Source organism: Vulpes vulpes, chromosome 11, assembly GCF_048418805.1.
Source record: "Vulpes vulpes isolate BD-2025 chromosome 11, VulVul3, whole genome shotgun sequence".
NCBI classification, from domain to species: domain Eukaryota; kingdom Metazoa; phylum Chordata; class Mammalia; order Carnivora; family Canidae; genus Vulpes; species Vulpes vulpes.
Window position 1 is genome coordinate 96,074,583 of NC_132790.1, and position 72,089 is coordinate 96,146,671.

The following is a 72,089-nucleotide window of genomic DNA, read 5'->3' on the forward strand; positions in this document are numbered from 1 at the left end:
TGGATTTAACTTGCTCTTCTTTTTCTAATTTCCTAAGGTGGAAACTTAGATGATTGATTTTAGAGCTTTCTTCTTTTTTAATACATGCATTCAATGCTACAAATTTTCCTCCTCCCACCCCCCAAAAAAATTTTTTTTTCCTCCCAGCATGGCTTTTGCTACATCCCACAAGTTTTGGTAAGTTGTGTTTCATTTTCATTTAGCTCAAAATATTTTTCTATTTCTCTTGAGGTTTCTTCTTTGATATATGTGTTACTTAGTGCACTGTTTAATCTCCACATATTTAGGGATTTTCCAGTTATCTTTCTGATACCGATTTCTGGTTTAATTCCATTGTCGTTCTGCGAGCAGACATTGTATGATTTTTATTCTTTTACATCTGTTAAGTTCTATATCAACGCTAAGAGGTCAACCAGTTAACTGGGCAGATGTGTTTTCTTGCCCAGAATGTGGTCTATCTTGGTGAGACTTCCATATGAGCTTGAGAAGAATGCGTGTTCTGCTGTTGGATGAGGCAGTCTATGTATGTTCATTGTATCCAGTTAATTGATGGTGCTGTTGAGATCAACTGTGTCCTCACTGATTTTATGCCTGCTAGATCTTTCCACTTCTGAAGGAAAGGTGTTGAAGAGAGTGGATTAATCTCTTTCTCCTTGCAATTCTATTAGTTTTTGCTTTGCATAGTTTGACACTCTGTTGTCAGGTGCTTACACATTAAGAATTATGATGTCTTTCTGGAGAATTGACCCCTATATCATTATGTAAGGCCCTTTTCCATCCCATATTGTTTTATTTCATTTTTTTAAGATTTATTTATTTGTTTATTCATGAGAGACAGAGAGTCGCAGAGACACAACCAGAGGGAGAAGCAGGCTCCATGCAGGGAGCCCAATGTGGGACTCAATTCCAGATTCTGGGATCATGCCCTGGGCTGAAGGCAGACGCTCAACCACTGGGCCACCCAGGCATCCCTCATCCCATATTCTGTTAATAAGCACAAATCACAGGTCCCACCAACACTCAAGGGACACTTGTTGGGGGGTCACCTAGGGTGTGTCTACCACAAGCACATGCTGGCAGTGATCTTAGGTCAATCATTTCACCTAGGTGCCTCAGTTTCTACTCTTATAAAATGGGTATAATAATATTAACCACCCCATTGGTTCACTATGAGGACTCATTAATTAATACCCAAGAAGCATTTAGAACAGAGCCACGTAGTAAGTGTTTAATGACTTTTAACTATTTCTCTTCAAAATAGGGACAATTGCTGCCAATATCTGCTACTACTGACCACCTGCCTGGGGTTGTTACAAAACTCAGAGGGGATGAGGCATCTCTGCTAACTGAAAAATAGCACGCAACTATGGGGTTGGTTACTGTTTTAGGGCGTGTTTTCCTCATTCTTTAACAAATGTAGCTTTTCATTTCTTTCCTCTGATTGTGCAATGACCCATAATGGTCTCTTTATATTTGTGGACAGAGAGAAGTAGAGGTTCTGGATCGATTCATCTTGCTGGTGTTTCACATTTGCCTGTTCCATGATATCTTCTGTCCTGTTTTAGGGGCTGCCTAGGTGTCAGAAAGGTCATGGAGCAGCAAGTAATGAGATGTGGGTTAACTGAATCTGCTGTGTGACCTTATGGGAGTCACTGACCCTCGCTGGGCCTGAGGAGGTAAAATAAGACGTTGGACAACACTAGATCATTGCCTGATAACCCCTTCAGTGCTTACCTCCTCTGACTGGGGCCTAATCTGTCGAGTCCAACTCCACCTGGAATCTCTTGACTCAGGCCCACGAGCCCTCTCTATTTATAGGCTGTTTGTGGTTTTATGATGCTTTGTACCCTCTCCCTGGACTTCAGATCATGCAGTTCTCTATGGAACCAAGAAAGCCCCTTCAGAGACAGCAGAAGTCATTCTCAGGAATGTAATTCCAGGAACCAGAAGCAAAGTAATGCTAACAACATCAAAAGCCAGGCAAAATTAACAGATGCTCCGAGTAATGAACAAGGTGCAGAGAGGTTTTTCATAATGACTGCCTCCGTAGAGTATAAATAGGAATGCATCCCTTCCCTCCCCGTCTCCCCTCACACCATCTGTTATTTGTGTCAGGCAGGCAGTAATTGCTATATGTGACCCTTGTTGTTGGTAACGGGGACAACACCGTGCATCGCAGTTTTCTTTGCTTTCACCCATCTCCTGGCAGCTGTGGCTATAAGGTTTGTGTCTATCCTAAGATGGCAGATCAGGATTTCCTTGGCCCTTGTAACTAAATATAAACAAATCACTCACCCTCCCTATTGGGGAATAAGTTATAAATAACAAGTCAGAGCAATCTTTCATCAGAGAGGCTGTGGTTACTAGGAGACGGGCCCTGCAGTCAGGCTTTCTGTTGTCATTACGTATCCATATGGCATTGAATATAAGCTCTGGCTCTCAGTCTTTGGCCTTTCGAATGGTTCTTAAGTAGACTGTTCCTGCAAATTATTCAACTCTTTTAGGCATTTTGAGAGATGAAGTTGTGGGTTCTAATCTGACCTCTGTCATCAGCACACTGTGTGACTTTGAGCGAATTCATTCATTTCTCTGGTCTTCAGTTTAATTCTTGGTAAAAGAGATGAGAAAGTTGGCTGGATCGGGGGTTGGCAAATTATGACCCACAGGCCAGCAAATCCGGTCTGCTGTCTCTTTATGTATGGCTTGTAAGCTAAGAATGGTTTTTACATTTTTAAATGGTTGAAAACAAATGAAAAGAATAACATTTTGAGACATAAAATATTATACTATGTCATAGTATAATATAACAGTATATAGCTATAGGATGGAACATCTAATAATATATAAAAATATCTCGTGAAAATTATGATTTTCAAAAATTTACATCCACAAATAAAGTTTTATCAGAGCACAACCACTGTTTACCTGCCCTCCCATGATTGCTTTCACAGTCAGTAGCAGAGTTGAATGGTTCCAACAGAGGCTGTTGAGGACTGAAAAGCCTAAATAATTACTATCTGGCTCTTTACCATAAAAGTTTGCTGACCCCTGAGCTAGGCTGTCTCTTAGGTCCTGGTCACTCCATTTTACAAATTGACTAATTCTTAGCACAATTCTCTCTCACCCTGGGGAAGAAATTCCAGGCTTCCAGTGAACCACACTCGGGCTGCTCTTACAGGAAATCTGGCATTTCCAGTGAGTCCTGATTGCTGCCCTGGGGTAGCCTGAAAAAAACTAGAATGTCTTCGATCAAGATGAGATGGAGTGCTAGCCTCTGGCCTGCCCTCACTCTGGGTCAGCCCAGGCCTGGGGACCAGGGCAATGAGTCATGGGTTTACCCTGAGAGTGGGGATATGTAGTAGTTCAGGCCTAGTGAAGAGATGAGGTGTTAGGATGTCCCTGCTATGACAGAGAACCCAAATAATAGTGGCTTAAACAAACCAGAATCTCACTGGGCTTTTCCATATAAGTCCAGGTAACTGTTACATTAAAGATATCAACTGTTTGCAATCTATAGAATTTATTTGGATCCTAAAAAAAAAAAAAATGTATGAGATAATTGGGGAAATTGAAGCACTGTATGTTTGATAATAACAGAGAATTGGAGTACCAGGGTGGCTCAGTGGTTGAGCATCTGCCTTTGGTTCAGGTCATGATCCTGGGGGGTCCTGGGATCAAGCCCCACATCAGGCTCCCTATGGGAGTGATGTCTCCCTCTGCCTGTGTTTCTGCCTCTCTGTGTCTCTCATGAATACATAATTAAAGTCTTTTTTTTTTAAAGAATTATTGATTTTTTTTAGATGTGATACTGAAACTGTGATCATGTTTTTTTAAAAAGAGTCCTTATCTTAAGATCCATACTAAAATGTTTATGAATGAAATGATGTGGTGTCTCCAATTTGCCTCAAAATGATCCAGTTGGGGAGGGTTGAAAGTGGGTGAGGATGTATAGTTTAAAAAAAAAAAAAACTGGTCAGGAGTCAGTAGCTGAAATGTGTAATAGATCAGAGGGGTTCATTCTATTACTTTCTCTAATCATAGATAACCAGTGATTAAAAGTTTATACTTAAAAGGAATTCGGTCTATGAAAAATTTCACTCAACTGCCAAAACTGTATAATTACAGTCATTGTAGCTGTGTTTATAATAAAAATACTTAGAAACAAGTTTTCCTGAGAAAAAAAATTCTTTGGGGAGGAATAGTTGTGTTGTGTCAAAAGTTCTAAGCATTTAAAAATTCCAATTGATGGAATACATTTTATTAATAAGATTTTTATTGATAAAAAAATCATTTGAAAGTTTAAAGAAGATATAGAAATTACCATTAATTTCTTAGTAAAATCAACTTTTTTTTTTAAAAGATTTTATTTATTTATTCATGAGAGACCCAGAGAGAGAGAGAGGCAGAGACACAGGCAGAAGGAGAAGCAGGCTCCATGCAGGGAGCCCAACGTGGGACTTGATCCCAGGTCTCCAGGATCACGCCCTGGGCTGAAGGCAGGCGCTAAACCACTGAGCCACCCAGGCTGCCCTTTTTTTTTTTTAATTTTATTTATTTATTCATTTTAATGTGTGCCTCAGTCATGGAAACATTTACCATTTGTCAGGTGCGTAGTATGATACTATGCATGGCACGTGGAATTTTATTTCTTCAATGTAACTGTCATAAAATTATTCCTTGGACATGAAAATAAATCTGGGTTCTCAGAGCTTAGTACAGTGGCTTCTCAATCAGCAGGCATCTGGGGCTCAGGCCACAGACACTCCCATTTTGTGGCTCTGCCATCCTCATGCTTGGCTTGCAACTCATAGTCCAATATGGCGGCTTCGCCTCCTGCCATTAACTCTGCATCCAGAATGTAGGAGAGGGAAAATGGTGAAGGGCATGCCCTTGCCGGGCATGATACAGAATTTGCCCGTGTCACTTCTGCTTCCCTTCCACCGGCCAGAATCACGTGGCCACTAGTTGGAAGAGAGGTCGGAAAAGGCAGTCCTCAGCTGGGAGCCATCCATTGTACTAGGCATGTTTTATCCACACAGTAAGGGCAGAAGAGCTGTTGGGGCACAATGACACATGTGTAGCCTTTGCCACGCATGTCTGTGTTTACATTTATGTTTGTATGCGACCTCCAGGAGTCTCCCTCTTGCTTGGAGTTTATTTTTTTGCCTTTCCCTCTCCTCCATCTTCATTCTGACCACCACCCCCCTTCCCTTTTCAATACCTTCTTGTAAACAGCTTGCTGTGGGAACCCATGTGACCACATTCCTTCAGGTCTGGTGGTTCTGATCCAGACACCCACTCACCTATTGTGCATGCGTTCCTATCCACGCAGTCACCCGGCCTCTCCCCCCACCCCCACACACCCACACCCACACCACAGTCATGCATTTGGTTTCGTAGTTTGGGAGGCATGGGTTTTTAGTCTCGCCTCCTTCATTTACCCCGTATGTAGCCTCGGCTGGGTCAACTAAACTTTGTAAGCCTCATCTTCCTCACGTGGAAGAAAGCATCACTGCATCCCAGGAAAGAGCCCTTGCGGAGCCTACCTTAGGTGATAACTGAGGATGTGCACAGTCGTAGGGAAGTGCCTGGGCTTTGATAAGGAGAAAGCCACATTACTGGTGCGCTGTACTGTCGCTGAATCTGATCACACTACCCTTCTCATAGGGTCACAGCTGGGTGATTCAGACATAGAATCTCATCCCATTTGGCCGGTTTCTTTTGGAAACATGCATTTGGACCTCAGGGTCAGCTGATGATGATAGAGTCATTTTGGTGGCCAAGGTCTACAGGGACTTCCCAGAGTCCCCGAGTCCTGGAAGTCAGCAAGTCTTCGTATTCTGTGAGATACCTTATTTCTTCAATACACTTCGCTTCTTTGCTTGCAATTTGTTAGCTTGGTTTCTCTTCCTCACAGGAACCTTAAACCAAGCAACTGGATTATTGGGAAATTTGGCAAAATTTAACATTTGATGCCCTTGTCTTAAAAATCTGTGCCCTTTAACCCTCTCCAAGTGACTGATAAATTAGTTTCTTCCTGTTGCCATGCTTCTTCCCAAGCAAAATTAGCCATTAGAAGAGGCTCCAACCGCCACCATTGACGCTGTGAAAACATATGAGTTTTGGGATCTCTGCCTCACCTACAGTGACCATGTTATCCTTAATTCTAATTACATAAAAAAAAAAAAAAAAAAAACCAAACCATATTTTCCCTCCAATAAAGGGATTGGATGTATCGGGAAAGAGATGAGGGTGGACTTCGTGGAGGAAGGGCAGATCTTTCAACCCTTTCCACCTGGCTGCCTAGATTGCCTGTGTGCCTGTGCGCATGTGCGCATCCCCACATTGGCCCACGTCCATGCCACACTGTGGGGTCACAGGCAGGCTTAGCTATCTGGCATTTGAAGACAGAAGACCTGGCTCCTCACATGTTTCCCGGGAGATTTCTCCTTTTCTCTGAGGCCTACCCCCCAGCCTCTAGACCGCCTGTGTGGCTTCTCCCATCAGCTTCATTGACCCATGGGTCCCGCTTCTGTGGCTGCAGTCCTGTGTCCTGTCCTCTCAGGCCTCACCCACCTCCTGATATCTGGGTGGCCTGTGTGTGGTACAGTAGAACACACTTTCACCAGACACTTGTTCAAAATGACAGGAGGGATTTTATTCAAGCCACGGAAGCAAGGGGAAGAGGCTGAACTCAACTCTGAGTATGGCAAAGACCCCAGGTCCTCACTCCTCACATTTGGTCAATCACTGGACCCCGACTTACTTTGCCTCATAGGCATTTCTGTGTCCCTCTGCTGCCTGAGACAGCCTCTCTTCTCCTGGGTGAGTTTCTAGAAAATGTTCTTGTTGGTTGGCCGGTCTCTGTTTCAGTCTCTCCTCAATGGGCCCTCGCGGGTGGTTCTTCCATAGTGGAAATCCAACTATGCCATTTGTCTTCCGTGATCTCTGGTGGAACCACCAGCCCACATGGCCCTTCCCTGGGGTCTGTGCTTGCTCTCTTCATGCCACCTCTACGTAGCTGGCCTCCTATGGATGCTGAGCGCTCTCCACACTGCCGACAGGGTTGATCTAATCAGCCTTGCACATGCCTTCTCAGGCTACTACCTCAGCTTGCTAAACCAACACAATCCCCCCTACCCTTAGCAGGAAACCTCAGCTAAAGTCAGTGATGAATTTGACTTGGAATCTAGAACATTTCCAATTCACAAGGCACCAGTGTATAGCTTGAAACTTTCTGAGCAAGGGGCACATATGGAAAGCCCCCGAGGTGCCCCACACAGAAACTTCCAATTTCCAAAGAGAGCCTTTTAAAGAAAAAACGGAAAGTAGTACTGATATAAAGGAAGAAGAAAAAGGAGGGAAGAAGAAACCTCAAAGATTAGATGTGCCAGGAATACCGATGGCTTAAAAAACTGATGGTCCACCGTCTTGCCTCTCTGGTCTGCACGGAGGAACCCTACACAGAAGAGGCTCCCGGATGCCCATGATGTGGGACCACTGGTTATAGCAGGCCCTAGTACCCTCTGCTCACCCTTGTGCCACTGAAGTCTATGCTTGCAATGATGTGTCGCTGGGCCTGGCAGTGCTGTGCCCTCAGGATGAGCTGATTCCTTCCAGTCATTGGCTCTTTTAGCTGTGAGGGATCCTAGACATCTTTCAGGGGGATCATATTTCATGTATGAATAATCCAGCTGTGGATTGAATCCTGACTCTACAGAACGTGGGTTGGGGACCCTCCTGGATGCACTGATATGCCATTGACAAGAGCGGATAAGCATGAGGCTTCTCCTTTTGGGTTGGAGAAGAAAATGTTGTGGCTGGGTGTCCGGAAAGGAGAGAAAAAAGTCTTGTGATAGGAAAGAATGCAAGCACTTGGGTGGCATTTGTGTCGTGTTCAGCCTGTGGGTCTGGTTTTGAGATTTCTCGGAAGATATGTGACATCCCAGACGCCAACAAAGCTGGTTGGGAAAACAGATGACAAAATATGTAACAGAGAGGAGGAGGAGCTCTTCTGTCACAGACTTCAGCGCATTCCGGGTCCTTAGGGTTGCAGAGTACCCTTCATGGAACAATCCCTTTGCTCTGGGAAAGCAGCGTCCTCACAGGGGCCTGGGAGGCAGGTAGGCTGTGAGCTACCTCGATGTAGACAGACTTGTTCCTGAGGACACAGAGCTTCAGCGCTGCCAGAATGAAATGACAGGGCCCTGGGAGAGAGGGTGGAGAGTGATGCCTTGGTTCTCTGTTTGGCAGGGGGCTGACTCTTAAGAGCTATCAAAATTTGGAAATTTAACCTAGTATGATTAAATTTATGCTCATGTCCTGGGGAAGTCTGCAGACATTTAGATTAGTTTCAGATAAGCACACAAAGGTCAAGAAAAGGAACTCCTGGGTGGCTTAGTGGTTGAGCGTCTGCCTTCGGCCCAGGGCATGATCCTGGAGCCCCACGATGGAGTTCCACATCGGGGTCCCTGCGGGGAGCCTGCTTCTCTCTCTGCCTATGTCTCTGCCTCTCTCTGTGTGTGTCTCTCATGAATAAATAAATAAAATATTAAAAAAAAAAACAAAGGTTGGGAAAAATTAGATGTGCTCCAGCGTTGTGCAACTGGTGAGAGCAGGAGTTTGGGCTTGAACCAAGGCTCTCCCCACCTTCAACAAGCTGGCTTAACTTGAATTCTTATTGAGAAAATGGTCTGTAATTTAGCAGCAGCATTGTTTCTGTGATTTTTGAAAAACTGATTTAAGTTCTAAAAACAGGGACTGTGTCCTGTGCTTCTCTTTCCAGTAGGCCATGTGGCTGAAGCTTAATCATTACCTCATGAATCGTCTGACTCATTCCTTAGAATGGACATCGTGCATCTTCTCTTGTGTGTTGTGGGCAGTTGCTGGCAAAGGATTGGGCATGGGTGGCCGTACAGTAGGCCTTATGTCTCCAAAGCATCACCCCCTTCGAAGTGAAGGCCCTGGTAGATTTACAGTTAGATGGAAACTGAGAATGGGTACGTGCAAGATGGAAGGGAGGGGACTCAGTTTAGGGACTCCAAAGATTTAGAAGCAGTCAGCTTGGGGTGTTTTGGTAGCACAGCCAATTAAGTTTCTGACTCTTGGTTTCTGCTCAGGTCATGATCTCAGGGTTGTGAGATCCAGCCTTGCATTGGGCTCCGCAGTAGCGGTCATCAGGCATGCCTTGCATCGGGCACGCAGTGAGTGTGGAGTCTACTTGAGACTCTCTCTTCCTCTCCCTATGCCCCTCCCAGCCACTCTCTCTCTGAAATAAATAAATAAATCCTAAAAAAAAAAAAAAAAGCCAGAGTCAGCTTTTCTGGAACAGAAAGAAGGTTGAAAATTGGCTATAGTCATTCAATAGATAGTTATCAAGTGTTTAATACATGTTAGGGATTGTTCTAGGGACCAGGGATTCAGCAGTGGACAACACAAAATTGATTTAAAGTGAAAGTATGTTAAGGATGGGGTAAATATAAATTTTATTTTATGTTATCCTTTTAGAAAGAGAGCACACTTGCTCACATACACAGGGGTGAGGGGAAAGGCAGAGGGAGAGGAGACAGAGAATCCTAAGCAGGCTCCACACCCAGGGCAGAGCCTAATGAGGGAGCTCTATCCCACAACCCTAAGATCATCATCCGAGGCAAAATCAAGAGTCGAATCCTCAACCAGTCGAGCCACCCAGGCACCCCGAAGATGGGTGATATTTTATTTTCATCTCTCCTTAATGGCCTTCTAGTCCTAGGATGATGAAATGTCTTGGATTTGTAAAATTTATGTGCCACCTTGTTCTAAAAACACTTAAATCAACGTATAAAGTACGTTAATCAACTTTTCAAGATTAAAACAGCAGTAGAAGAGGTAGGTAAATCACTAGAAAACTTGCAAAACACTGGAACCCCAGAGCCAGCAGGACTAAGGCTAGTTACAAGGATATAACATGCGCCCTGGAAATCCCAGACACAGCAACAGGTGAGCCACAGATGTGGCTTTAGGCTTTTCAGTGACCAACCTACAGTGGGTGATGGTACCATTGAAACAAATCAACAGCCACAGCTCTTTGGAAGAAGCACAACGAATCCTGATCCCAAGGCCAGAAGGACATTTCTCTAAGAATCTTCCCAAAACAGGATATTCTGTGGCTGAGCTCTGGGACCACATTAACAAGGAAAATGCCACACAGATGAGGCCGGGAGAGCTGTCACCTTGAATTGAATGGCTGAGTCCTTGTCGGTTCCTACTGCATCTATCTCCAAGGCCAGAGCTGTGGGCCAGGAGGCCCACGTTACGTCAGTCCCCACAGCTTCACTCAGCAGATACTAAATACACAAGAAAGGTGTGGCTATTGATCTTGCGTGTGTTTCATGAGATAAAGCACTTTCATGTGATTCACAGAAGAGCTGGAAGCAAGGCAGGAGGGAGATAAGAAGGCTTGACGTTCACTTCTTGCAGAGAAATGTGTGTCTGTAAACATGATCCGAACAATCTCAGCTCAGGACGTTTTGCTCACCCAGCGCCTCCTGCATGCGTAGCTCCGGCCAGAGGCATCTGCGAAGTGAGACCAGACCAGAGGAAGGATAAAAAAACATTTGGTCGTGTTGGAATAGAATGAACAAGTCTAGAAGCACAAGTGCTTTGCCTACTCAGTAAAAATTGAGTGCTTTTTTTTTTTTTTTTTTTTTTTTTTAAGGAAGCATTGTTCAGTCAACTGGGAGGGATATCTGTGAATGAGGTACACAGGGACAAGTCAGCCTGTGTCTCCATTCCTTTGTCTCAATGAGTCTCCTCTCTCCGATTTTTAGAAAAGAGTGAAATGGGTCAGGATTGATGGTCAGTCCTAAAGCAGGGAACTCCACTAAAAGACTCCTGGGAGTAGAGATCAACACGCAGGATGCAGGATCACATAGCCGACCTGGGAGGGTAGCTTTGCACTACCTGCCAAACTCACGTGCTCTGCTGCTAGACACACACATGCACACACATGCACACACACACACACATGCATGCACACAAGCAGGTGCTCAGACACACCCTCCATCCTGCCCTCCCTGCAGCTGTGACTCATCCCTCCCTCCCTGCAGGTGTGTGGAGCGCCCGTGGGCATCCGCTCCGGGGAGTGGGTTCAGAGCTGCACATCTCTCTCCCTCCCCCCCTCCCTTCCTCCTTCCCTCCCTCCCTGCCTCCACCATCCCCACTCTTGCTCTCACTCTCTTGCTTTTCTGCTTAAGATGTTTTAAGTGGGTTTTGTTTCTCGTATCAAATGCTCCCTGGTCAAGATACTAAGTAAAATAGGAAGATTTTTCTCCCCTTTATTGTAAAGAATAGAGGATTAATTGATATGACAAAAGTGTATTTTACATTTTATACTTAAGCCTTTGAAAAAGGAAATAGCAAGCATGTTGGGGGGAGGGTAGCTATGAAGAATGCTAAGAATGAAAAAAAATCTGAAGCAAAGAGCTTCCAGTTTAGTGATGATGTGTATGGAGGGACAGTTCACCATTGGTCTGCTGTGTTTTTCTGTGCTCACTTCATTTCTTCACCTGTACTCCCGAGATTTCTGCCCCATCCAAACTTCAGGGGTAGGAGGTGACTGTGGTGAACATAGAAAGTGATGTTAAGTTCGATAGTCACTAGTTTAGGTGTGAAACAGAGTCTGAGACAGACGTTCCGTGGAATACGTTTGCTTTTGTCTCCCAACTAGCCAGAAAATTCCTAGAGCTGGCAATGGGTGGGAGAGGGAGAGGAGGTACTCCTCGATTAAACCTAGAATCTGTGCTGGAGCAAGTACCATCTTCTTCCGGCACCAGAGAACACTGGGGAAACTGAGTTCATGCCCAGTTGTCATCCTCACTGCCATCCAGGTGGAGCCCAAGATGACAGCAGGGAGTGGGTCTCCCACCAACTGACCTGTAGGGGGGATGCTATTCTGGGCCCCAAGACTTCACTAAGGCTCTGTCTGACCAGAACTGTGGAATATTCCTCCTCCAAACAGCTTGACCCCTCAGGAAGGAGAGAGTGAGGGGAAGTGGTGGGTGTGGAGGGGAACAGGCGCCACCCAGGTGACACCTCCAAAACCCACACGGTGCTGGAACCGCCCTCCCTGCTCTTTCAGTCACATCGAAGAACTTTATTTGGTCCTCTTAAATTAGGTACACAGTTCCTTACCGTTTTAGGAAAATTGAAACTCTAGGATAATTGTTGATTTTCGGGTAATCAGTGTAGTTAAGGAATGTCATTGGATTGGGGTTTTTACCAGCAACCTTAAAAAACTCTGTCTTTAATAATAAATTAAAGCCTTAGAAAGAAAACAAGAATGGAGAGTCTTGAAGGATATTCATCTCTTTTTTTTTTGTTGTTGAAAAAATCAACAAAAGATTTTTTCATATTATTTTCATCCTCTTTACATTTCCTCCCCACAATCCTCAGCGCCTTCTACACAGCTAGCTCCAGTGTAGATGCAAGACAAGCTGGTTTTGAATGGATGAAAAAAGGGCTCATTAATTGTCATTTGGAAAGAATCCTGAAGGATATCAGCATAAGCAAAATGTTCATTTCCTCTCTAGATATTTGTGCAGAAGATGCACCATTTGGTCTTCATTTCAGTGGGTTGGGGGGTAATGTGGCCACTGGGCCACAGCTTCCTGAAGGACAGTGGTCCAGATAGAAGCTCGGTGGTGGTGGTGGTGGTGGCGGCGGTGGAAGAGGAGGACGCCCCTGGCTGTAAGCTACCGCTCAAGAGGCCTAGAGAAGTGTTTCGTTGGCGTAATGCAGAAGAGCGTTGCTGGTCAGGCGGGCTTTGTTGGCCAGGCTAAGTTAAGCTACGCTGCAGCAACGAATAACCACCCAAACTCAGTGGCTTTCCAGGAAGGCTCTTCACCACTCGTCATACTCTAGCGTAGGTCAGGAAACCTGTCTCCTCTGTTTTGTAGGCTCGCCGTCTGGATCCCATGAGCTCCCAGGCTGCAGGACCAGGCAAGGACAGGGCTGGAGATTGGATAGTATGTTCTTCCTTCCAGGATTCCAGGTGGCATGAGTCACGTCAGCCTGTATCCCATCGTTCCAGACACTCTTCCATGACCCCAGCTGTGAGGGAGACTGGGAAATGTGGTCTGGCTGTGCGCCCAAGGATAATGTGGTGGAGAACACATAGCATTTGTCTGCTACAGAGAGTCAGGGGGAAAGGCTGACAGCAGAGGGGCAGGGCGAAGAGAGCACCCACGTGGCAGGAAAGCAGCGTACACGCCAGCTTCTCCCGGGGTGTCTGGCCTGGCATGGGCAACACGCGGCGTCCTTCCTTATTCTTGGCTACACGGAAGGATAGCAATTTACGTGCAAATCAGTGAGCTGGGGCATCCTAGAGCCCATACCTGTGAATTAGATACAATACACTTCTCTTGCACAGGTACGGTCCACGGCCGATCCAAACCCAAGGACATGGCAGGTGCGGGGTGAGCCACCTGTGTGCACCGAGATGGCAAGTTTCTGTAGCGTCCGGGCTCAAATTACTTGAGGGACCCAGGCCACCACCAAGTGCACCTGTTTCACAAAGCCAACCGATGGACAGAGGGGACAGCGGCCCCCAGGTCTCTCTCTCCTCCAGAATTAGATTCATGTCCCTCCCCTGGGGAGGACACGTCTACACCACTCTGTCCATATTGAGAGCGGATGGAAACCCCTCACACCAAGATTCTAGCAAAGAAATGTGATCCTTTAAGACACTTGCCTTTTAATTGTTGGGTGGTTTTCCCGACAACCAGGCTATTCTCTACAACTGTTGTCTGATACCGTCCTTTAGGCTCTGCAGGAAACACTCCCTGGAGACTCCCGACTTGGCTCATCCTCCACTCAGCCTCAGACTCATCCCGACTTTCCCAATAGAGCCAGTGAGTCCCCGCCCTGAGTGTGACACTGCAGGTGTAGCTGGTTATCTCAGGGGGAGGGGTGGTGGTGGTGGTGGTGTGTGTGTGTGTGTGTGTGTGTGTGACAATGCCCATAAGTCAGAGGATAAACTAATTAAATTTGCAGGAGCATTTTTACAAGCATTTTATCTCAGGGTGTTTCCTGAGGGGGACTTTCGTCCCTGAAGCCAGGGCCCCGTGCCTGCCCAGTCTTTCTCTCTCTAGTTTTAAGGAGCAGGTGCCTGTTTCTCTAAATGGACCCACACTGCTCCATCCCTTGTCACTTGGAGGAGGGCGCTCAACTGCCAAACCAGCCCTCAGCCTGAGCCAGGAACGACTGCCCCATCGGAGGGGTTCAGCGCTGGCATGCCCCCAGCTCACACACTGCCACCCGGATGGCGCAGGCTCGAAATATCTAAACAGAAGGGATCGGGGACAGCGAGGCAGTTAGAAAAGCAGGGCAGACGGCTTGGGACTGGTCTTGAAGGAGCATTTCTGTAACAACCACACTGTCACCTGTCCTGGATCTTACTGGAGGGAGAGAGGCTGAGGACAGCTGAGAAGGAGGTTAGGGCTCCCGGCTCCCAGCCCCCAGTCTCTCCCTTATCTCTGGTTCAGGATCCCGTCACTGCATGGCCCGGGGCAGTGTCCACCTTGACGGCAAGTCATGCCCACCTCCACATGGTGGAGCCCAACGCCGCCAGGGCAGGCCCATCCTCCCTCCACCAGCCTCTCCTGAGAAATGGGGGGAGGGGGGGAGCTGCCCTGAGACCTGTAATGTGCCTGTCCCTGGCCAGGCAGCTCAGCCTTGAAGGCTCGCAAAGTGACTTGGGAGCAGATGGGAACATGGGAGGGAGCAAAAGATGTTCGGTGGACCGCAAGGTGCATGCAGGTGAGGTGCCCCCAGCCCCGCAGCCAGAGCCGGGTGCACCTGCTTAGCGCTGGAGCCTCCTCCTGTGGCAGCGGGCGTGCCTCGCAGGTTCAGGGCAGGTGTCCCCAGAGGACCTGGGACAGGACGGCTTTCACAGCTCCTTGCCCTTCTCCCCCTCCCTCCCCCCGTGTGATGAGCACTGATATCCTGGGAGCCCAGGGAGGCTGCCTGCACCCGACCAGGGAGATGTGTTTGCAGCCCCGGAGCCAGCAGGGGGCCCCGTGTCCCCGAGAGAACGTGCAACTGCTGGCTGCCACCTGGGGAGGGAGGCAGGTCCTGGCATCACGGGGGACATTCCCTGGCGCCTTGGATCCTCCTAGAGCCACAGAAGCCGTCCTGTCCAGATCCCTCTTCTAAAGGTTATGCACTGGGTGTCACCCTATGTGTTGGCAAATCAAACCTCAATAAAAATAGTATATATATATATATAAAAAATAAATAGAGGTTATGCAGGCCACCGCCCCCACATGTTTCATCTGAGACCAGAAAGGAAGACGTCGTTAAGTGCCCTCTTCCAAGGGCCCGGATGGTGTCCTGTTTTATTTCTGTGTCTGTGGCACAATTTGCAAGGACCAGCCGCCCTGCCTCTACTTCCCATCCGGGGACCATTGTTAGTCTGCCTGTTAGGTTCTCATTAGATTTTCAGCCGCTGCTGCGAGTTTTCTCTTCTTCCAGAACAGAGAACAACCGGGGACTTGTTTCCTAAAGAAGAAAGCTTGGTGTTAGAAGTTTTTTTTTTTTTCCCAAACCTCTGAGCCGAGAGAGAGAGGTCACATGAGAATGCGGGGACCCGGCCTTCTGGGATCTCACGCCAGTTGCCCACGGCGGGGAAGGTCCTCGTGCCTTCCTGCCCACCCCCAGCTGCCAATGCTTCTGGGTTTAACTGTTGCGTGAAGACTTCCAGCACTGGGCTCCAGTGGCCCGAGCTAAAATAAACGTCCCCCTCGTTGCTAGCCTGACTTGTGGTCTTCTAGAAATGCTGCAGGTCTGGGGCTGGGCCTGTGTGGCTCAGCCAGTTAGGCTCAGGTTGCAACCTCAGGGTCATGAGATTGAGCCCTACGTGGGCTCAGCAGGGAGTCCACTTGAGATTCTCTCTCTCCCTCTCCCTGTGACCCTGCCTGCCAAAATAAATAAATAAATCTTTAAAAAAGAAAAAAGAAATTCTCCACGTGTATTTCCTGAATGAGGGCTTAGGGACAGGCATCTGGAAACTAATGGTGTGTTCTGATGGCAGCCTGTGGGCCACAGAGCACACCAACAAGGCAAGGTACTCATTGGAGATACAAATAGTCATTTGTTTCTTGTAAATTGTCCCAAAAGGGAAAAGGTATTTTTTTTTTAAATGAGCGTTTTCAGGACCTCTTGTATGGACCCTAAACCCCAGCAGCTGTGATGAGGGTCCTGGTGGTACGTTCTGTTCATCCTCTGCTTCTTACTGAGCACTCTCCTGAGGGCAGCAGGTGGGGGAGAGAAGCAGGGGGGTCTGTTCCAGGCCCAGTTGTGGTCTCTGGTCAGCTGCAGATGAATTTCATGGATAATTCAGGAAAAAAAAAGAAGAAGAAAAGGGACTTGGGTCATGGTTTGTGAGAGCCAGACCGAACCCCAAGACGGAGTGATACCATCATAATCCCAGAATGTAATGTCATTTTCATAATTGGGAATTAGCGCTTGAAGACACTAAAGTTAGGAACAACAGCCCCAATGAGTCATTTTGCATTAAGTTTACTGGGAAGAATCATTTCTCATGATTCCTCAGTGGTCCCGGCAATTACGTCTGTTGAAAGCACTGCATTTCCTTTTTTTTTTTTTCCTTCCTTTACGGGGGTTTGGCAGTTTTGACCAACAGGAATGGAAAATAAGACGGTGCTTTAAGCACACTTAAAAAACAAAATATGTTGGTACTTTATCTCCGTGCTCATTTAACGCATTGTCATTTTAGGAAAGTGGTTCCCACTGTTTTCCTAGTATCTCTGCCAACAAATGTGCGGATATATCATAAATAGTATTTGTATTAAAATATATTCCTCATGACTTTGACTCCTCCCCGACGGAGCGGACACTTTACACTTGCTGCGCAGATAGGGGAGCAATTTGTCCATTCTACTCAGCTGCCTTAAAACTCAGTTCCCAGGGGCGCCTGGGTGGCTCAGTGGGTTGCGCACTGGCTCGGGGTCCTGATCTCAGGGTGGTGAGACTGAGGCCCACACAGGGCTCCTGGCTCAGCAGGGGAGTCTGTTTGGCATTCTCTCTCCCTCTGCCCCTCCCCACCTGCTCCCTCCACCCTCACACGCAGGTGCTCACACTCTCAAATAAAATGAATGAATAAATAAATAAATAAATAAATAAATAAATAAATAAATAAATATCTTAAATTAAAAAAAAAAAAAAGAACCCAGTTCCCACCAGGTCAGTCAACCTTCTAAGACCTTCCTCTGCTCCCCTTCCTTTCCAGCCTGTGCCCTACGTAAGCATCATTCTTAAGCATCGCCACAGAGGGTTTGGGTGCTTTAATTTGTGCATCTGAAAGGACGGACGAAATGCACCCTTTCCAAGGACCAAAGCAGGGCTGCTCCCTTACTGGGAGGATCACAGAGATATCTGCCTTTCAGTACATTAGATCCGCAGCCACATTAGTTGTCTCCGTGTCCTTTGATTTCGCAAAAGGAAACTGAAATCCAGCAAGTCGTATCAGGAGCCCGTTCAACAGGTGAACAAGAAAGCAGATGAAAACAACCCAGAACGAAGCGGTGTATTTTTCACTTTGCGTTTTGTAGGCGTAAGTCCCTTCTTTATAATTTGCAATTTTTTCTGAGAGGTGGTGGATTTTCACTTCGGAGGCAAACAGTATCATGACCAGGCAGCCGCAGGAGCCTGCAACGGAAGAACAAACGCGTTGGCACCGATCTGTCCTGATTGCAAGGGGCAGGGAGGAGGGTCATCGTGCAAACTCAACAATGCCTTGCCTAGCATCCTCATTTGCGTTCCTCTGTGAAAATACCCCGTTTCAAATTGGTGATCGTGGGGGCTCCGTCGGCCAAGCATCTGCCTTCGGCTCAGGTCATGATCCCAGGGTCCTGGGATTGAGCCCTGTGTTGGGCTCCCTGCTCAGTGGGGAGTCTGCTTCTCTCTCTCCTCTGCTGCTCCCCCTCTGGCTCTCAAATAAAATAAAATAAAATAAATAAAATAAATAAATAAAATACAATAAAATAAAAATAAATAAATAAAATAAAATAAAATAAAATAAAATAAATAAAATATAAATAAATAAATAAATAAATAAATAAATAAATAAATAAAATAAAATCTGTTTCTAAAAAAGTGGTAATCATGAGCCTGATTCTCCAACCGAGGGCGCTGGGCCAGGGTGGCTGTTCTCACAAAGACTGCAGATGCTCCTCTCTGCCTGACAAGAAGGCTGAATTGCTGGCCTCCTTAAGAGCACAGAGGTGGGATGAGGCCCCAAAGCAGCCACTGCCATGATGCAGCTTGAGGAGAAGAAATTTCTCTGCCCTTCACAGGCCATGCAAGAAAGCTGTCAGTCCCCAGCTCCCACCTGGCCACGGCTGGAGTCTCTGGGCAAAGGGAGCCATAGATGAGGTGTTGAGGCAGACAGTATCTGTTCTCTGCGTTTCTCACAAAACAAGATTTTTCCCTGGGCGTGTGGCCACCTCGAATAAAGGCTACATTGTGTGGTTGGGGGTGGGGGGTGTGAGATGTAGGCGCAATAACGTTTCCTTGAAGTCTGCCCTTTCTCCCCCCATCCACCTCTTCCTCCGTCCTGTAGCTGAAATGTGGATGCAATGGCTGGAGCTCCAGCAGGCATTTTGGAGCAGGTGGCTTCAGAAATGGAAGCCAGGCACTATAGAAAATAAGAAAGGAGTCTGGATTCCAGACACCTGGAGCTACCAGACCAACCCTGGACTTCAAGTACTAGGTTTTTGTGTGAAAGAGAAATAAACCTCTATTTTGTTTAATCCACTATTGTTATTTCCCCCTCATTGACCGATCATTGGTAGCCTAATCGAATCTTAACTGGTGCAGCTGAGGGTCTGGGGTGAGCTCTCTGCAGGACAGACAGACTGAGTGGCGCCTGGAAACCATGATAGGCCCTCTCCCACTGAGGATGGGGAATGGAGACCCCTCGATGGGTGGATGGCACAGGGGGCAGAGGCAGGCAGGAGGATCAGGAGCGCAGTGGGTAGCCAGGATACCAAGGACTCCCATGGCTAGAGTTGCATCCCAAGCCACCATATCTGGGTTCCAGTTAGTAGGAAGCTTGCTGAGATGGTCTTCTGATTTAGGTCAAACCAACTGGGCTTCAGACCCTAATTCTTCCACTGACTCTGTGAAATTAGACAGTTTTCATCTCCAAGTCTCAATTTTCTCATCTATAACATGTAGATAATAAGGATGGTGCACGATTAGCATTTGTCAGTACAATTGACACATATAAATGCTTACTAATTGGTAGCTAGTCCTCTGAATTTTATGGATTCCTTTCAAATCTTGCAAGCCCTTTACCATAATCCCTTACCCCACCCCACCACACACCCAAACACCTTATATCAAATAGACCACCCAAGGACCGCATTACAGTGCTTTGTTCCTCCAAATACTCGCCCATTAAGTTTAGGACTCCTTTAGGAGGGGTAAGTGCCGTTTGCTCCTCAATTACAGTTAATTCAAACACCCTGGGAACAGCATTCTAGTGGCTTAAGTTCCCATTCATTAATTCACTCATTCATTTATTCCATCCCACTGGTTACATGCCCAGCACCGGGACAGTGGTGGAGATTTTTAAAGAAAATGCATATGGTTTCTTGCAAGACTCCTAACTCTGGGAAACGAACTAGGGGTGGTGGAAGGGGAGGTGGGCGGGGGTGGGGAGGGTGACTGGGTGACCCTCTGAGGGGGGCACTTGATGGGATGAGCACTGGGTGTTATTCTATATGTTGGCAAATTGAACACCAATAAAAAATAAAAATATAAAAAAATGCATATGGTTTCTGCACCAGCAGAGAGTATAACCGGATGGGGTAAGACAATTGTAAGCCAATTGCAGTGAGTGTAACCACTAGGGAGGTACAGGGGGCTGTTGCCGAGAGGGTAGGCAGCAGCATGGAAGGGTCTTTGGAAGTAGCGGTAGGAAAAGTCAGCGGAGCAAAGGGAGGCTGGACCATGTGGGGGGAGTGGGCTGGACATGAGGAGCTGGAATGCAGATCATGGCCCCCCCATTCTTTTCCCAAAATCCAGGTTTAGATTGGGATCAAGGGGGAAAATGGACCGTGTGAGGGTGAGGGGTGAGGGGTGGGGTGAGCAGGGCAGGAGAAATCACAATCCTTCCATTTTAGAACGTCACATAGGACTGGCCCATCAGCTTGATCATCATCATAATATAGCCCCAAATAACCAAATGATCTAGTTTTCTTGAAACTTCACTTTTTACCTGTCTCAGAGCCGTAGTTGAGAATATTCCTTTGTAAAATTTGTCAGCCTATTTTTGTATTCTGAACTTAAAGCCAGAGCTCTCCGCTGGCAAAACCGTATTATTCCTTTCTTGTTAGATCCAACAAAAAGGCTGCAATGCTGTTTTCTCTTTATCTTTTATTTGAAAATTGTGGAGAAAATGCCATTGCTTTTACCAAAAGAGCCTTCTTTGTCTGAGGAGATGGTGGATTTCAGACAGGAGCGAAACACTGCGTTTCCTCCGTGCTTGAAAGGAAAATTCAAGCTTGGTTTCCTTTTCAAGTTGTTAAATATTTTAAAGGCACTACTTTGTTAAGGAGACAGCGTCATAGTGAGACTGTATTTCAAATTCTTAAAGTAAAGGTTGCTTGGGGTATGTTGAGACTCACAGCCTTTTACCCGTAGCTAATCACCCAAGCGTGTGGGCTCCCAAAACAGTGTGCACGGTCCAGTAGTTGAGAGGACGGTCTGGGGATTGTGCTCTGGCTTCTGGAGCTGACCACGAGGTCACCCTTGCCATTGCAGAGACGGAGCATAGCAGCTGAGCTTGAGTCTCTGCCACCCTCCTGACTACGAAGAGATGAGAAGGGAAACAACTCATGGTGACATTGGGACATCTTTGCTTCCCTCTGGCCACGGCTCTAAAGGAGATGTGGGACCAAGGGTGACTATGAGTTGTGGCCCAAAAGATACACACGGAGTGTACCTTCTCCTTGTGGCCTGGCTACGAGGCACGTGGAGAGAGGTGTGTAAGGGATGGGGGTGACGGCGGAAGTAGGGCTCAGCAATTTTCCAATATGTCCTTTAGTCCCCAGAAAGGGGGCTCCTGCTATGGCTCCCCCATTTGGAGGGTGCTGCTCTCTCTTTTCTAGAGAGACCCCTTCCCACAGGAGAGGAACCCTTCAAGTCAATGGGATGAGCCCATCTTTGGTCCCTGACCCACCTTCTAGACCATACTCTTGGGGCCTGGGAATTCCTTCCCCAAACAGCTCTGAGCACATTTCCAGGACTGCATGAGCATCTACTTCCTTGGGTCAGTCCTCCCAAGGGCAGACTTTCCAGCTAGTGGTGCACAGCGCTGAGGCCTGAGGATGGCCAAGGAAGAGCTATCTCGAGGGCATGGGCATGATCAGAGCTTGGATGTGCATGGGGAGTGTCCACACAGGGATACTCGAGGCCCATTACCGTGTGAGTGGAACCGGGCAGGGGGAGGGAAGTGGACAGACACGGACCAGCTGTCCTCCATCACCCCAGTCAAGTCCAGAATTCTAAACCTGAATCTGACCTTCCAGGTCCTTCTGGAGAGACTTTCGTCAAGGCAGAAGGATAAAACACATCTCGTTGACTAGTTTATTAGCTTGTAACTTTTAAATGTTTAGACATGGGGTGTGTGGGCTTTCATTAATACTCTTGCTCAAGGCCTCACAAACGTGAGGATCGGTCCCGCGTGCTTCCTTCTTCCTTCTTCAAACTCGGCTGGGGCCATTTGGACAGATGCCTCACATGGTTGTCTGACCAACCCCGCTCCTGCTCATAAGAAAGGTTAGAGCACACTAGACGTAGGAAAGCCTGCCAAGACTCGCCCCAGCTAGAATTTGGAACATAACCAGGCCCAGGACCCAGGCTTTGCTGCCTTGCATCTGACTCAAAGACCAGCCATTTTCCTTTATGTGTTTGATTGCCCTGCCATCTGGCTGGTACTGTAATATTTTTTTACCCCTTTAATGACTGATTACTGAGTTAATCCCTGGCTGAAAAGGATAGCTGAGTTATAGGGCTGTCACACAATGAATTACCAGTCAATTAACAAACATTCGTAATGTGCTAGACACTGCACACTCATGACTGTCCCCTGGCAGCTGTCTGGGACGGCCTCTCTCCTCCAGCCCTTACAGTAGAGGGAACAAAGGTCACAGCCAACAAGAAAGCTGCCTCTTCATCCCTGGCTGACCCTGAGGGTGACCACGGCTTTATGGGTGGGAAACATCCTGCCAGGATCCATGGGAGTCCAGGGTACCACGGGTTTCAGTGAAAATGCATCCTTGCAGGTGGGGAAAAAAAAAAAAAAAAAAGCTCTGATACATTCTCTTATTATCACTAAGATTGTATTTTGGGAAATAATAAATTAGAATTTCAATTCCATTTGAAGTAATGGCCAACATTTCCAGAAAGCTAGCACGTCATCCTTAAACTCTCTCATAGATGACAAATATTAGAGGCATTCCATTTCCTCTACAGAATGATAAATTGATAATTTCCTTCTTTAAGGAGTCTTGAAAGATGATAAATGGGGGTGGGAAAGCCGCAGCTTTGCAGGTGTAGGTACTAATTTTCTGTGAAATCATGCAATCTCAGTAGAGAGCCAGCCAGCAAAGGTGAGGTCTCCAGCAATAATTTCTTCCGCAAATGATAGCAGTTCTGACTCCACCATGCTGGGGAGACCAAGCATGGGCTGCCATCTAGAAGAGGGGCAGAGGGACGAGTAGAGCAAGTTAATACCTAAAAGTAGATTTTGGGGGCGTGGTGGGAGCAATTTAGTCACGCATTTCCAAAGAGCAGGTGTGGATGAAGGAACACCACCAGTGTGGTTCAGCTTTTTCTCTTTGTCTTCTGTACTGGAGAGCGGAGGAGCCTACGTCTGGCTTGACTCTTAGAAATAGTGAGAGCGCGGATTTGTGCAAAGAAGAGATGATCTAAAAACACAATCTTCCTCTAATTTGAATCGACTTTCAGAAAAGGAAAATATCCTTTGCTGCCAGGAAATACACAGAGCTGCTTCGGCTTTACTCACTCATTCAACAAATATTTGTTGGGTGCCTGCTGCACGGTTGCGGGTATTGGGATCCAGCCCCGGGTGTGCGGCCAGAAATCCCTACCCCAGGGAGCTGACGGTGGAAATGTGGCCATAAATGACAAGATAAGCAGGAACATTCCAGCGCTTAGCAGAGTGTGACATGCACTAAAGGAGAATAAAATAAAGCAGGGAAGGGGGTGGCCAGGGGAAGCTTCAGGGAGAAAATGACATTTTAGTGCCTCTTAAAGGAAGTTGAGGAATGAGAAAGTAGATTATCTGAGGGGAACAGCATTTGGGGGGTGAGGGAACAGTCTGTGCAGAGGCCCCAGGTGGTCTGGGCCGAGAGAGGCAGAGAGCCAGGAGAGAGGAGTAAGAGGGTGATCTGTGTGGTCGGGGGTGAGGGATGGGGGCTCTGGGGTGGAGGGCACAGCAGGGTGCTGGTGGGTGGGCGGGTGGGTGGTGCTTTGGAGGTCATAGCAAGGACTTGGGCTTTGACTCCAGATCAAACAGAAAGGAGGACACACGTGCACATTTTGAAGAGGATGAGAGTCTGTTAAAAAAAAAAATGTTGGGGATCCCTGGGTGGCGCAGCGGTTTAGCGCCTGCCTTTGGCCCAGGGCGCGATCCTGGAGACCCGGGATCGAATCCCACATCGGGCTCCCGGTGCATGGAGCCTGCTTCTCCCTCTGCCTGTGTCTCTGCCTCTCTCTCTCTCTCTGTGACTATCATACATAAATAAATAAAAATTTTTAAAAAATGTTGGGAATCTATTTGCAATTGTGATTGAACAAGATTGAGCATCTGCTTGCACAGGGTCGTGGCCGGGTATGGGGCCCAGTGAGTTAGACAGTCCTTTTCTGGGGGCACCTGGGTGGCTCAGCAGTTGAGTGTCTGCCTTTGGCTCAGGTCATGATCCTGGGGTCCTGGGATTGAGTCCTACCTCGAGCTCCCCGCAGGGAGCCTGCTTCTCCCTCTGCCTGTGTCTCTGCCTCTCTCTGTGTGTCTCTCATTAATAAATAAATAAAATCTTTAAAAAAAAATAAACAAAAAACACCCAGTCCTTTTCTGGCACCCTCAAGGTGAGTAACCTGGAGTACAGTCCAATGGCCAATCTGCGGGCCACCTGCGCATCAAAGCAGAAGCCCTGGTCCCTGGCCAAGCCATCACAGGCCGGCTCATCTTACTTCTTGCCTTCTGCGGCCTCCTAAGATCTGGGCTGAGAAACTAGCAGGATATTTCATTGCCCATCCTCCCTCAGGTTTGGTGGCATTGATGCCTGGACATCCCTGCATCTGCTTCTTGGACTTTAGGTAACAGTTTCTTCGTAAGGATGGAAGTGGAAATAAGGCCCAGAGAGTGTGTGACCACCAGTTGCCGAATCATATGCCCTGGACATATGACAGAGGCCGGGACAGTAGGAGTGCTAAACCTGATGTGTAACGCAAGCGGTGTTCGATCTTTGTGCCCCTCTTTATTTTCCTGTCCATGTGTTTCACGTGGGACTGTGCTTATTTATCTTCCACGCCATAGTTGTAATTAGCGTAATGAATTAGACCCGTCCTAGGAAAAACCCCCTTTTATTTATTTATTTTTTAAAGATTTATTTATTTGAAAGGGAGAGGGGAGCAGGGTGGGGAGGTGTAGAGGGAGAGGGAGAAAGAGAATCTTAAGTAGACTTCACGCTGAGCTCGGAGCCCGATGCAGGGCTCGATCTCACGACCCTGAGATCACAACCTGAGCCCAAATCAAGAGTCAGATGCTTAAGGGACTGAGCCACCCAGGAGCCCGGGGAACATCCCCCACCTTTTAGAGGAAGGCAGCCATTGCATCCGTTTGCCTTGCTTGGTATAACCCATAACATGATGCTACGTGGAAGAGAAGACACAATAAATACAATTTGCAGTAAGTTCACATTTTGGAGGTTCTTATCACGTCTAAAAGGCCCGAGTCAATAGCTTTCATATCGTGCTCAGTCTCCACTGAACTCTCTAGGACGTTCTGTGATTGATCCATGGCAACTCTTCCACCCAGCCTGCTCTCTTTACCTTGCAGACCTGGGACTCCACCATCAACTGGGAAACTTCTAGAATGGAATATAGGAAGATGGACGCTCATGGATCAGCGCCCCAGTGTGAGACTATGGATCCGGTTACTCCTAGGCTCAGCTGCCTCTTCTCTCCGTCCCTCTCTTTCTCTACCTCCTTAAGTTGTGTGCATCTCTCTCTCCCCCGCTGCATTATACACCTTGAGGGAAGGGTTTCCCACCCTGTTTGCCCCATCCTGCCTTCCCCTCCCATTTTCTCTTCCATTTATGTTTTCACCAAGCTCACTGTTCAGCAATCCTCTTGAAACATCCCTGTCTTAGAGCCTCAGGAACGACATGGCCTCCTGGTTTTCCTCTCTCTTCTCTGGACACACCTAGTCGGTGTCCTTGGCTGGCCACTCCTCAACCCCCAAAATGAACTGACGGTGTTCTTCCGAGATTGGTCCCAGGCCAATTTTTCTCTATCCACATTCTCTCTCTAGATGATGTCATCCATTTCTATTGCTTTAAATAATATCTATATCCTGACAACTCCTAAATTTATGTCTTTTGTCTAGACCTCTTCTCTGAGCTCCAGACTCATATATCGCACTGGCTACTTGCCATCTCTACTCGGGTACCTCCTAGGGCCTTAAACTTGACGTACCACAAATAGAACATTGATTTTGAGTGCTAAGCTCCTCCTTCAACTTCTTTCTCCTTGACCGAATCTCTAAGTCTGTTCCTCGCCTTGTCTTATTCATCTTGGTTAAGGCCACCCCTGTCTACTTGCTTAAGCCTGCCTGCATAAGGTTTTGGATTTACTCTCAAAATGTTTTTAGAGTCCATCCATCTCTCTCCATGTCCAAGGCAATAGCTTAGTCTCTCACCAGAGAGGTAAATCAACCCTCTGACATCTTCTTAAAATCTTTCACCAGCTTCTTAATGCAATTAGAGTCAATTCTAAAAGAATTACCATGGTTTTTGAGGTCTGACATTAATAGGCATCAACAAGTCTTCCTAATGATTTCTTTTCCCCATTTCTCCCTCACTACCCACCCCAAGGTACAAGGGCCTTCTTCCAGTTCCTATGGCGACCTGATCTCTTCCCTTAGGGTGTTTATGTGTCTTTCTCTTCTTCTTGGGAAAGTCTCTGGGGGTCCTCAGCTCCTTTGAATCCTTAGAACTACTTGCTGACCACTGTACTACTTGCTACCCATCCTCCCTTTTCCTTCATTTTCTAGTCTAGCAGCACATTTATCACCCTTATTGGAGTGATTGTCATCTTTAATTACTTAAGTTTGCTTTTGTTGGACTCTCCCACTAAACTGTGGATTCCATGAAGGCAGGACTGTGTGCCGGATGGGTTGTGGTGTCTATCACCAGTGCCTATTCTAATGGCTGCCACATAGTGGGCTCTCGGTCAGGGTTTGTTGAATCAGGGAAACGTATGCACCTCCATCAGTGGTTCTCAACACGGGTCACACAGTAGAATTACTGAGAGAGCTTAAAAACACAGCACTCAGACTCCACCCCCAGAGACTCCAATTTAATTAGTGTAGCATGGGCCCTGGGGTGAGCATTTTTAAAAAGTTCTTCAAGTGATTCTAGTGTAGAGTCCAGAAAGAGAATCACAGCCCAAAATGAACTAAGGGGGACCATTAAGGTATTACTAACATCCTAACTCGGGGAAAGATTTCTCAAATCTAGTTTACAATCGACAAGATGAGAAAGAGCCAATGAACTGAGTTGCATGTGTCTCACGGACAATGCTAGTGGACAGAAATGCCGCACGAAGAAGGCTGAGGACTATGATGAACCAAACTGGAAGCCCTGAGAAGTGGAAGCAACATCTGGTCCAGGACAGCAACAGGTTATCCGGTCATCGCATGAGCCAGCTACAGTGCCTGAAACCTTTGGTGGCCTAAGGCGAAGGTCTGTTCCCTTTCCTTCTGTGCCTCCAGGGTCTGGCGTGCACATTGCAACACAGAAGGGGACGCTCAGAGCACTGCTACTCTGGGAGTATGAAAGGAAGCCCCCTTCTCTTTTCTTCTCCCTATCTTCATGCCTCAGGATGCCAAGCCTTGGGTCCCCATCCAGCAGGGGAGCAGATAGGCAACCTGAATGATCTCAGCACAAGGAAAGGGATAATCCTGAGGAGCCCAGGGGTGAATGAGAGGAGAGAAAGGAGGTCCAAGGAGAAAGGAGTTTTGTGCTGACTATGAGGAAGGCCACCTGAGCAGAGAAACAGCAGAGGACACTCAGTGGAAGAGAGCTGCCCCTCCCCACAACCGCCCCCTGCGCCCCGTGGGCCAGGAAGGAGGTCACCAGTGGAGTGACTCACACCGGAACAAAAGGGCTCCCTAATACAAGCTCTCCCTCTTTGTGTGTGGATCTGTTGGCTCAGGGTTACAGGGTTTGTGATAAGGCTATATGTCTCCATCCCTCCACACTGAGGGTGTAGAGCTGAGGTCTCCGTGAGTATTACAACGTCAGATAACCATTTCCAAGCCTCCAGAGCCTTCTGGTGACCGTACATAGATTGAAGCAGAAGAAGGTGGTCTGTGATTCAAGAGTGATCTGTTATCTCCAAAGGTCACAAACCATCAGTCCCTTTGACCCCTACACATGTTTTGTTGGCATGCACAGTTTTTTAAAAAGTTATTGAGACTTTTTTTTTTTTTAATAAGAATCTAGAGCTTAAAAAGCAGATTATGTGCAAATACTATGCCTTTTTCTTCTGCAAGACAGACCGGGAGCCGGCTCCTTCTTTTCCTTTCTCCCTTCTCCTCCTGTCCTCATCCACAAACCTTTATTGAGGACCTGCTCTTGCAACAAGTTCAAAGATAAATAAGATATAATGTAAGCGCGTTCCCGCATACATTTCTGCGCTCAGGTTTTCTTTGCCTTTGACTTGGCCAAGGGCCGAGATAAGATCTGGGACTTGGATTAAATTCTGCATTCTCTGAGTCATCTTGCTTTTCAAATACCGTTAGTTCAGTCGTCCGTTAGAACTGTCAAATAATTTGTCTTCCAAATGGGCTGCTCTTCTGAATTTCATTCAGAAGCTGGAGTGTGAGATGGCTGTGCCAGTTAATAAGCTGTTGTATCTCAGCTTCAAACCCACTTTTTCTTTTTTTTCCCTCTGCTTTGTGATGCTGGGTCAAGACTCCCCGGGCTCCAATTCTGCATTGTCAGCGGCTTCCCCTTATGCTCTGTCAAAGCACAGCGCCGGAGAGGGGAAGAGGAGTGGGATCCAGGCCTGGGCGGCTTCCCCAACCCTTTCTGCCCCTCCCTGGAGCTGTGACAGTGTCATCTCCTCCAAGGTCTGAGACCCGGGGCCCCCGGCCTCTCTCAAGCATCTAGGTTCTGCTCACTCCAAGCTCTTCCCTCGGTCCTTGAAGCCCTGGGACCAGCAGCTGCCTTCCTGGGATCCCCGTCTCTGAGCTACCTTAGGGTCTCGCTTTCGTGTTGCCCGTCCTCTAACACCTGTTGAATCAGTTCCTGACAACCCTGGCCCTCAAAGCTCAGCTTGCGTCTCGGAATCACCCGAAGGGCTCATTGGACACATTGCGGGCACCCCCTCTCCTTCCGCCTGCCCCCTGCCAACTCTGAGTTTCTGATGCATAGCAGGTCTGGGGGGAAGGGGGGAATGGGGCTGAGAGTTTGCTTTTTCTACCAAGTTCCCAGGTGAGGCAAAGGCTGCTAGTCTGGGGACCCCATTTAAGCCACTGCTGAACGTTAGATTGCCTCGTTCAAAATAGTGTGTATCTGTTTTCTGGCTGGCCTCGGATGGATTTAATGGTCTTCACTAAAACAGATGCCACCCAGACCTACCAGTTTGGTGGAGGTGGAGGGGGAGCTGGAGGTGATGTCAATATCCACTTCTCACCCAGACCCACCCATGACATTGACTCACTGTCTCTCTCTGTCTGTCCATGCCTGGTACCTGTGCCCTTGCTCCTCTGCCCTCACCTCGAAACCCTCAGCCTTCCTGTAGAGACTTCATCCCACCCCTCTCCGGCTCATGTCCTCCTACCTCGGTGGGCTTGCTCTGCTAATCCCATCCCATCGGAATTCTGATTTCTCTCAACTGTGCTAAGTGCCCAAGCTAACACCTTCTTCTCGGTTTGCTTTTTCAAGTCCGCAAACATGTATTGAATTGTTTGCTGTTTGCAGAGCCTCATGCTAGAGGCTCTCGCTGGAGGTACCAGGCTGAGCAAGACTCATGCTCTGCCCTCCTAGGGCACAATTTAAAACTGTGTTATCTGCTCGTGAAAGACATGGGGAAAATATTAGCAGAACCCCCACTCGAGAGAGGACTGCTTTAGTGAAGTGAATTATTTGATTAGCAGGATGTGGATGAGGCAAGACTCCCAGAAGTGTGCTCAAGTACTAGTGGATAAAGGCCGTATCATGCTGCAAGGTAAGGGACCCCCTGTTAACCCAAGGCTCTGTTTTATAGAGAGGGAGCTCTCCAGGTTGGTGGCTGGAGTTGATTTGTGCTGCGGGAGGGGACTGGTATCCAGACACGGAGGGGTCTGGGGTCTGGTGGCAGCTAAAGGGCAACATCGGAGGAGAAGGAAACAGTCTAGTAGGGCTCCTGAATCTACCGTTTGCTGGCGTGGGTTGTAATCTCTCCACGTCTCCCCCTGGGATCATTAAGAGAACCATGGATGCCTCCTGGGGATGTGAGAAAACACGAAGTCTTTTTGCAAGTTCGAGGTGGGGTGAAACCAGAGCCCTCCCATAGAAGAATGGCTACATACAAGTTATGTGTACAGTTTTGATTTTTCTCATGTTTCTCTTCTCCACGTAAATAGACCTTAAGCACCTTGTGGCACCATCTGGAGTTTATATTCTTTTTCATCAGTAACAGTTTTTGAGTAGGATATGTTTATTGAAGAGCTGATTTTGACTTTAAAGTTCATTTTTTTCTCAGCTATGCCTATCATTAGCCTACCGGTAGGCCTGAATGTGACAACTCATGTGGGCAGAACACTGGCCCTTTACTTTTTTTTCGATGATTTTCATTTATTTTCCTGATGATGAATAAACAAATGCACATTATTGAACATTTGAAAACATTAAGTAGTATAAGAAAAAGTGAAAATCACCCATAATTTCACTGCTCAGCAGTAACTACTGCGAACAGTGTGTATCTATATGGAGGTTAAAAGGAATATATGTACAATATAAATATTTATCTGTAGTCGAATTTGGCTCCTAAAAATCTTAGGATTATAAATCTTACATTTAGCAAATCTTATACGCTGTTTATTCACTTAACCTTTTGATGCAAGCATGCATCCTTTTGATTACATCTTCAAAGATATGATTTAATGCCAGCGTCACTTATTCATATAGACTATCACAGTGTACAACTAGAATTCCCTAATGTTGGATAATTACATTTTTCTCTACTTTCACGATCATATATAATGCTACAGTGGACATCCAGGTATATGTACTGTAATTTTCCATTTAGGTAGCCCTGTCTTTTGACACCTTGGAAAGCACATTTGACTTTGTGTCAAAGTAGAAGTACTTTGAAATAGAAGTTGAATTGTGTCCTTACCTGAAATGAAGCTCAAAAGATACAACCCTAGTGGACCATGCAGGGTTTCAAAGGGCTTGCCAAAAGCATTGTACATGAAGAAGGCTGTTCCCACCATGGTTAAAACAACCAGGATCGTAGAAAAGAGGATGACGTTGACATGGATGCTCACGGGGATCACTTTGAGCAAATCTGGGAAAACTAAAGATAAAACAAAGATTAGAAAAAATTTCATTAGTGGTAGTCTGCAAATGTAATTTCAAAAATTAAATCCTTCTTTTCAACTTCAAAAATCACTACAAGCCTTCAGATGAATACATTGTCACTTACTAATTTACAAGGGATTTAGAAAAAGGTTTAAACACAGGATTATTTTATAGAACTCACCAGTAAAGACCAACAAAGTGGAGATTGGACGGAATTTTTTCTGCCCTTGGTTACATATAATTACTTAAATAAACAAGTGCTGGCTTTGTAGCCAAAACCTGTACATGTTGATGACCAAACTTCTACTGTCCTTTCTTAGTTGTCTTTATTATTATTATTTTTTAATCTGTCTTGAAATGAGATTTTCAGTTTGGAGCTATCCGGGGGAGTTCAAACATCAGGAAATATTTCTATTTCCTTTGCTACCAAAAAAGAAAAAAAAATGTTTCTAGTCCACACCAAGATTTTAAAATGGGATATTTTTCGGTCAACTTCAATATTCTGATGTCACACAAGCTGTGGGAAAATAATTTCTGGTGATACAAGAAATATTTTCCATTTAGAAAACGTGCCAAATCTATTTCTAGATTTTGTGTTCAGGGCAAGTTTTTCTTGTTTGCAGAAGAAATGAAATATTTTATAAATGTAGGGTTTCTCTTATCCGGTGAGGCATCGGTATGCATAGCATCAGCAAACCTGGCAAGACCAGTCTGGGGACATTTTGCTCAGTCCATTTTAGTTTCCCAAACATTGATCAAGTGCATCTTAACTTATTTACTGAGCACCTAGTATGTGCCAGGCACTGTTCTGGGCCCTGGAAATAGAGCCATAAAACAAGATTAGACAAGGTCCATTAGACAAGGTCCGTGTTGTCTCGTGGAGATTAGAACCTAATGGGAATTAACAGCAAGTAAACCAATAAATTCCATAGTTTATTTCCAAAGATGGCCACTGTCAATTCCTTCCCTCCTTCTACGTACGTCACTTCCCTTTAGAGGAATTTATTTTCCCTAATTCTCTTGAACCTGGGTTGGCCCACTTTCACAGAATGCTGCTGTTAATGGAGAAACTAAACAGGGTAATGGAATTTTGAGTGATTGAGTGAATGGATGTGGGTGGTCAGCAGAGTTACACCTGAGCTGGAACCTAAATGCCAGGAAGGGAGCGGTTGTATAAAGATCTGGGGGAGAACATTCCAGGGTTAGGAGCGCAAGGTGGGGCGACAGCGAGTTGGTGAGTCTAGTGAGCGAGAGGAGGTGACGTGTGATTGCAAGTCTGAGATCAGACTCTTGCGTCCACTGGGTCCTGGTCTCCTGACCACGGTAAGGAGTTGGCTTTTAATTCTAAATTCACGGGGATCCCTGGGTGGCGCAGCGGTTTGGCGCCTGCCTTTGGCCCAGGGCGCGATCCTGGAGACCCGGGATCGAATCCCACGTTGGGCTCCCGGTGCATGGAGCCTGCTTCTCCCTCTGCCTGTGTTTCTGCCTCTCTCTATCTCTCTGTGACTATCATAAATAAATAAAAATTAAAAAAAAATAATTCTAAATTCACTGGGAAGCCAGTAGGGAGTTTTAAGTAAGAGAGGGAGCCAATCTCCTTAATGATGTGAAAAGATGGCTCTGGTTGCTGATTAGCAGGTAGAAGGGGGTAGGGAGAGGAAGGAGGGCAGGTGTGAAAGCAGGGAGACCTGGGTGTGGGGGGAAGAGCATTCCCAGTGACAAGAGACAGGGGCCTGGCCTAATGTGCAGCAGTAGAGGTGGTGAGTGGATATCAGATTTGGAATGTATCTTGGAGATAGAAGATAGGACTTGTTGAAAGAAGGGAATCAAGGATAAGCAACTGAGTAAACGGTGATGCTACTAATTGACACGGAGAAGTAGAAGGTGTGGATTTGAACGTGGGAGTGGGAAGTGAGGCAGGTGTTCTGTTTTATATATTTAAAGTTTGAGTTGCAGCTAAGATATGCAAGTAGAGGTGCCAAATAGGATTTATGCGTCCAGAGGTCCAGGGAGAAGGTGGAAGTATTTAGGGAGGCGGAAATAGGGTGAAGCGAGCAAGGTGCCTGGGGCATGCAATTGAAAGGGACCATCACTCCCTGGGTTTAACCTCCTCTTGCATGAGCCCTGAGAGTGAATATCTCTTTAGATTTTATGACGTAGGGCTCCCTTGGCCTCCTCCTTATATGGAAAGCCAGAGAAATGGCTACCACCTGTGGAGAAACTGTAACTAGAGGAGAGAAGGACCCTATGGCTCGCCTACATTTACCCGCCAGGGACAGAAGAGAAACCAACCAAGGAGCCTGAGAAACAGAGATTTTTGAGTTAGGAACAAATCCACAGATGGGAGAGCAAAGAAGCCAACAGAAGAAAACGTTCCAAACACGATGACGTGAATCTATGAGAACAGGTATGGAATTATCAAAATATGTTCGGGGGGAAAAATAGAAATGCGTACCAGTCTACCATTTGGGAAAAAGCCAAAGGGAAATGTATATAATAACAAATAATTAATTTAAGTAATTACCTGATTTAATTCTCTCAATGACCTACCTATCTCAGGGAAAATCAGGGCTCAGGGGTGAGGTAACACACCCAAGATTGACTTGCTTAGTAAGTAGCAGAGATTTGAACTCCTGTCTGTACCCCTAACCCCCGTGCTACAGCAGCTCCAGGGACAGGCATGTTTATCCAGGCAGACACCATTTCTAGAAGGCTACACACAAAACTTATAACATTGCTCCTGCAGAAGGAGACTGAGGGATACGTCATCATGTAGCTTTTGTATTTTTTTTTTCTACCACCTTGGAAACATTCTCTATCCCATGAAAACACAAATACCTAAAATGAATGAATGAATGAATGATTGAAAACTTCTGTGACTTTTCTAGATTAGAGGCGGCTTCAGAGACATTGCTAAAAAAATTTTTTTTTTTGAACAAATGCTTTCTAAAAGTCATTTTTGGAGAAAACCAGAGAAAGTTGAACATGGACTGGATAGTAGATGATATTACATAAGTATTATTGATTTCGTTGGTTATGTTCATGGTATTGTGGTTGGAATTTTTTTTTTAATTATTTCTTTTTCATGCTTGTTCTTTTAGAAGCCCTGATCAATTTTAAATGATGTAGATGGGTAGGTTGATGGGTGAAAAGGAAATTCCTCAACTGTTTGGAGGAATGGCAGAGTGGCAATATAGATCTTAGAGTTTGCAGGTGCTGAGCCTCTGTCCCCCCCCCCCCAGAACATAGGACGGGGTGTTCTGTGTTCTGGGGGCACAGAGTGAGGTAGCTGGTCTGGTTCTGCGGTGTCCTGCCCTCCTGAGCTTCCAGCTGCTGAGACCACGCCATCGACCCAACCTGCTATTCTTGGCTCGAGATCAGCTGTTGATTTTGGTTCTTACCAGCAGTTATCAAAAAACCCGCCTCCATCTATCTCCCCACCTACTAAAAGCCGTGGCAACCTCCGTGTCTCTGATAGGGTGGCTAGCTGGGGGAAGCCTGTCCCAAAACGTAGGCTTGTTAACCAAAACGAAGCAAAGGCAGAAAGAAAAGTTGCACCGATTTGCCTCCTAGATAGAAAAGCTAGGCGGTAAAATAATAGTCACATGGAGTGTTCCCATTCTTAAGAAGTCTCTTCCAATTTCCACTCTGGTGAGAAAGTGACCCAGCGGGGCACTAATCCCTGCAAAATACAGTTACTTACATTTTCTCAGGTTTTTGGGGTGGTTTGTTTGTTTGTTTGTTTGTTTATTTATTTATTTATTTATTTATTTAACAAAGAGAGCACAAGCAGGGGAGCAGCTGAGGGAGAGGGAGAAGCAGACTCCCCACTGAGCAGGGCACCCCATGTGGGGCTCAATCCTGGGATCATGACCCAAGCCTGCAAGCGCCCTCAGGTTTCTATTTCGGCTGAAAATCCCCTGATTTTCATACTGACCCCCCAGAACCCTGGTAATAACCCTCCATTTTCCGACCAACGCTCAGGTGACTTTGCTTGGCGGAAGCTGAGAGCAGACCATTGAAACAAACCTGGGCAGGTGTCACTTGAACCCTATGGGCTATGGAGTATCTGGATGGGTTTGGTCTTGTTCTTTTGGGTTTGAGAGACTATAATGCAGAGAAAGGATTTGAACATTTTGAGCTGGGGAGGGGCTGTCATTAAATCCGGCAAGTCACTTCTGGCCTCCAGAAATTACTTAATTAGCTGTTGACAAGTGAAAGGGAGTTATTTATTGAAGCAGGCAGCCCATGCCACAATAGTAGTACGGGACTGGCCTGCGCATTCAGAACCAGTCCTCGGCCTTCATTCTCCTATCACGGATTTCCTCCGCTCTCTGCAGGAGGCAGAGGGCCTCCCTCTCCCCGTCTTCAGACACCCCCCAGAGCCCTTCTTTTCTGTCCTTTCATCGCCCAACTTCCTCAAAGAACAATGCATGAGTAATGATGATAGGACTCAAGCAGCCAGCAATGATACAGCACTTGCTCTCTTCCGGGTCTTTACCTGTATTGCATAGAGACTCAAATCTTTTCATTCTTGCAAGATACAGTGAAACCTAAATGACAGACTTAAATCTTCTAATTCTTACAGTATAGATTAAAAAAAAAACAAACACACAAAACCAACAACAACAAGCCTGAAGCATCGAGAAGTTAAATTGCCTAGGCACACATGGCGTTGCTTTCTTTGCTTTTGACTCCACCACCCCCCCCATTTTTAAGATTGGAGTAAAATTAACACAGTAAAAAAATTCTCCCTTTTTAGTGTCTATTTCTTAAAAAATTCTCCCTTTTTAGTGTCTATTTCTGTGAATTTTGACGCTCAGCCCTGTAACCACCACCTCAATCGACACAGAGAACAATTTCCCCATTCCCCAAACTTGCAGCTTCCCCCCTGCAGTCCACCTGCCGCCTCTCCCCCACCAGCTCCTGCACGTGTAGTTTTGCAAGAAACTGCCAATTGGTTTTTTCCGAGTGACTGTGCCGTTTCACCCTCCCACCAGCCGTGTAGGAGTCCCCGTCGTTCCGCATCCTCGCTGGCACTTGGCAGCTTTTTAAAATTGTAGCCCTTTAAATAGGTGTGTAGTTTACCTCCTTGGAGTTTGTTTGTTTTTTTTTTTTTTCTCCTTGGAGTTTTAATTCGCGTTTTCCAAGTGACTATTGATACGGAGCGTCACTTTGTGAGTTTATTTGCCTTCTATATATCTTCTTGGGTGAAGTGCATTCATATCTTTTGTGCATTTTTTTAAATCGGATTGTTTCTTGTTATTATTGAGTTCTGAGAATTCTTTACACATGCTGGATATGAGCTCTTTATCAGATAAGTAATTCGCAAATATTTTCTCCAAGTATGCCGCTTGTCTGTTCATTCTCTTATCAGTGCCTTTTGAAAAGCAGCTCTTATTTTTATGAAATCTAGTTTCTCAATTGTTTTTCTTTTATGTATCACGTTATGGATGTCAAATCTAAGAAGTCTTTGCCTCATGCAAGGTCACAAATAGGTTCGCCTGTGTTTTTCCTCTAGACATTTTTTTAGTTTTAGGTTCCCACTTCAGTCTGTGATCCATCGTGAGTTATTTTTTGTACAGGGTCAAGGCTAATTTTTTTTTTGCATATGGATATTGAATTGTTTCAGTGTTTAAAAAGCTGAACATAGACTTAACATATGACCCAGCAATCACATTTCTGGATATTTGTCTAAGAGCATTCAAAACAAACAAACAAACAAAACAAACAAACAAACAAAAAAACCCCATAGGGCCACGCAAAAACCTGTATGCAAATATTTACAGTGGCTTTATTTGTATTTGCCTCAAATTGGAGACATCTTAAATATCCATCAACTGGTGAATGGATAAACAAGCTTTGGCCCGTCCGTAAGCTAACAGACTTCTCAGTAATAAAAAGGAACAGACTACTGGCACATACGATAACGTGGAGGGATCTGAAATGCATTATGCTAACTGAAATGAACTACACTCAAAAGGCTGCATGTTGTATGATTCCATATGTATGGCATTCTGGAAAGAACGAAATAATAAGGATGGAAAACAGAATCCGCTTTTGCCCACGGTTGGCCATAAAGGAGAACATTGACCACAAAGGGGGCACAGGGGAAATTTTGAGGGTGATGAAGTGTTCTATATCTTTTTTTTTTTTTTTAAGATTTTTATTTATTCATGAAAGAGACAGAGAGAGAGAGAAGCAGAGACCCAGGCAGAGGGAGAAGCAGGCTCCATGCAGGGAGCCTAATGCAGGACTTGATCCCGGGACCCCAGGGTCATGTCCTGGGCTGAAGGCAGACGCTCAACCACCGAGCCACCCGGGCACCTGAAGTGTTCTATATCTTGACTGTGATGGCACTTACTCACCTTTATTGTGTATTAGTCAAAATTCATGGACCCGTGCACCTGAGAAGGGTGAATTTGACTGTATGTAATCATACATGTAACCTCAATAAACAGGAGTAAAACCAAAAAAAAAAAAAAAAAAAAAGGGAGGGTAAGGCCTGGGCTGAGTAGGCTCTTCCAGATGTGAACAGGGGCCTCAGCAACGGTGACCATTTGTCCCAGAGAGGGACGAGCTCCGTAAAAGAGAAGAAAAGTAACACAGGCCCAAGAGCCAGGCGCCGGGGCCTAGTCCACCGTGTGACCTTGAGCAGGTGCAAGGGTCCCTGTTTCTCCTAGAAGACAGAGTGTTCCACGGGGCCACCGGGGAAGGGACCAAGCACTTGGAATGCAGGAGAGCTTCACACTGCAGCTCCTTTGCTAAGTCTTACACCCTAACCCTTGATTTCCTTGTCTGGAAACGAAATTTTACCTTTCTCTCAACTGTGCGGGGCCTCCACGGCCTCAGAGCGAGCAGTACTAGCTCAGGGCAGGTGCTGGGTGGACGTCTGGCGGGGTGCCCCCTCCGGGGCCGGCTCCGCGGGGTTCACGGCCCTCCCTTCCCACCTGTGCAGAGGTGCCCCCCCCCCCCCCCGCCTCATAGTCTCGCCCCTTCTTTAGATCAGTCCCATCAGCACGCAGGTAACTCACTGTCCTTTTCTCATCTTAAATAAGATGGGTGGCTCAGTCGGCTGGGCGTCGGACTCTAGATTTCAGCTCAGGGCCCAGTCTCGGGGTTGTGAGCTCCAGCCCTGCATTGGCCTTGGCCTCTCCCTCTGCTCCTCCTCCTGCACGTGCTCTCTCTCTCTCTCTCTCTTTCAATCAATAAAATCATAAAAGCAAATCTCACCAAAGCCCTCCAGCTATTACTCTTTTTTTTTTTTTTTCCTATTTCCCCTTCTGGCAAAACCTCCCCAGGACTTTGCTCTGAGCATCTCCTCCCCTCCCTCCACTTTCCCGCTTGAATCCACTGCGCCCACCCTGCATCTCCCAAGGCCCCGAGGAGCTTCAAGCTGCCAGACCCAAGGGGCAGTCTCTGTCCCCCTCTCTGTCCCCTCTCTGTCCCCCTCTCACCTGATCTATATCTGGCTCAATGGCTCACTCCCTCCTCCTGGAAATGCTTCCCTCCCAGACATGACACGCTCGGGGCTCTGCTATGTCACTGGCTGCTGTCCTGACCCACCTTGTGGGTTTGTCCTCGCCTCTGGATCCCTCTAGAGGGTGACTCCGTTCTTGTACCTTCTCTCTTCTCCCTCTTGGCTCACTTCCTTGGAGCTCCATCCAGTAGCATGGCTTTTACTGGAAACACTTTCAGACTGGTATCTCCAGCCTGGATTCCCCTTGAATCCCAAACTTGTAGGTCCTCAGCGTCTTTCTGAACATCTTGACGGAGATATGAGGCATCTCACTGTGTCCCAAACCGCACCCATAGTCTTCCCTTCCTCGCACTCGCTTCCCTCAGCCTCCCTCGCCTCAGTTGCCTTGGCGTCGTCCTGGAGTCTTACTCTCGCACCTCACGTTAAATCCATGAGGAAAACCTGCTGGCACTCCCTTCAGAATCTGACCGCTCCCCTCCATCTCCACTGCTCCATCCCAGTCCAGGCCACCATCAGCTCCCACCCAAGGGCTTCCTGACTGGTCTCTCTGCTTCCACTCCTCCTTACGATCTCCTATCAGTGCAACAGCCAGAGAGATCTTTAAAAACTGAACGGGTGTATGTCAATTCCCTGCCTAGACCCTTCCAGTGGGTTCTTCTCCATTCAGAGTATAAGCCAACTCCTGACAATGGACCTATGGTAGGACTCCTTGCCAGACCTCTGACTTCATCTGCTACCCATCTCCTTAAGCAGTGTGCCCTAGCCACTGGCCTCCTTACTGTACTTCAATCGCGCCTGGACCATTTCTACCTCAGGGCCTTTGCACATACTGTTCCCTCGGATATTCCCCTAGGTATCCTCATGGCTTGCTCCCTCACCTGCATGCCTTGACTTAAATGCCACTCTGTCGGGAGTGCCTTCCTTAACCACCGTATTTAAAGTTGTCACCTGCCCAGACGTCTCCCCTTCCTAATTCTCCAACCCTTTTCCTTGCATTTCCCTTTCTCCTTAGCAATTATTAACCACCTGACCAATTCTATATTTTTGCTTATTTCTCTCATGACTTGTTTGTTGGTCTGTTTTCTTCACTGCTGTATTCTTAGCCCCTAAGCATGCCTGGCACAGTGTAGATCAGTATTTGTCAACTTTTTAATTTCACTATTGCTCATCATTTCCAGGAGTCCTTTCAGACATTTCTCCTAATCACCCTTTCCCAGTGAAATTTTAATACCGCAGTTATACTGTGTATTGATTTCTGTATTGGATTTATACCTGGGCTTCATATACATACACACTTTTTAAAGAGTAAGAGCTTTTTTTTCTCACCCCCAAGAACCCATTTTCACCCCCTTAGGGGGATTATGGCAGCCATTGAGAATGCATGATGTAACTGCTGGACACATGTATGTTGGATGGATATATTGCTTGGAGTAGGATGTGGGGATGGAGTCTGATGTGGTTAGCAGGTCTGGGGTTTCTTGGCAGAAGTCAGTGGTTTCTACTAAGGGAATTAGTGCCACAAAGTCAAAAAAGGGAAGGAAGAAGAGGAAGAGAGGACACTCCATTTGGTGACCCTGGGCCAGAGGAGAAGGGGGCTGACTGCTTTAAGTGTAATGGGAATTTCTGGTTACAAACTTGAATTTAACCATAGAGTCAAGCAGTCACCGTTGACCTTGAGGTAAGCTGCCGATGGTAATAGAAATTGGATTGAGAGAGTTTTTGGAGAGAATCTGGGGCAATGGAGATAAAATACAGTAGTCACCAGAGGGATAATAGGAACCTTTTTTTTTTTTAAAGAAGTTGAAAGACCTAGTTGGTAACTGGAATAGAATTTCAAATCTCTTTATTAAAAGAAAAATTTTAATCCAACATATTTGGGGGATTGTCAACCTGTTACATGGAAACTGATGGCTGTTTAATAACAAGGTTTAAAGTTTGGGATTTGTAAAATAATTCATCTCAACCCTGAACATAGCAAAGCCCTTTTTTGTTAGCAAGGCAGGAGGATTAGGAGAAGATGGACATGCTCCTCACTGTGTTTCTGTTCAAATGTCCAACTATTCGTAGAGAAATGTTTAAAAATAAATGAACAACATTATAACAATGAAATGGAAGTTAAGATAATCCTACCACTAGAAAAGTTAGATTTTCCTTTATTTTTATTTGCTTCAAATCTTTGTCCATCTTAATATTCATTTCCTATATTATAATAATGCAGTTTTGAGGTTATATTCTGTACTTCCTATGTCGAATATAAGCATTTTTTTCATGTCAGGCATGTTGCCTTCATCACTCATGTAGGTACTAATATGGATTTTCCATCAAACTGTAGGCTGCTGTCAGGCTGTCTTTCCATTGTTTCAGTGTCCTGGCTAACGCTGTAGCGAACATCTCCAAGCACATTCCTTTTTTTTTTTTTTTTTTTAAATCATGGGTGTGGATGATGAGCAGGACCAACTTTTTTGGATGAACTTCCAGGCAAGGAATCACTCGGATCAGGGTGCTTTCTAAAAGAATGCTGTACATGTATTGATAAGACATAACCTCAAGAAGGCGGGTTATATTTTATAACATCCGCATTAAACTCCTGGTTCAAAGCTCGATTTCTCTTCCCTGCAGTCTGCACGCAGAGATTTCTGACAAGATAGCTATTCAGAAACAGAAACCTAGAAGAAACTAGTCATTGAGGTCACTCTCCTAATAGCAGAATAGAAGGCACCTGTCACAGAAGGGTGGAGGAGGGGGCAGGAAATCCACATTGCATAACCAGCCCAGTGCACAGAGCAAGGCTGTCACACCCTCAGTTCTACAGTTTGCAATTACAAAACCGACCTAAGTCACAAGGGAACGGCCTGGAGCGAAAACGCAGCCCCAGGGGAGCTCTCCGTAGGAAACATACCCTCCTCCCACAGTCATTTGGGGGTGGCTTCTGTTCTTTGGGCTCCGTCCCTTACCTCTGTGCCCCCATTCCAACCTGGGCCCCTGACCTGTGGCCTACCACAGCCCAGCCGTTCTGCAAAGTCTTCCCCAGTCTTTGGCTCTTCCATCCCCCATCAGATATTCCAGGCCTCCTCCGCTCATGCCGCCCTGCCTCCATTTCCTCCTTTGGGGCTTACAGAAGGCCCCAAAACATCCAGTGAGTGGAACGTCTCCATTTCAGAGAGAAAAGTGAGGTTATCAGGGGGACTGCCTCACCTTGCAGCTCCCCACTGCCAGTTTTAGGAAAATTTCTTTCCTCTTGTCCATGGTTTGGCCTTCTCCCTGTGTTGTCAGACTCCTCCTTTTCTACCTCATGGGTCCCTCCTCAGCCCATTACCTCCCCTGTCTCTCCTCAGCATATTCCTCCCTACTACTTTATCTCCTCAGGATAGACTCTCACTCGAGACCCTTCTACTATGCACAATCCACGTGGACACACACACACACACACACACACACACACACACACGGGCATGCACGCATATGTTCCTAGCCATGGGCCTCTCTTCAAGGAGTCTGGCCACAGCCTTGCTCTGAGTCCTTGCCTTCCATTCCCTCCTCAGCTCCTACAAGGGCCTCTTTTCCCATCCCTCTATCAGGACTGCTTGAGAAAAGGTCCCCTGTGACCTTACAGTGTTAAAATTCAAGGGACTATTTTCACCGTCTCTTAGTTGACACCTCAGTGGCATTTGGGGCTGCTGACAATTCCTGCCTTCTGAAAGTTTCTCTTCCCTTGGCTTCCCCTCTGCTGGTCCCCCCTGCAGCTCACTGATCCTCCGCTCCTCAGCCTGCCTTGCCAGTCCTTCCTCCTCAACCCTTAAGTATTTGTGTTTTCTAGAACCCACCCCTTTACCTTCTTATTTGATTCACCTCCCTAGGAACCTCTCCTTGCATTGGAGCTCCCGCTACCACATCTAATCCGCTGGTTCCCACCTCTCCGCCTCTACTCCAGGCCACTCCCATGACCTCCAAATCTGCCCAACTGATGGACATCACAGGTTGCTGGCCTATATGTGGATCTCACTAAATATGACCGAACACAATTTCATCTTCCCTCTAAACCTTCTGTATTCCTTATCTCAGGGAGTTGCTACAGCTCTCTATCCTGCAGAAAGTGGGGCCCATCTCCTATCACTAAGTTCTGTTGTTTTTGTTTTTTGTTTTTTTTTTTGCATCTGATTATTTTGGAAATATTTCCCCTCCTTTGCAGCCCTCTGGCAATGCTTTGGTTTGGGCCACCAAATATTGGATGGAGGAGCCTCTTGACTGGCCTCTGCACTTCTCTTTTGGTCTTTGAATCCATCTTCTGCTTCATCACATACCCACTTGCTTCCCTTGAGTGGCTTCCCATTGCCTACAAGGTCAAATCAAGTGCCTCGGGACAGCAAAGTCTCTCCTGTTCTGGTCACCGCCTTCTCCCCAGCCTTGTCTTTCTTCTCCTTTCTCTAGTATCCTCTGTACTCCGGCCGCAGTAGGCTCTTCGTAACTTTGCTCATGATATTCCTTTGCTCAGAATGGCTTCTTCAATGCCATCAAGTGAACTCTACTTCTAATTCTGAAGAACTTTCTTCCAATTTCCCTATACCTTGCCCTGACAAAGAGTAATTCTCCTTGTTGGAGCTTCCTGAATAAAAACAATAATTGCAATCGTAATTAGTGCTATTCAACCTTCTACAATTCCGGCTCTTTCCCATCCGGAGCTCATGATAGGATTGCACATCCTGGCCCCTTTGCAGTTAGATGTGGCTGTGTAACAACTTTGCCCAATAAGGTATCAGTGGAAGTGGCATGGGTCAGTTCTGGGTCAGAGGATTTAGTTGTCAGAGTGAGAGCCTCCACAATCCTCGGCCTCTGTTATATAACAACTGGCGACATTCCAGATGGTGGCTGCATCCTTGAAAGGACCTGCAGCTGATCTCTGATGCATATGTACTATGAGCAAGAGATCGATCTTTGATTTCCCCATGACGTATGAACTTACTTGTAATTAAAGCATAACGTAGTCCATCTTGACTGACGTACCTGTGTGGCTTTTACAAATTGTCAGTTATTTAAAAACACTCTTGCTACATTCTTCATTATCTATAAACAAGCACCCTCTTTCACTCCCTTCATATCTGCAAAGTCTGGAATGCTTAGGCACATAATAGGCTCCAGTGAAGTTTCCCTGCCTTGGGGTGGTAAGGGCACACATACCCTAACTTACAAAGAATTTGAATAAAGTCATGCTGTTTTCAATAGATCACTGGAGAGTAATAAGAATAAGATAAAAAAATCATTTGTTTTTACAAACTGCTAAGTATGTTCCTTTATTACTTGCCACTAATCCATGTTTTATTTGATATCTCTAAATGTATGGCTTTCATTTCGGTGGCCTTAAAATTTATTTCTATCTGCTGGGTTCCTCTGTTGTATTTTATCCTGAAACTTTGTTCTCATTTTTAGCCATTACTGATTCCAGTCTAACAGTCACATTTTTAAAGTTCTTAAATAGGAATTTAGTAAGTCCCATCTAAACCCATATTTGGGCATTAACCAAGAGTATTAGGTAGTTGGAATATCATGCAATGCCAAAGCAAGAAGAACGGAGATGCTGATGGGAAGAGAGACAAATAGGCATTAGCTGAAAGGCAACATGGCAGGTTAAAGAAAAAAAAGCATAGCATTTGGAGTTAGGAAAGTTGGGGATTAATCTGGTTTTGCCATTTACTTCTCACGTGGACCTCTGTATGCCTCAGCTTCCTTATGTGTAAATGTGAGTTGCGACAGAAGTCACAGAACTTTCAAGAGACACAAGTGAAGTCATTTATATGGATGCTCTATGTAAATTGTAAGGAATTGCTTAAATATTTTTTCTAACATGATTAGAATGGCAGGAGCGTTGTATTTCCACCGAGGGCAACAGGAGATCTAAGAGCCCAATGCTGTGAGAGTGTCAGCATTTTCAAATCTCATGATCAGTCATTGGGGGTAGGAGGGACTCCTGTGGCTCACAGGTGGTCAGAGCACTTATCTATTCACTGAGGCCAAAGATCCCTCCATAGGAGTCCCTAGATACATGGAATTCAGGCAAACTTTCTATCTTGTAGCTCAAATTTTTACTTTTTCCTTCTCTCCCTGACCGGGCGGTGACTATTTCTGTACATAATCCTGGAACTTTAGATTTATAGCTAATTAGTTATTTGGTACCTGTCACACACTTTCCTCAGCATCTGATATACCGTTCTCATTCTCATTTCTATTTCCCTTGTGCAATTCTTGGACATTCTCTGTAATGACTTATCTTGAATGATTTTTAGGCTGATGGCACACCTCTAAAGAGGACCCCTGATATTCTCTATGGAAGGACCAGAGCCCTTCCACAGAAGACGGGCAGGTAAAAGTCAAAATGTTAGCTTTATTTCTGCTAAAGTGTTGGAAAGTGTGGCTTAGACCTTCCATCAAGTTCTTTTGAATTAGGCAGCCTCATCCACCCAGGCATAGGAGGGGCTGGACAGCTGAAAGCCTCCCAGTCCAGGGCCAACCTGCCTCCCCTATCCCGACCAGGTGGAGAGCAGGCTCCTATAACTGGTGGGCAGACTCGGAAAGAGGGGAAGCCTCTAGGGCTGAGAGCCAAGTATGTGGTTTCTTACTCAAACTCATCGATCACATCTCTGATTCCCGCTGAGGCCAGGAAGGTGTAAGGAAAGTGGAAATATGCAGCTAAAGGAGTAAAGCTAAGGATCCCCAAACCTTAGCATGTGTGGAAACCATGCTAAATACCTCTGCTCCTTCCTGCCCTCCTTCTGGTGGTCTTGCCCTTCCCTAATGTGGAGGACTCCTGACTCCTCACCGACTTCCACCCGTCTTGGCCATCACCCACCTCAGTAGTTCTCAGCCTTGGATACACATTAGTATCACCCGAGGAGCTTCTAAACTGTTCCAGTTCTCATGCCCTCTGCCCCCGCCCCAAGATCCTGGTTCCATTGGCCTGGGATGAAGCCTTGGCATCGTAGTTATAAAGACTCTCCAGGTGATTCTAAAGCGCAGCCAGGGTTACGGACCACTGACCTAATGGTATAGGTTTCATCAACCCTTTTCACCTTCAGCTGGCCAGATGTAAAATGCAGGTAACACAATCTGGGAAGCTCTCAGAATGAAGCCAGCCTCTGATAATGATGTCAGCAATGGTGCAGCAACTTATTCCTAGATTAAAGCCATATGGTAGCTTCAGAGGTCCTGTTTTCCTTCTCAACTTGTCCTCCTCCACATAAAAGATGTGGAGAAGAGAAGTTGTATTTGGCCCCTTGGTGCTCAGCTATTCATTTTCTTGAAAGGGAATAAGAAGGAAGATTTCTTTCTTCTTACAGAAATGCTCTTGATCTGACTTTGCCCTCAGCCCATCTGCAGCCAGTCATTATGAAAATCCAGTAAAAGACATTCCCTGACATAAGCTCAATGCATCCACCTCCTTTAATATCCCCCATAATCTCACACCCAGGTATTGAGGCAGGCTTCCTTCTGACGGCTGCATAGTCAGGGAGAATGAAATCCGTGACCCCAGCACTTCAGAGGAGGAGATGTGATGGCAAGATAGAACCGTTTAAAATACCATTTTTTTCCCCCAGTATCTTGCCTGAATTCCTCTCAGCCAAAGTCTATCTACCTGACTCAACCCGACTCAGAGGCAGCCCCACCAGTGAGTCTTAATCACCCATGGTGGCTGCGGGACGACAGCTGCTTTGGTGCATATGTGTCTCTGATAACAGAACCCGTTTAACTGCTCCAAATCCACAGGGTATGATTACGTTGGGGTAATAACTCCCGAGAATGGCTTTGCTACAGTTATAACATGCTGAGAGGGAGCGAAATACGAATCCTGCATAAATTAGACTGCCAGGTACAGTTTGCTATTACTCAGCTCTATCATACCTGTAATAAAAGTGTATCATCTCCCAACCAGCCTGGGTGTTTAGGTGCATGACTAGATGAAAGGCTAATTTGTCACTGTTTAATTTAAATAACTTCTGTTTTAGAAAAAGGTCTTTAACTTTATGAAATCTCTGATCTTCTTCAGAGATAAAAATGAGCTTTTTCATTTTTTTTAATGAGATTTTAATTTACGCTGTAATTCTAATCCATTGGCTCAAAATAAAACACCCGATTCTGAAGTGAATCAAATGCTGCGTACCTGCTTTTCTTTTTGTTCCTGCCTATTTTGAAACCACTCATGACAACTCTGGTAAGAGCCTGCCATTGTGGTCATTGCTGCGGAAAAATAATGGTTGCAGTCCAGGTAACTAACTCTGAAGATCATACCATGAAGATTTTCACTGGCAGTGAGCTTACATCAGCTAGCCGCATGTGTCATCAGATATCTCCACCTCCAGCATGAATTATCAACATTAATATGCTCACATAAGCCAAAGATCAGCCATAAGCATGTGACCCGCTCAACCTAGACTTTTTTCTTTTCAACCTAGATTATTAAACAGGCTTGACTTGATGATTTTACCTTCCAAAGGTCAAAGATTAGGGCTTAGATAGACATCAGGGACACGGAAATGAACTCAACTCATAAAGCCAAGTGCTAGCACATGGATATACAAGATCCAGCTGATGAGAAAATAGCGGCATCATTGTCTAAATAGCTGGTGCAACTGAAGTTTACTCTTACGCTTTCTCATTTCTTTGCATCCTTTTTGCAGATTGTAAGGAGACAGATGTCATACACATCCTATGCGTCTGAATTTCAATCTCAGGATGGCTACCTACTTGATCGGTGACTTTGAAACAGTTGTGACCTCTCTGAGTTTATGGTTTCCATTTTTATTCAAGAGGAATAGCATCATTGCGCCTCCCACTTAAGGGCTGGAGGTGATCTAGGCACCGTGCCTGGCACCTCTGAGGCACCCAGTAATTGGGCAGCTGAAATAAGTATTTTTTTCTTCTGAGTTGTCTGAAAATCCTTGGGGAAGATAAGTTACTCTCAGAGATTAGAAGAGAAAGCACAGCAGCAAATTGTAAGAATGATTTGGAGTCCTCCTCCAAGGGCTGAAGTTCACACATACCAGGCTTAAGTTCCAGAAGCTCCATGCTTCATGTCTCAGGTGAGCCCAGGTCAGTGACTTAATGGCTTTTAGAGTAGAGAGTAATTTCGAGGTACGGAAGGTGTGTGCTTGAGTGTGTATGTGTGTGTGTGCACGTGCATGTGTGCATGCATATTTGCAAAACTATAATTGTCGAACGAAGCCGATTCTGTGAGGAATTTTTCCTGGTAAGGCTCCCGGAAGCAGTTGCTAGGAAGGAAGGAGAAAGATCTTTTCCTGGCTGAGACAAGGAGAGCCAGAAGTTCCTTTCCTCCGAGGCCTTTTCCCAATATTTCTCATGATTTTGAGGACGATGTCTGCTCAGTTCCTCCTTTGGGTAAAGAAAACCCTGAGTGTTAAACATACTGGTCATTCCTAATTTCTTGCTATTATCGGTTTATGAAATAAAATGCAGGAAAGAGGAGTTTTTCCAGTGAGGATAGAAGAGAAGTTTCCAGGAAAAAATGGAGGAAGTAGAAGGTCAGCCTCTCCCTTATATATTGACCTTCTCTTTTGCTTTCTGAATAATACCATCTAGACTATGTGGGTGTTTATGGCTGCCCCTGCTCTCTGCAACGTGCTAACCCACGTCCCTAGAATTCCAGAACATTCCATTCTTCATTTTCTCCTCCTTTTACCTGTGGTTTCCCACACAAATAGTAAAAGGTTTGGATGGGGAAGAAGAGAAGCACTCGCTTTGATAATAAAATTCATTTGGGTCCTGATGAATGGTGGGCATTTCAGAATACTTTAAAAATCATGAGCTTTGAGGACCAAAGAGTGAAGGCACACAAAACTCACCACTTCAATGATAGTGGCTGGAATCTGTCAGCAGAGGCTTCAAGCAACGGAGCAGAAGGTCAAGTGATTTTAAAGCTGGAAGGACCTTGTCTAGGACAGCTGGCCCCTCGTTATATAGATCATAAAGCGTTTGAACTAGAAGAGATGTTAAAAATCACCTAGTTTCACCTCCCATTTTACAGATGCAAGAACGGAAAACCAATGAAATGTGATTTGTTCCAAGTCTAATCCCCAGTGAGGAACACAGACCTCCATAGTGTCTGTTGACCCAACATTTATTGAGCACCTCTTTGTGACATGCACTGTGCTTGGTCATGCTTGAGGGAGTTCTAGAATGAATAATACCAGCCCCTGTCTTCTGAGGGCTCAGGATCTCCTTGCAGAGAGATACACATTCTCAAATACTTATAATCCAAGGTGACTTGAAATAACAGAGTAAACATCAAGGTCAGCAAAGGACAAAGTAGGACACAATTATTTAGCTGAGAGAAGTTGAAGATTTTTCTCTTCATGTTAGTGTTCCTCAACCATTACTATTTTTTATCCGACAATTACCTCCTCCTCCCCCCCCCCCCCCCCCCGCCAGTGGAAGGAAAACAAAATCTCTATGTGCTGGACTATTTGAATGGGTGAGTAAGACTAGACAAGAGGATCCTGAGCTAAAAGGCAGGAGGGCCCACATTAGCTAGGTGAAATGACGAGACCATCTTTCCCCTCTCCTCCCACCAGGGAATCAGTCTTCCCTGGGTGAACTCTATAGGTTCCCCTCCCACTAGACCACCCATTAAGGAAGGGAGGAAGGGCAGGCGGTGTTATCAGAAGGGGTCCCTAAAGACCTGGGGTGACAGCAGAGAAGAGGATGTGCCGGATGGTGACAGGGCAGGTGGCGGGGTCATGCTCACCGGAGACCGTGGAGGTACAATGCCAACTCTCGGTGGTGGTGGCAAAGACCCCAGTCCCAACTATTCTACCCCAAAATATGTTTGAGAAGCTACCTGCTTGCTGACACAAGTAGTTTCAACATCCCCTGTGTAATCTGGGTGAGGTACCTCATTTGGTAAAGAAAGCCTGCTTTTTAAAAATATAAAGTAGGCTAAATCTCTGTTAAGCTTTTTTAACACATTTTCAATCATAAGGTCCCAATTAAAATGCTTTAGAAGCATGACTAAAGTTGTAAGCTGTGACACACGATTGGTTAGATTTTAGTTTTCACGTTTCAAAAAAAAAAAATAACACACACACACATATACACACACACACACTCACTCCATATGTTTTTACCATCTCATTGAACTATCTTGGCAATAAATAGATCAGCATATCTAGGAATGATTGATACCATATGATTCTTGGGTATCATAGTTGATGTTCTGCGGTGTTTCAAGCCACCAAGATGGAAACCCACCCACACATACCAAGCTCAAAACCGGCAGTTTTCTGTCTTGATGGCTACAGTTAGAGTTTAAACAGCATCATTAAAATTTCACAGGTGACATATCAGGAAAAATTAAGCCCACCAGTTGTGTTTCCTTGAAAGGAAAACAGTCCTTCATTATAACGAATGAAATTGTGCGCTAGGTATGAATGCGCGTGACCTCTAGAAAATGAAGCGCTGACCCATAAATGGATGAGAATCAGCCAGAGTAAACGAGGCAAACGTTTTCCCAGCATAACTGTGCATGCTGGCAGAGAAGATTCTTGTTATAATTAAAAGAGATGGAGTGGTCAACAGGGAACATTTAATAGGAACAAACATGACAACATTGCCTAACTATCTTTCTGGTCCATTCTTTATCCTCATGTTATACTATGTGTCTGGGTTTTAGAAGTGACACATGCATTCCCCATAAAAATAACACATAAACTTGTACGGCAGAACCAAGCAGAAATTCATTTAGAATATGGATATGGACACGGTCAATGCCCAATTTACTCAGAGTAAATCTCTAGCTAAATCGGCGCTGTCCGGTTGTGAGCTGTTAGCCACACCGAAATGGCCAGCGAGCATTTGAAATGTGGCTAGTTTGGATTGAGAGGGGTTGTAAGTGTAAAATACACACTAGATTTCAAAGACTTAGCATCAGAAAAAAGAACAAAAGGTAAAATATCTCATATCTTATGTTGCCTGCGTGTTAAAATGGCATCTGGATATCTTGGGATAAAGAAATGGGTCAGGGGATCCCTAAGTGGCTCAGCGGTTTAGCGCCTGCCTTCAGCCCAGTGCCTGATCCTGGAGTCCCAGGATCGAGTCCCACATCAGGTTCCCTGCAGGGAGCCTGCTTCTCTGTGTGTCTCTCATAAATAAATAAATAAAATCTTAAAAAAAAAAAAAGGATCATTAAAATTCATTTCATTTGGTTCCTTTTATTCTTTTCTTCTAATACAGCTCCTAGACCTTTTAAAGTTTCTCATATGCGGCTTGCAATTTTTGGCTCGCGTTGTATTTCTGTTGACCAATACTGATCTAAGTGAAAACTTTGGTATGCAAAGTAGCACTTAGCCATTCCACAGAACTGAAATGTAAATTCATATCAACTGACAATAACACGACAACATGAAGAAAACTGGCCACGAAGTGATTGAGGCTTTGTTGAGTTGCCTTTTCCATTCCTCCTACATTGGAACGTTTCTTAAAATCCACATGTTTGCTTCATAACCTTCTAAAGGGAAAATGAGAGAGGAGGACATTCTGGGAAGTGAGTTGGGCCCTAATAATAAGTTGGGCCCGAGAAATAGAAAATCTTCTTCCCTGAGCAATTTAAGGGCCCTGGATTTTGCTCAAAGGGTGCTATTATTGAGAAACGGGGTTAGGCCTCTCCTTCTCTTATATTAATGAAGTTCTACTTTTCTCTCGGGGAGATGATCAGAGGGCTCCCTTCCTTCAAGAATATGCTGTTAGAACATCGCTGGAAGGGTGACGGCATTTCGAATGGGAAGATATGGACCACGAAGCTATCTTGCAATACGAGTGTAAACTTGGAGGGTGTGGTGTGGAAGCTGTTTATTTAAATGAACATTATGCTTTTTGGGAATCCTTTGGATGTATTCAGTTTTCCCCACTTTCTCTCCTGTTCCACTGAAAGAAATACTTCTACGCTTAGGCAGAAAAAGTGATATTGTAAGTACACCTTGTTAGGTCTCATTGAAACTAATGAGGCTTTGACAGGCCCAGCACCTAGAGAGGGTCTATAGAGAGGCTGTCATTACAGAACCAACAAACAAATGTCAGATCTTCTTCACAAGGCTGGGGGAAATGTTCAGAGTGTCATAGGGACGAATGAAATTCTGTGATAGTGGGGTTTAAACCATACCTTCACCTGACTCTGAGTCCTCACAAAAGCAAAGGGAAGGACACCTGATTAGAACAACTGCATCCCAGACCGAGCCAGCAGAGAACACACACATAAATAAAAAAGTCACGCATCAAACTGCTGAGGAACGAAGCTGTGTGAAGATTAAATAAGACAAAATATGTGTAGTGTCTAGTAAGTGTTCAGAGAACATATTGTTTCAAAACCTGTCCTGTGGTATGAGTAAAGTTCATCTCTATTTCACTGTACCAAATGCAAAAGCTCCTGAAAATTCACTGTCTGTTCCCTGCTTTTGTCTAAACTCATTTGTGAGAAGCTTTACTCGCGCTTTAGCTGCTGCCAATGACTCATGGTTAAATCATTTCACTCATCTTTTTTCCTTTTTATTTTTTAATACAGTTGCAAATCATGTGATAGTCTGCTTTGTTCTCTTCCCCCCCTAAGGAAAGCGAAGCAACTCTAACAGCCCCATTACCTTAATGAACTAAAGCCATTCAGTGAAAAGAGTTGGTATTCATTTCATCAAATCTAGGGATGATAATTTTTTGAAAAGCTGAAGACTAATTCTTGGGGATTTTTGTGGAGCCCTGTGACAATTCATATCACCTAATAACCAACGTGAGTGAAGGCTGGTGTCCAATGACTGTTAAGAAGATACAAGGAATGTTGCAGAAATAGAAATAGGCCAGCACTGAAATTTAATTAGACACTGCATAGGTTAATAATAAATTCAATTAATTTAGCTTTCTACCTATGCTAGAGAAAAAAAAATACCCAGGCAAATAATAATTCATTTTAAATGCCTCAATTGGTAACCTCCTTTCCTGAAGAGTGATTTATGCAGTAATTTACTGGCTGTTTCTTCGTAAGATTGTTCCAAACCAGCCCTTTTGAAATAATAATAATTTCTGAATGTGTGTTGTGAGAGATATAACAAATGGCTTCTTATTAATTTTCATTTAATGAGTTGCCTATTCACATGGTAATTTTTAAAAATTCCCTTCTTAAGATAAACAGGTTATAAATACTGTGGGTAACACTTCCATTTCACAAAAATTGAACAGGAAAATCTGTCTCATAGTACCTACATGATTTGAAGGTCAATCAGTTGCAAATTTTCTATACTAAATAGGCATCTATTTCTTTCCCAGTTAGCATAGCAGATCATTTTATATTTCAATGGCCAAGTGATTCAAATTGGTTAAAAAAGGAAAAAAACAAACAAACAAGAATATTAGCAGCAGGAAAGGTCCTAGCAGAGATCATACAGAGATAGACAGGGTACAAAGTCATGAGCAAGGTGGAAAAGCAGCTACTGAGCCCTTAACACTGATTCTTTTTTTTTTTTTTTTTTAAGGAAAAAATGAAGCTCGTCTCTCATAGCTATTCCTCTAAGTTGCTTCTCCCCTTTTAAAATGACACCAAAACTTCTAGCATAAATATTGATGTTTCGGAATTAAATTGTTTATCCTTTCAAAGTTGAATTCCATAGCGGCTCATTAACCATATGCTGTCATGATAAAAACAGAATGAAGTAATTAATAAAAACAAAATCATAAAAACCAGGGAGAGGAAATTGCTTGGAAAAGACCTGGGCATTTCCAAAGGTTCGTGTCTGTTTTAGAAGGCCTGTACTAGACAGGGCCAGGCTCTTAAAAAGATCCCTTGCAACCGTGGAAAGAGTACGCCTAAAGTATTAAATAATTCAAATGCAACTGTTACTTACGTGAGAACCGAAAGGGCCTGGCTCCCAACCCGCACTGCCTGACGCCCTCTCCGTGGAAAAGCCCGTACTGCATTTCACCCATGAACTTGTCCAGCTCCTGCCGGGAGGCATTGACCAGCAGAGCCCCCGTTTTGCACAGGAAAGTGGCTTTGATCCACAACGGTGTCCCCAGGGCTGTCACCACTCCGAGGGCGCACATGAAGCTTAGCACCCCAGCTGTGCAAAAAACGACTTTCTTCTGTTGGTTTGGCATGATGAGAGATGGCTTCTGTGAAGGTGAGGTTCAGAAATGAGACCTTGGTGACTGATGAGAAGTGACTGGCCCTTTGGCTGCATTTATTAGAGTGGCTGAAAGGACAGATCCCAGCCCCATAGGCATCCTCACCGTGGTCGGTGGTTCTGGCCAGGAGAACGCCTGGAGGATGGAGGCTGCTTCATCACACTTCCTTGACTTTTCTCCTTTCCCGCTGCTGCTTCTCTCTAATTTGAAATCTTTGGGCTAAGAATCTGTGAAACAGAGCGTTCACACTGCCTTCGAGTATCTCTTGTGTCACTTGGTAACAAAGGTCTAAGATAGCAGATGGAATCCTCCCTGTAACTTGATAAATGCCTCCCCTTTCCCCAGCCTTTTGTCTGATTGGGTGAGTTGAGACTTTCAGAAACAGGCTTGGCTCTGATGGTAAATTTTCAGCCACTCGAGCAGCTCATTTATTGACATTTTTTTTTGTTTTTGTTTTTGTTTTTGGTGGGGGGTTGAAGAGGAATTTGGACAGAGAATGATCCGATGTCTACTTATTGGCAATTAATTGATTTTGAAAAATGTTCATTGTAGCTGGATAAAATCTCAAACTGGGGTGGGTGCCGTAGACCAACCGTCAGGGCTTGTCATCCTAACTTCTTTTCTCCCAGATCCATGATTTAGAATCAGTGCGTCAATAGAGAAGTCGATTCCAATTTTTCCTGGCACCCAGGTGCCAACATCTAGATTTCTAAAAGCTTTCCTTCACAACGCTTGGCTGCTTCAGGACTATTGCAAGGAAATGAGGTTCTGGGTCTGAGAAGTATCAGAACCTATAAAGAAGACAAGAGCATTGTCATGGAAAAAAGAGATTGTGCTCAGATAGCCGGCTCTAAGAGTTCATCACAGAAAAAGCAAGGATCCCAGCAGAAATCGTGAGTTAGGGAGACAAGAGACAAAGTCATGAGCAAGATTAAATAGCAAAATGAGTTCGGTTACATTGTCAAGATCTGAAAACTAAAGTCCAGAATTTAGTAATAGCTCTTTATTTTTTTTTTTTTTTAAAAAGATGTTATTCACTTATTTGGAGAGAGAGAGAGAGAGACAGGAGGAGGGGCAGAAGCAGAGAGAGGCAGAGAGAGAATCTCCAGCAGACGCCCCACTGAGCGTAGAGCTCTACGCATGGCTCTATCTCATGACCCTGAGATCATGACCTGAGCGAAATCAAGAGTCAATGGTCAACCGACCAAGCCCACTAGGTGCCCCATAACAGCTTTTTAACTCAATATTCTCAATGAGATCTTTCCTTCTGCAGATACAGGTTGTGTGTGTGATGTATGTTGAATATCTATCATATGCCACATTATTATGCTAGGCTCTGACAAACAAAGTTAACTTTTAGTGAGAACTTGGTATGTATAGTACATTGTTAAGTATTTTACCTAAATCATCTTATTTAGTCCTCACAATTACGGTACAAAATGATGATGAGAATGGTGAATGGAAATGATCTCTCCATTTTATAGATAGGAAACTGAGGCTCAGAGAGACCAAGCAACTTGCCCAAGAGAGTACTGGAGCTGGGATTCAAATCTGGATCTTCTTCTTTTCTTTTCTTTTTAAGTTTTTATTTATTTATTAGAGAGAGAGAGCACAAGCAGGGGGAGGAGCAGAGAGTAAGGGAAAGGAGGAGGAAGAGGGAGGGGAGAGAATCTCAAGCAGACTCCACATTGAGCTGAACACAGAGCCTGATGCAGGGCTCCATTTCCCGAAGTTGAGATCATGACCTGAGCTGAAACAAAAGGTCAGACACTTAACCGGCTGAGCCATCCAGGCAGCTCTCAAATCTGGGTCTTCTAATTTTGAGGTTTATGCGCTATTCTAAGCAAAGTCCTTGGCCTTGAGGAGAAGACAAGCTCTTCATTTAGGGTTGTGTTGGCCTGGGAGTAATAAGGGCAGAGTAGCCCATTATTCACTGTGTATCTTGGTGCTTAGAGAATATCGACATCTGCAAACAGAACTTTCCCAGTTGGTCAAAAGCACATATTGTCTCTATTCTCTTGATCCACCTTAAGCATGTCAGCTTAAGAGAAATTAGGTGCCAAAGTCTGTCTTCTTAAAGATAGACAATCAAGGGATCCCTGGATGGCTCAGCAGTTTAACGCCTGCCTTCAGCCCAGGGCGTGATCCTGGAGACCTGGGATCGAGTCCCATGTTGGGCTCCCTGCATGGAACCTGCTTCTCTCTCTCTCTTTCTCTCTCTCTCTCTCTCTCTCTCTCTTTCTGTCTCTCATGAAGAAATAAATAAAATCTAAAAAAAAAAAAAAAAAAAGACAACCAAGTATAGAACTGATCCCCAAATACCAATGTCCCTTCAAAGGTAAAAGGGGGCAACACTAACCATGACCACAGAGGAACACACCCTAGATTCCAGATGGGCACCCAAAATTAGGTTTACAATATAGGTAAGTTTTTGGTTTTTTATGTCATGGCCCTTGAGATACACAATAAGCAACTCACCACAGGTTATCTGCTTTCCCAGTGAAGTCTCCACTGGATTTAGAATAATTGCCATCATTGTCCACTAGCAAAACAAGGGAGCAGTGATGGCCCCAGTGAATAGTTATCTGGGGATGCACATGCTGCACCCCGTCCCGAAACCTTAGTTTAAGATGTCTGAGAAGAGCTATGCTAATTAAATCAACATATTCTGTAATTGGAAGAGACCGAACACTTCCAAGCCTGGGAGCAGAAATCACAACTTAATCGATATTGTTAGTACGTCTACAGAAAGGACATGGTAAGAGAGGAGTCGTTGACACAGGACAGTGGATTCATGAACCAGACCCAGCCACGTGTATGTAAAGAGGTCCAAGAAAAAAATCCTGCCTCTGGGTGTAGAGAGCAGTTCGATCACACCAGTTCTGTGTGCATCAGTCGGTGACGTGTCCTGGGATCTGGAGAAACGTGAGCTAAAGAAATATAACATAGTGAGTTCTTTTATCATAAAATTGTGTCCTTAAGTTTTGATCTTAATATTTCTTGAAGCGGGGAAGGGTTCGTAGCAGGTTCTGTGGGGAATGAAAGGCAGGCATGTTGGGTTTCTCAGTAGAGGGATGAAAGGAGCCACAGTCTTGAGGACATGAAGGCTGGTTGCCCAGGTTAGGGCATGAAGGGACGTGCGGGACGAGTCAGGACAGGTAAGCCAGAATCAAATCATGGAGGGTCATTGATGCGGCTATAAAAAGTTGGACTTCATTCAGGGGACAAATACCCAGCTATAGAGAGTTTTTGAGGGGCACCTGGGTGGCTCAGTGGTTGAGTCTTTAGTTCAGGTCATGATGCTGTGGTCCTGGGATCGAGGCCTGCATCGGGCTCCCTGCATGGAGCCTGCTTCTTCCTCTGCCTCTGTGTGTCTCTCATGAAAAAATTTTTTAAAAAAATGAAATCTTTAAAAAAAAAAGTTTTTGAGCAGAGGAACAGCTGGCTCAGGGTTGTGCTTTGAATTGATAAATCTGATTTAAAAAAAATCCCTTCTTTAATGAGATAATAATAGTTGAATTTTTAATATCCTTACTTGGCAAATTAAAAAATTGCAAAGCCTATCTGTTCCAAGTTTCAACATCCCACTGGTTGCAAAGGCATGGACCGTCGTGTGGAAAGGATGAGTTCTCAGGCTCTTGGTAACTGGATGGATGGCCTCTACTCTAATCCAGTGGTTCTCAGACTTGGGCATTCATTGGAATCACTTGAGGAGATTTTAAAAAATACTAATGCCCACATCCTATTCCTTGATATTCAGATTTATTTGATTTTAGAGTGCAGCCTAGTGTTAAAATACCTTAGGTGATTGCAATGGACAGTCAATGTTGAAAACTGGGGCTCTTCTCACACAGCTGCCTCCTAATCACTAGGCTTTGTAGGCATCTCGATCCTGGAGTGCATGCAAACATGAACATCCAGGCACTAGAGAGGAATATTCTTATTATAAATTTATAAATGGGTGCTACTGTTTATAACTCAAATCTCCTGAATTTTGTTCCATACCAAGAGCATGATCTTGCCAAAAATACCCTGATGGGCCAGGTCTCAGCATATCTAAGACTAAAAACTAGGCCCTGGACCATAGATTTACCCCAAGTCACCATGAGAATGTCAACGGTGATGTGTCCGGGTTGTGAAGCAGCCCCTCTTGGGTCTTACGCCCCCACCCCACCTCCTCTCTGCATCTTCCTTTCAAACTTCAATATCAACCACCCACAGGCTGAATAGGCTGAATAGTAGTGTGTGTGATCCACCCTCTGAGAATGATATAATAGAACCTGGCAGTCATTATGCTTGACAGCCTCCTTTTGAAATTTCATCTTAAATGTCTTGAATGACAGTGATGACACCATTTTCCTTGCAGTCTCTCTGAGAATTTGAGTCATTAATGTCAGCAAGTTTTCACCAAGTATCCTACTGAAATCTTTACTTCTCTCAATCTTAATAGCAATACATTTGGTGACATAAGAAAATGAAACTAGGCCTCTCTACCCTCCGTCATGACCCCCTTCAGGTGCTAGCTGATGATATGATTCTTCGGTGTGACTGGAAACAATATAGACAAAGGAATGCAGCTGAAGATTATGCTTTTACTTTCAACATAACATTTATGCCTCTTCTCATACTAATTTGGCTTCCTTGGTATTTTTTCCTTATGGTTGTTCAAAAACAAAAGCAAATAAATAAATAAATAAATAAATAAATAAAAATAAAAACAAAAGGTCCAAATCTAAAGGTGTGGGAATTCTCACCTGATTTTCTCCCCAAGAGTAAGAAGACAGCATGGTGCCGTGAGGAAGAGCACTGGGGAGAAAGATGTGACTGACCCAAGGTCTGGTTCCAGATCCAACACTAAGTTAGGAATTCCCTAATTGCCCTAGCATTCATTTTACTCTCTTATGAAAAGAGAGGTCTTGGCTACATAGGTGATTCTTGAATTATTTTTAACCATTTTTAACCATTTCCTCAATTGAACTTTTGGGTAGAATAAGAGATAAAAATTGAGCTTCTATACTGGAAGGGGCAGGGATCAAGGAGCTGTGCTATGGGCTCCCCTAACTCCTTTTTCCCTACAAGCCCCCATTTGCAACCCTAAAGTCAACTCTGAGCTGCACAATGATAAGCATGGGCCAGATGATCCTTAAACTAATTTTTTTTTTTTTGCAAGCGATAAGATTTCAAATTTGCCCATTTGCTAGATTATTTCTCTTTTTTTCTTTGCTACACTAACCTGGCTGCTATTATAGAACATTGTACTGCTTAGAGATACTAGATGGTTGATTACTCCAATTACTAATTTTTAGATTTTTTTAAATGAGAATTTCTGGGGTTTTGTCCAATTTGTCACCGGTAATACTGATTTTGATTTTCTTCCAAATGGATCATTATACTTCAAGGCCTCTCTAAGAGGGATTCCACAAGGGTTTATCAAGCTTCCTATTCGAAGACAAGAGGCCTTTGTGAATCTCTTTCATTTTTCTCATCTTTAAAGCAAAATCTGGCAAATTTGATTGACGTTTCTTGACTAATTCAAGTTGCTGGTGATCCTCAAGTAGCATTGTAATTCTCTAATGACTGTGAGGGGTAAAAAAAAAAAAAAAAAAAAAAAAAACACTCCACAGAAAGAATTGATTGATTTATTAGGGGGAAAATTACCACATGTGCTAGACCTTGATTGCAGCTAATATTTGTAGAGCTAATTGCTTGAACTAGAGGATTAAAAGGGTTGAGAGAAGGGAAGAAAAAGAAAACAAAGTTCTTCTGGAATACAGATGAAGCCACTGTGGATTTGGACTGAGAGGGTGAATTTAGTGCAGGGATTTTCAGAGTTGATGATGATTGTGAGGACTTTTAAAGTAAGTGCAAGAGCTGGGCTTTCCACAACAGAGCAGCCACGGAGAGAGCCGAGGTGGAGGAAAGCTGTCATCCCATCAAAGAAGATCTGTGACACCCTCTGATTTTTCTAGGTTTCTTGTTGGTCTCTCATGCGGAGGCTCTGGTGATACTTAAACTTTAATTACCAGCATCCTGACAGGAAAGAGGGAAAAGTTACCTAAAGAAGGAGAGAAGGAAGTCACCATGTGAGACGCCTCCTTTAACAAAAATAGATAAACCAGGGGCCCAGGGTGGCTCAGTGGTTGAGCATCTGCCTTGGGCTCAGGTTGTGATCCCAAGATCCTGGGATCAAGTCCTGCATCAGGCTCCCCACATGGAGCCTCCTTCTCCCTCTGCCTATGTCTCTGCCTCTCTCTGTGTGTCTCTCATGAATAAATAGATAAAATCTTAAAAAAAAAAAAAAAAGATGGACCAGATTCCTAGTACAGGAAAATTGATCATTTTCCTCATTGATACGGCCTGGGGGAGATGTGTTGCGATGGCAAACTTTGGAGCAGTTTGATTTCTGTCTCACTATTATTGTATAAATATTGTCTTTTGTGTGGGTGCGTGACGCTTGAAATACTGATAATTTCTTTAATTACTTACATCAAAGTAATAGGAATATTAACAAAAACATAAACCCTATCGAGGTTTACTCAATCCTGTGTGCTCTCCATGTATCAACTCATTTCTTTTCAGACACACTGGGGCAATTACTGGGTTTCCTGCCCCTCCTCTGTTAAGATGTACGAGGCTGTAGGATGGCTTAATTTTTAGTCAGATAGATTACAAAATTTCCTAAAATATTCCCATGATGAAGAACTGAATAATAGCACAATGAGGCAGATTTACATCTCATCAAATCTCTGGAAGCGAGGAGTGTTGACTTACAGAGCTATGCTAGCTAGAGCCATCTTTGGACCGATCCACCTGTGCATTATTATCAGTGACTCATAAAAACAGAGCCTGTATCTCATACAAAAATTTAGCTTCCTATCAAACCTTTATTTGAGCCCTGACGATGGGCAGAGACAGTGAAAAATAAGGGAGGACCAAAAGGAGATTCAAGATTGTCTTCATGTTCCTAAGGATCAAAGCAACAAGATGTCTTCAGGTTTAAAAATGTAATTGCCTGGGGGAATCTGGCTTGGCAGGCCTTCCTGTGAGAAGACAATTAGCTAGACAATGAGCTCGACAGGAGCCAACAGTGTGAAGTGACAATTGCCAAGTGTTACTACAGGGAGATATCCACCTTTGGGGTGATTGCCCAGCCCTGGGTCCTTCCTTGGTGAAATTCCTTTAATACCCCCAGATAAGAGCTGTGTGGCAGCTACCTTTGCGCTCTAACTCATGCTTCCCAGCCTGCTATGGTTAGGAATGGATGTCTGGGCCATTTGGGATCCATCTCCTGAAGGTTGACAAGTGATCCTGAGAGACGCAAGGTCAAAGCACCTGGACGCCAGTCTGCAGAGAGGAGGAGGAGGCAGTGTCTAGTCCCAGAGAGAAGGCCTTGAGTTGCTCCCTCTTCCCAAGCTGCCTCCTCAGGTTTTCTACCCCCTGTCACCCTCCTCCTTCCCAGAAGTCAAATGTAGGGCTCTGCTTTCGAAGCATTCCTACTCTCTTACCTGTTTGTTTTCTGAACAAAGCTCCTGGGAAGCATCAACTTCAGTTCTTCCTGCCACCTGGTTGTGGGTGCACTGCACCAGGTGAGGCTGGCTGGACAGTCATCTGAGCAAAGGACACGGGGTGGCTGCCTCGGACACCACGTGTGGTGGGCAATCACCCACATGTCGGTGCCACCGTCCCCAGTCTTGGGGGCTCTGTGTCCACCGCTGCCCTAGCTGTGTGGGGAGCCTCCACTCAGGCTGGTCTTGTCTGGGCCCTCCTTCGTCAGGCATGGGCACTCCCTATCTTGAGGTCACTACCTCACGGGTCCCCAGGGCCTCACCCTCCCAGCGTAGAGGGATCACAAGGCTCTGGACTGCTGAACTTCCTGGGATTGACTTTAGGAGAGGAATGGAGGGGAGGCGGAGGGCCCAGTGAAGTCCTGGAGCACAGATAGGCCATACCCCTGTGTGTCCAGTGCTGGCAGCGTGCTGGCTGCTGTCCCGTGGGGGCCTCATTGGCCTCCCTGAGAAGGACTGCATAACAGTGTGATTATGGGACTTGACTACCATTCTGGGCCCCAGCTCCAGCTGATGCTCCCAACACACCTGAGTATTGTGTCCCTCCCTCTTCTTCACCTTCCCAGACAACAGTGTCCCTTGGCAAATCTGCAAGGGGTATACAGGCCCTACTCAGATCTGACTCTTTCTGCTCCCACTCAGGGTAGATCACACATGAATGAATCCTTCAAATATTTTCCCTTCTCTCTGTCACTCTCTTTTTCGGTCTTTCTTCCCTAGTTTAATCAGCAAAAATAAATATTTCATCCATGCATGAGAAGATCCTGAATGAAGTGGATATTTATGCACCTTAGAAAAAACACTACTGTCCCCTTGGATGGTAAAACATAGGCTGATCATTAAGGCATGAAGTGTTAAAACTAAACATTTTAAACCTGGTGGCCATTTCATTAAGTACTTATAAAGCAGAGCAAAACTTCAAGATTAAAAATCCCTTTCCAGGAAATTCAGATTGAAATGAATGTAAGATCTTTATTAATTTTCTGACTCCTCTCTCTATATTCTTTGTGCATGGTCCTTATTTGAGAAAAATAACAAAGGCAAATTGTAGACAAAACAACGTAGAGAGCTATGAATGCTTGATCTTTAAAGTCTCTTTCCAGGGGTACCTGGGTGGCTCAGCAGGTTAAGCGTCCAACTCTTGATTTTGGCTCAGGTCGTGATCTCAGGGTCCTGGGATTGAGCCCTGGGTCAAGCTGAGGGCTCAGTAGGGAGGCTACTTAAGGATTCTCTCTCTTCTTCTCCCTCTGCCCCTCCCCCGGCTTATACTCACCTTTCTCTCTCTCAAATAAATAAATAAATCTCAAAAAAAAAAAAAAGAAAAGAAAAGAAAAGAAAAGAAAAAGAACAACCACACTGTATCAAAAAATTAGAAATTTATTCTAGATCTCAATGTAAAGCCTAAACTATAAAACTTCTAGATGAAAACAGGAGAAAATCTTTGTCTGAAGTAAAATATAAATAAAATTTATTTTAGTTTAACTCAAAAGAAAATCTTTGTGAGCTTAAGGTAGGTAAAGAGTCTTACACAAAAAGAATATCAACAGTAAAATTTTTTAAAAAATTGATAAAATTTCCTGCTCTTTGAGAGCTACTATAAAAAATGAAAAAATAAGCCATAGACTGGGATAAAATACATTAAAAAATACATATGTGATAAAGGATTTGTGTACAGAATATATACAAAAAAACTCAAAACTCAGAAAACACCCCAAGTTTTAAAAAGCAGACAAAATATTTTAATAGACACTTCATCAAAGAAGATATATGGGTGACAAATAATCCCGTGAAAATATGCTCATTATCATTAGTCAAAATAAAACCACAATAGAATACCACAACCCACTTATTAAGATGATTTAAATTAAAACAAACAAACAACAACCTGACAATACCAAGTCCTGGCAAGAATGCAAAATAACTGGAACTCATGTTGTATGTTGATGGGATGGCAAAATGGCACAGCTGCTTTGGAAAAGTTTTAGAATTCCTTAAAAATGTAAACACTCACTTATAATATAACCCGTAATCAGACTTCACATATTGACCAAAGAGAACTGAAAGCATATGGCCGTGTAAAAACATATACACAAATGCTTATAGTGGTTTTATTTGTAATTGCCCCCAAATGGAAATAACCCAAATGCCCACCAACTGTGACTAGATAAACAAACCGTGGTACATCTGGAATACTACTCAGGAATAAAAAGGAACAGGGGCACCTGGGTGGCTCAGCGCTTGAGCGTCTGCCTTCGGCTCAGGTCATGATCCCGGGGTCCTGGGATAGAGACCCGAGTCGGGCCCCTTGCTCAGCAGGGAGCCTGCTTCTCCCTCTGCCTGTGTCTCTGCCTCTCTCTCTGTGTGTGTTTCTCATGAATAAATAAATGAAATCTTAAAAAAAAAGAATAAAAAGGAACAAACTACTAACAAGCACCAAAATGGATGAATCTCAATTGGTCTTGCCAAGTGAAAGAAGAGAGACTCAACTGTATGACTTCATTTCTATGACACCTGTAAAGAGCAAAACTATTGGGATAAAAATTATATCAATAACTATCAGAGACTGGGACCCCTGGATGGCTCAGTTGGTTAAGTGTTGCCTTCGGCTCAGGTTATGATCTCAGAGTCCTGGGATGGAGCCCTACTTGTGCTTCCTGCTCAGCGGGGAGTCTGCTTCTCCCTCTCCCTCTCCTTCTCCTTTTGCCCTTCACCCTGCTTGTGCTCTCTCAGTCTCTCTCAAATAAATAAATAAAATCTTAAAAAAATAATAAACATCAGGGGCTGGAAAAGGGACTGGAAGGTGTTGACTCTTAAGGGGCAGGAGGGAACTTCGTGGGGTGATGATTGTGGCGGGGTTACATGCCTGAAAACTTCTGTTGACTTTTGTTAAAATTGGAACCGTGTACCTAAAAAGAGAGAATTCTACTACATGTAAATTAAACCCTAAAAAAGGGAACACCATTTGAATATCTGGCAATGCCAACACTCAGCATATAGCTCTCCAGATATTTTCTCATGCAAGAAGTTAAACATGAATTAACCTCTTTCTTAGAATAGAAAAACAGGATATTCTAGTCAACTTAATATTTTTGTTAACAGAGTTATTGTGTATACTACTATGCACAGGAATCACTGCTTCAAAAAGAATTATAATTCAAGAAATATTTCTTTCAAAATTTGTTCTGCTATAAATACCCAATGCGTTTGGCAGACGTGGCACAGTCAGGAGACCTGGGTTGGACTATGTAGGTCCTGTGACCATGGGCAAGTAGCTTTCCTCTCTGGTGTTTATTTTTCCTACTTTCCACAAGTAGATTTGACATGATTCATACTTTTTTAAAAGATTTTATTTATTTGAGAGAGAGAGAGAGAGAGAGCATGAGTAGGGGGGAGGGGAGAGGGAAAGAGAGAAGCAGACTCCCCACTGAGCAGGGAGCCCAATGCAGGGCTTGCTCCCAGGACCCTAAGATCATGACCTGAGCTGAAGGCAGATGCTTAAGCAACTGAGCCACCCAGGCGCCCCGACATGATTCATATTTCTTAACCTTTCCTCTGCCTGTATGGGTGCAAATAAGGGACCCTGTCACTGGGAAGAGCTTTTGTCTGCTCAATCCTGAGCCTTTCCCTTCTCGTTAATGGCACCCCTGTCACTGTTCAGATCAGGCCAAGACTTAAAGAGTTGTTCCTGATTTTTGCCACCATCCCCCTACTCCACCACAATCGATCAACACTTTCTTGCAGTGCCACTTCCAAATGTACCCTGATCCTGACCATGTGTTACTGCGTCTCCTGCCATCACCCTTGTGTTGATCACTATTGTCTCTGCCCTGGACTCTTGCATTTGCTTCTTAACATCTTCCCCTTGTGCAATTCATTCTAATTCAGGAGACACAGTGGCTCTTTGTAAATGTAAATCATATCCCACCCCTGATGGATGCATTCTGGTGACTTCCCATTGCACTGGTAATGCAATCTGGACTCTACTATGGCCTACAAATCCCTCTGTGGTCCAGCCCATCTACTCAAGACATCTCCTCTTATCACTCTCTCTATAGGCTCAGCACATAAGTCTACTTTCTGTTTTGGGACTCTATGTTTAGGTCAACCCAGGGACTTTGCCCTTGCCCTTCCCTCTGCTAGAAATCATTGTCCCCTGGAACTTCTAGTAGTTGGTTCCTTCTCTCTTTGCAGAATTCAGCTCAAATATGACCTCAGAGGTTCTTCCTGGATCACCCTACCTAAACAGCACACCTTGACCAGCCGCTCTCTATCCCGTTGCTCTGTTTTATTTTCTTCATGTTGCCACCTAAAATTGTATTATATGATTGATTTGTTGGTCAATGTGACTACTGTCTTTCCATGTAAATGTGAGTTCCATGACAACAGAGAACTTTCCTTATTCCCCATTATACCTTCTGGGAAGGGGACAGATATCTCCTGACACAGGCTGGACCCTCAATATCAATAAATACCATTAACTGCCAGAATAAGTGAATGTATATATGCAAACTGACCCCTAAAGACAAAATGTTTCTCCAGATCAGAAGTGAGAAGAATAAGCAAATCCGGCTGTAATAGTCTGTCTAAAGCCTTTGCAGAGTAAATGGCATTAACATGTCTAAAGAGAATAATGTGTCAATCAGAAGAAACAGCAAAAAAAAAAAAAAAAAAAATTGAAGAGACTGTCAGAAAGAAAAAAGTTAGCAACGTACATTCAGTTCCTGGGAGAGGGAGCTTTGGGTCCCTAAACCTGATGCATTGGGTCCCTGACTCAGGGATGTCTGGCTGATGGATGGCTAGATCCTTTAAATAAGAGACTCAGCAAACTCTGTTCTCTGACCACACATGTCCATCCTGGTAATCTAGTGTATGTGTGGATTCTTCTGTTGAGTAGAAGGTGCTTCCAGCACAGGTGATTGGCGGGTCCCTTTGGAAGTTCTAGTCTTTTTGCTTTAAATAAGGAACCTTGTGTGTTGATTTTATTCTTCAGTCTTGTGTGATCTTAGTGGGAGTCTACTTGTATTCTCAAAGCTCTAGCAAAATCAAGCTAATGTATCTGTAGTGCTGAGGACCCGACTCCGGAATATAGTGCCTTGGTAAATCACAGCTCTGGACCACCGCCTTGCACATTTATTTTCTTCTAGTTATGACTCTTTCCCTCTACTTTCCTCCCTCCTCACCCTTTCTTTCTATCTTCTATCTATTCTATCATCTATCTATCCATCCTATCTAAACATGATCATCATCTGTTTCTTAGGGTCTCAGAAGGAATCTTTGGCTCACCCAAATATAGTCATCTGAGCAGGAGACTTTAACAAAGAGACCATTTACAAAAGTACGGGCAGGGTTTAGGGCAATGACAAGGTATGATGCCATCTGCTACGAGAACTGAAAGGGACTGGGGAGGATACATTTTTTAGAATCTACAGATAGAGAAAGCCATGTGGAGAGGGCCACCAGACAGCAACTGTGCTCTTTTGCTGACTTCTGGAATCTGCCACGATCCCACAGGAAAAGGGATGGGGCAATAACTATTTTGCCTTGACTCTCTTCCTTTCCTGTCCTCCGATCTGCTCCTAGTGCTCCCATGGGCCAAATCCAACTGGAAACCAAGGGTTAGCCTCTCAAGGCACAGAGAAGGTTGGAGAAGAGTAGAAAATGGATATGAAGGGGCAAATTTAAGAAATCCTGCTGACTATCAATATCTATCTATCCATCTACCTACCATCTAGCCTACCTGAAATAGTAAAGCATATGAACGGTTTATAAAATTAAGTGGTAAAAGTATAAAGAGGGAAAACCAATTGTTCTCCTATCCCTGACCTTTAGCCTCCCAGACTCTCTTCTGCAAGGTAATTTCTTTTTTTTTTTTTTTTAACATTTTATTTACTTATTCATGAGAGACGCACACAGAGAGAAAGGCAGAGACACAGGCAGAGGGAGAAGCAGGCTCCCTGCAGGAAGCCCGATGTGGGACTCGATCCCAGGACCCCGGAATCACGATCTGAGCCAAAGACAAATGCTCAACCGCTGAGCCACTCAGGCATCCCTGCAAGGTAATTTTTTATACAACTTCTCTGTTATATCCTCTGGCCATCTTAGCATAGATGTAAATACATCTTTCCTCCACCACCTGCTTCATAAACCAATGGTATATGCCATGCAAACTCTTCTACGTCTGGCTTCTACGTCTGACTTTTCACTTAATAAAATGTCTTTGTGAACATTCTAATGGAAACATCCATATGACTGAATCTGATTGTTTGACAGTAACAAGTTCAATTTTTAATAACTCCGTTTGGAGTGGAATCTCATTGACGATGCAAGTGCCCTGTCCACATAGGTAGCCACAGCCACCTACTGCACCTTCCCAAGCAATTCCCTTCTGCTTCCTCATTGGACACCCTCTCCTGGCAACCACCAGTCCAAGATACAAAAGGCTAAAATTTCTAGGTTTGGACTCCCCAAACACCGGGGGTGGAACCAAGAGCTTACGATCTACTTTATGCTATATCCAATCTGGGCAATTTACTCTCAGCTATGGAGCAGCTCCAAATATCTGATTTGGACAGGATTTTCTTGCCTAAATATTTTTGAAATCATTCAGTGTCCTGTCACTCCAAAGCAACACCCTGGTTAAGCAGTCCTTGAATCTATGCTACCCAATAGTAACCAGAAGTCAGGGAGGGTCATATGTTTAACATGGGAAATAATAGACTGTGCAGGTGGAATGGGATAGTAACATGAACACCTTGAAAAAGTGCCTAGCACATAATAAATGCTCAAGAATGTTAGCTATTCCTTATTTAATAATTATTGCTCATATTACTTTCTGAACTGGGGAGATGCCTCATTGGAAACAGTTAAAACATGAAGCACATTTTAAAAAAAACCAATAGACCAAGAATTAACATTTGCTACGTATTAGTTTCTATTTTTTTTAAGATTTTATTTATTTATTCATGAGAGACACAGAGAGAGACAGGCAGAGGGAGAAGCAGGCTCCATGCAGGAAGCCTGATGTGGGACTCGATCCTGGGACTCCAGGATCATGCCCTGAGCCAAAGGCAGACATTCAACCACTGAGCCACCCAGGTGTCCCAGTTTCTATCTTTATATCAAGTTAAACATATTTAACATAGACCTACATTTTTGAAAGACCTTACTATGCGCAATATGATGTATTTTACCTCCCTGAAAACAAGGTACACTTTGTTTTTCCTCTAAAAATTCGAATATATATATTTATATATTTATATTATATATTATATTATATATAAATATAATATTTATATATAATATATATCATATATCATATAATATATGTATATTATATATTTAAATATATATATATAAAGTTGTGTATGTGTGTGTGAGTGATCCCATTCAGCTGCAGTTGCATATGCCATCAAAATCATCTCTTCACATCCTGTAACATATGTCTTATTTTTAATTTGTAGAAGTAACATTAGCCAGGTGACAGGAGAAAGAAAAATTTCTGTAGCTAATTCTCCACGGGAAAGCTGATGCACATACGAACAGTCCTGTTGGCATTTCCAGGGCATTGAATACCAAAGAGAATATATTTTATAGTTAACTTAGGGGATGAACATACCTGTATTATAGGGGAGTTGTTAACAGGGTAGGTTTATCAATTTCATTGCTGGTACATTAATATTTGGATGTTGGGCAGCAATTTTTTGGTTTCTATGAATGACTGTGCTGCATGGCTCTGTGACAGAGCCCAGAATGAACTCCCGGAGATGTGGTTTTTGGAAGAAGTGTCATCACTGAAACTGTCCTGCTTCCTGAAACTTTGCCCAGTGCTGCAATACTCATGGTTGATTGCAAACATTCTCTCTAGAATCTTGAATGATTTGGCAAGATGTCTTGTAGCAGAAGTGCTCTCTGTGTTTAAAAAATTAGCTGAGTTGGGCATGAGCACGGAGGACCATCTGAAGGAACACACCAAAATATTAACAGTGTCTTTGCCTCGGGGAATGGCACTGCGGGGGGGGGGGGGGGGGAGGAGAAAGGACTTTCACTTGTTACTTCTTCTTCTTCTGCATTATTGAATTGTTTACGACCTGCATCTATTCCAGAAAAGAAGTGCTAGTCTCTACCATAGTCTCTATCATCCACTCTGTTGGCCAGTTCAAAACCAGAGAGGCAGATTTGCCTTTTTTTTTTTTTTTTTTTTTTGCTTTCAATCCCCTTATCTGATCAGTGATTAAGCCTTATGGATTTCTTTCCTATATCCCTCTCAAATGCACCTCAGCTCCTCATCACCACAGTTCTGCTTAAGGTAGGTGCTCCTGAGCTCTTCTCCAATGCAGCACACTCTGACCCTGACTCCCTGTAACTCCATCTAGTGTCCTCTCAGCTCCTCACAGGCACCCCGACCTGGCCCTACCCCAAGAGCAAATCTGACCAGGTCCCTTTAATGCTCAAAATCCCCTGCCTCGTAAGCCTACCCTACTCTAACCCCTACTCCACTTTTACAATTTTGATTTGTTGGGGCACCTGGGTGGCTCAGTGAGTTAAGTGTCTTGACTCTTGATTTTGGCTCTGGTCATCATCTCAGGGTTGTGGGATTGAGCCCCAAGTCAGGCTCCATGCTCAGTGGGGAGTCTGCTTGAGATTCTCCCTCTCTCTCTGCACCACCCACTCTCTCTTCTCTTAAAATTTTTTTCTGATTTGCTTCCAATGACAAATCTGACCAAGAACACCCGTGCGGCCAAAAATGAATTATTCCTCAGCCTGGCATGAGAAACTCTTGCGACCCCGTGTGCCCATCTTCCCAGCCTCACTTTCCGCAACCAGGCTCCTGCAGTTCCCCAGACGCTTCACCCGCTGTCTCACTTGTCTTCCTGATGGCTGTTCCATGACTTAGCTTCCTTTGAAAGCTCCTGCTCTTCATTCCCATGTGAAGTCTTCCTCCCTCCATCTGGGAGATGGAGTTGACTCCTCCTTCTCTAAGTGACTGATTAGTGTATTCTCACACTCCATGATAACAACTTAACCCCTTCTCCCCAACACTGTTGTGTCTTGTTTATTTTGCTTCTATGTTTATATTTTTAATTTTGGCATGCCCAACATTTCCAATGGGATGAACTCTTTCTTTGGAATGCTGATGCTGAATAAATGAATGAGTGAATGAGCGAGTAAAGGAATGAATCTAGACAGCATAGACTAGAAAATACTCGATATGTGATCTAGTTTCATTTCAAATATTCTGGCTTAGGTCTTATTTTTCTCTCACCTTAATGGCACATTGGACACTCCCAGGGTCTGTGATTCTAACATTATTTTCCAGCTCCTGATTTCATTAGGCACCATGTTGTGATCATGGGGAGCCTAGGAGCAACCCCAGAGGCCAGTGCCACCACTAATGCTTTTTTTGCTCCATTATTATCTTCAGCTTCGTGACGGTTCCACTTTGAGAGGTTGCCTAACTTCTCTGCACCTTAACTTCCTCTGCTGCTGCAATAAGAGATGCATAATGTGGTTACCTCATAGAGTTTTGGTGAGACTTAGATCAGATAATGTATGAGACTTTTTAGAACAATGCCTAGCATATGGAACATGTAATAAATGTTCAATAAATATTGATGATGGTGATGATGTTTCCTTGACATTATTGAGAGCACTTGGCACTTTTCTGCATAGGAGGAGGGTAAATTATGAGGCCTACTGTGAATCGCTATATTCTATAAAGATTAATAAAGTACTGCATCATTGTGTTACATGATCAATATAGAGGTTTATAAGCATAGACAAATTCAATCGTCTGCAATGAGTTAGGTTTCAAAAGCAGTACAGTGAACCAAGGCAAATTAAAATGTTAAGTGACTACGCTCATATGTCTAAAAAAATTCCATCACTAGAAATGTTATCATTATTGGAATACTTTGTCCCTTTGAAATGTTAGATGTTCTAACAACTAGAAACATACAAGTCACGTAAACCTTAGAATGAGTGACTTAACTACATCTTCTCCTGAAAGCAGTGGCGATGGGCAGAATGTTAGTGCTCGGGGCCTATGGGACAGAGGCAGAAGAGAAGAGTGGCCTGCAAGGAATTGTCAGATGTGACAATTCAGGGAATGCAGCACTTTTTGCAAGGCTGCAAGCTGGGCCAACTTTTTAAATTGCAGACTGGCCTCAACCAGCGTTCTGCTCAGGGACAGCATTATTATGGTTGCTGAAGGCTCATGCCCAGGACTGCTTGTCTGGGTTGTGACAGCCTAGCCACCTACTCTCTGACCAGCTGTCTTATTTTCCAGATCAGCAAGGATCTTAGTTGCAAGTGACGGAAATGCCAATCAAACACTGGCTTAGGCATCAAGGGAATTGTTTGGGCTCATATAAGTGGAAAGATCAGGAATAGCGATGGCTTCAGGGTCCAGAGGAATTCATCCTGGCTCAGTTTCACTCCATCCCTTGTCTCAGCCTTTTACCGTGTTGACCTCCATCTCAGGCTTCATGGCTACATGATGCCAATCGCTTCAGTCTCTCAGACATCCCCTCAGGTTCAAGGGACATGGGAATGGAGCTCACATTTGCTTCAGAAATCTCAAAAAAATTTCTCCTTGTGTCTCATTGGCTCAAACCAGTCAATGTGCCCATCTCTGAAGAAATTGCTGTGCCCAGGGGAAATACAAACTCTGTGGTCCACAAATAAATGGAAAGACATCCTGTGTTCATGGAGTGGAAGACTTAATATTATTAAGATGTTGACACTGTTCAAAGTGATTTACAGGTTTAATGTAATTCCTATGAAAATCTCAAAGGCATTTTTTTCAGAAATAAAAAATTTCATCCTAAAATGTATGTGGAATCTCAAGGGACCTTGAATAGCCAAAAGAATTTTGAAAAAGAACAACATATTTGGAGGACTTACACTTCCTGATCTTAAAACATATTATGAAGCTATAGTCATCCAAATAGTGTGAAACTGGCATAAAGGCAGACATATAGACCAGTGAAACAGAACAGA

At 44.6% G+C, this 72,089-nt stretch overlaps 1 protein-coding gene across 1 annotated transcript; it reads right to left on the minus strand.

The window, feature by feature from the left end:
* Window positions 1–11,202: 11,202 nt before the first annotated feature.
* On the minus strand, window positions 11,203–53,809 carry CLRN1 (clarin 1). The gene is made up of 4 exons (XM_026015758.2): window positions 53,632–53,809; window positions 53,247–53,514; window positions 30,697–30,876; window positions 11,203–17,706 (listed from the first exon to the last, which is right to left on the minus strand). Exons 2-4 carry the CDS (start codon window positions 53,497–53,499, stop codon window positions 17,441–17,443), a joined length of 699 nt encoding a protein of 232 aa, XP_025871543.1. The 5' UTR covers window positions 53,500–53,514; window positions 53,632–53,809; the 3' UTR covers window positions 11,203–17,440.
* Between the last annotated feature and the right edge of the window lie 18,280 nt (window positions 53,810–72,089).

Bases quoted from the DNA above. Each gene is read 5' to 3' on its own strand.
- CLRN1 (XM_026015758.2), bottom strand. From the start codon at position 53,499: ATGCCAAACCAACAGAAGAAAGTCGTTTTTTGCACAGCTGGGGTGCTA. The intron at 30,877-53,246 runs GTAAGTAACAGT...TTTTATCTTTAG, and splicing joins CAGGCCCTTTCGGTTCTCAC to TTTTCCCAGATTTGCTCAAA. The intron at 17,707-30,696 runs GTAAGGACACAA...CTTCCGTTGCAG, and splicing joins TCTTTTGAGCTTCATTTCAG to GCTCCTGCGGCTGCCTGGTC.